This window comes from Lactuca sativa, chromosome 8 (genome assembly GCF_002870075.4).
Source record: "Lactuca sativa cultivar Salinas chromosome 8, Lsat_Salinas_v11, whole genome shotgun sequence".
NCBI classification, from domain to species: domain Eukaryota; kingdom Viridiplantae; phylum Streptophyta; class Magnoliopsida; order Asterales; family Asteraceae; genus Lactuca; species Lactuca sativa.
In genome coordinates, this window is record NC_056630.2 from 16,472,742 (window position 1) to 16,544,830 (window position 72,089).

Sequence of the window (72,089 nt, forward strand, 5' to 3'; positions counted from 1 at the left end):
ACCTACTCAAGGTAAAGTATAGTGAGAAGACTCACCTGGCAAGCAGAAAGCAGATATCCCCACACTTGAATCTCGAACTCGCCACTGCCTAACACGTAAGACATATACTCTCATGAATATAACTCTCAAGGCTAGAATAAACCCTCTCATGGCACCCTCTTAAGGGTAAAAGACTATTTTACCCCTCTCTTGGCCCAAAGGCCACATCGCTGACCAAGCCCTAAAAGTCAACGGTCAACTCTTGGTCAAAGTCAAAGTCCTCAGTTAAAGTCAACCCTCCTGGTTGACCCTGCTCGCCGAGTCAACCCATCGACTCGTCGAGTCCCCATGCTCAGAACTTCCCCAGTTCGCGATTCAACTCGCCGAGTCACCCCGAGACTCGCCGAGTCCCACAACTCTAAGTCCACTCGTACACAACTCACCGAGTCATCCCTTGACTCGCCGATTCTCGACTCAACCAGAAAATATTGGAACTCTTCGACAAGACTCGCCGAGTCCAACAACAGACTCGCCGAGTCTAAGGCTATCTTCAACCTACTCGCCGAGTTGTTCATACAACTCGCCGAGTTCCAGGCCATCTTCATCCAACTCGCCGAGTTGTTCTTCCAACTCGTCGAGTTCCAGCTTATCTTCAAGCAACTCGTCGAGTCCACCCATGTGACTCACCGAGTACCACCGGTCTGAACCCATACAGAAGCATTCCAGGCCATGCAATTGATCCAAAACATAGATCTAGCCTCTTACAACTCATCCATCACGTAAAGTGGCAAACTTTACGTGGATCCAAAGAGATCTATGCATTTTCACTCTAGGGTTTGGGTTTGGGACAAAATAGCTCCATCAACCACTCACAAACAGGGACTTTCATGCATTCCAACCCTTCTCCATTCCAGATCTGAGGTAGCAACCTCAGATCTAACCTCTAAACTCCAATACATCCAAGGATATGATCTCTAACACCCCCAAAATGATGCATATAAGAAATAGCAGCTCAAAAACGAGATATTACCTCAAAGGAACGCCCCAACTGCAATGAAACTCGAATCCAAGCAAAGCCCCTTGCTCCAAGCCTCTTACCCTTCAAGATTTCCTCAACAATTGCTTCTCCAAGCTTCCAAATGCACTTGATCCACTCACACACGAGGGTTAGGGTTTCTAGACTTGAGGATGAGTAAGGAGGCTGGGGGAATGGATGTTATGTTCTTTATATAGGGCTCAACTCCGAGAATTAGGGTTTTCTCCACTCAGCGCCTACTCGCCGAGTCCATTACACTGACTCGCCGAGTCGGCCACTTAACACGCGACCAAGTCGCGACTCTACTCGCCGAGTCCGCACATGGACTCGCCGAGTCGCTCTTTCCCAATTTACTCTTTTAGCCCTTCAAATCTACTCTTGATATTTCGGGTTGTTACATATGGTTGAGGAATCCCCTTAGCAGTAAAGTCCATCCAGATGATGATCCTTAGGCTAGGTCCCTTGTATAGGTGTTTAGGGATGTAAAGTGGGGATAACGGGAATGGATAATCAGGGTTATTGTTGGTTGATGAAATTAATAAATTTATTGTTGGTTGATGAAATTAATAAATTTATTATTTGTGGGTTGAAAACCCTATATGCTCACCAGGCTCCCAAGCCTGACCCACTCATCTTTCTGTATTACAAGTAGTGCAACAAGAGCATAGTTGGACGATGACGAGAGATTTTGGATTATAGGCCAGTAGTTGTAAATAGCTGTTGTAAGACCTATATTGTACAATTTATGTTTTTGGTCTGTATCGATGTGGACATCTCGAGTTTTGTAATGAAATTAAAATACATTTCTTTAAGAAAAGTTTTGATAAATATTTTTATCATATTTTGTTTTGGGGACAAATTCCGCAATACTTTTTGAAAGATTACTCTGATTTTATTTTAAAAGCATAAACGAAATCGGTCTTTTCTGGTCGTAAAAATGGGGATGTCGCACATGGCACTTGGCAAGACCATGTGGAGAGCCCATGACATGAGGATGTAAGACCATAGGGGTAGCCCATGACATTCCATTGAAGACCATGAAGGGAGTTCATGGAAAACTTTGTATGTATATGTATGAGCATGACATTACGTGATTATATGGTTGCGTGACTAGGAAACTCGCTAAGCTTGTGCTTACAGTTTTATTGAATGTTTCAGGTACTTCTGTTGATAAGGGCAAGGGCTCGGCTTGATGACGTGGCGTGCATTCTCAAGTGTTTTCACATTTAACTTTTGTACTCTGAATTCAAAACATAATATGGATATGTATTGGGATTTTTTTACCTCCTTTGGTTAATGTTTATGAAATTGAAAGTTTAAAAATTTTCTGAAAAATTGGGCCGTTACAAATGTTATTTGTCATGGCAATAAAAGCAAGTGGCCTCTTTGGGATCGGAAGTAGGGAAGTGTCAGAACTGGCCTTTCCTTTGGGTCCATTGCTTGATGACCTATCTTAGGAATTTCCCTTTCAATTCTATTTTGGAGGACATTTCCTCTTTTTTTCCATTTCCCTAACCAATGGACAAGACTGGAGTAGCAGCAGGAGTAAAGGCAATGTTTTTTCCCTTCATTCCCGCTTCAGTCGTTCGCAGGAGGTTTTGGAGTTGAGCCTATGTGGTCGCTTGGATGTTCAAATGATAAGTCAATTTCATAATTAATTGATAAAATAGGTAATCCATTTAATCTTTCTTCTGACATAGTAGACCATAAATAATTTTTTAACAATTTTAATTTAGAAAAACTTCTTTCGGCAGAGACAACAGTTACATAAATAATTAACATAATCCTATAGGCAACATATGCATTTGTGATTCTATAAAACCTTCTTGTTGTATTTTCCTTTTTCCTTTTTTAAAGCCCCTGATTCATATTTTCTCTTTGACATGATTATTAAGTATTTGATTAATAATAACAATGAACAATCACCAAGACAACTATTATATAAGATATGAATTAGGATTATACTTGCAGCTTGCTGCTTTGAGATTTGAGAATAGAACTATAGAAGATAAATAGATAACTGAGAGCTCCAATTTGGATTCTGGAAACCTGAAAAAATATTGTTTCAGTAAATAAATAAATCTGAAAATAGAGAAAACGGATTTGAGAACAGAATTATTCTGTAATCTGTTGTATTTGTAATCAGTGAACAATGGACTCAAAAATTAGATAACTAAAAAATAAAAACTAAAAAGTATTAACCCTAAATCGGCTTTAAGTATTAACCCTAATCAGATGACAGATAATGGATAGATAAAAAATTGCACATATTGTTTGAATAATGGAGTTATCAATTATAGTCCTTATGGAATGTGGAGAAACCAAGAATAAAGAAGGAAGAAGAACAGAACGTAATGTATTTCAGTATTTCAGTGGTTCAAAGTGTTCAAGAATCGAGAAAGAATCGGGTAGAAGAAACCTAAATCGTTAATTAGATTCCGGGAATGGAGAAGAAGAAGAATCGTCGGTTGTATTCTTGTAGAAGAACATATTTTTGAGGCTTACGTGCGTGCATCAATATGGATAACAAAATTAAAATTTTACATTATCTATTTGGGTTAAATGGGGCCCTTAGAAGTGGGGGCCCTAAGCTTTATATTTGTTCGATTACAAATAAAGTTGGCCCTGCTTTAAAGAGAAAAAGTATGACGTGGGTGTTCTTCAAAAGAAGTTCAAGTGTGTATGTACATGTGTGTTTTCTTGTGTGTGTATGTGTGTGTGTGTGAGAGAGAGAGAGTGTGTGTGTGTGAGAGAGAGAGAGAGAGAGAGAGAGAATATGTGGACCATTTATTTATTTATTATGATAAAATAGTTAAAAAAGAAAGAAAAATAAAAAAATAATATATTAAATGTATAATAGTCTTTTTAATTTGGAAATGGACAAAAAAAGGCATGCAAACTTGCTGAAAATGACAACCAATCCAAAAGTTGAATGGTTTAGACATTTTTTCTAAAAAAATACATACCATAAGACTTTTTGTGCATTTTTGTCTAGTACTTATGTTTCTTGGAGATTATCGGTTATTGATTTCCTAAAAATTTGATTTAAATGCACATTATTAGAGAAATCTTACCCGATTTCATAAGCATTTTTACTATCTTGCTACCATATTTATAATAGTCTTTTTCATTTGGAAATGGATAAAAAAAGGCATGCAAACTTGTTGAAAATGACAACCAATCCAAAAGTTGAATGGTTTAGACATTTTTTCTAAAAAAATACATACCATAAGACTTTTTTGTGCATTTTTATCTAGTATTTATGTTTCTTGTAGATTATCGGTTATTGATTTCTTTAAAATTTGATTTAAATGCACATTATTAGAGAAATCTTACCCGATTTCATAAGCATTTTTACTATCTTGCTACCATACTTATAATAGTCTTTTTCATTTGGAAATAGATAAAAAAAGGCATGCAAACTTGTTGAAAATGACAACCAATCCAAAAGTTGAATGGTTTAGACATTTTTTTTTTAAAAATACATACCATAAGACTTTTTTATGCATTTTTATCTAGTATTTATGTTTCTTGTAGATTATCGGTTATTGATTTCTTAAAAAATTGATTTAAATGCACATTATTAGAGAAATCTCACCCGATTTCATAAGCATTTTTACTATCTTGCTACCATACTTATAATAGTCTTTTTAATTTGGAAATGGACAAAAAAGACATGCAAACTTGCTGAAAATGACAACCAATCCAAAAATTGAATGGTTTAGACATTTTTTCTAAAAAAATACATACCATAAGACTTTTTTGTGCATTTTTGTCTAGTACTTATGCTTCTTGTAGATTACCGGTCATTGATTTCCTAAAAAATTGATTTAAATGCACATTATTAGAGAAATCTCACCCAATTTTATAAGCATTTTTACTATCTTGCTACCATACTTATAAGGTATACATGTTGGTTAATTAAAACAAGACAAGGTCAGCAAAATGTGTTTAAATGTTATCTAAAGCAATAATAATCAATTTTAAAAGAAAAGTAATTAGAGTTTAAGAATCATGTAACGAATTATTGGAAAAAAAAAAGGTAAATGACACAAAAAACACTATTTTTTCACAGAAATTCGATTTTGACACCGTGTTTTTTTGTGTCAATTTTGACACTGTGTTTTCCAATTTGTTATAATTCTGACCACTTGACCGGTTAACCAGATTACATGCTGACGTGACATGATGACGTGTCAGTTTTGATGACGTGGCATGCTGACATGATATGCTGACGTGTCAAAATTGATTTTTTTTCCACAAAAAACACTAAGTTTTCACTTTTTTTTCGATTTTGACACTAAGTTTAATTTTTTATTTCAATTTTGATACTATGTTTTTTTTTTTGTTCCAATCGAACATCATTTATCAAATTTTGTTCAATTTTGTCTATTTTCCATTTGAAACCGTATAAATATATTTTTTTTATTACATTTTAAACCGTATAAACATATTTTTTTCGTTTAAAAACCACATTTTGATTTAAATACAAGGTGTTTTTTTTCTTACATTCAAAGCATTAGTTATATCATGTGAATCAAACTAACCATAAACTTCTAATAAGATGTAAAAATTTGATGAGTTGCAAACTTGATATCCGAGTTTTGATCGACTACACGCCTCCAAACCTCCAAACACATTTTAAAGTTGCATATTTAATATAAAATACAATTTTTCTATAACTAATACATATTTATACATAAAAATATGGTTTGAGTGTAAAAAAATATATATTTATACAAAACTATGGTTTTTAAATGAAAAAAAAACATATTTATACGGTTTAAATGTATTAAAAAAAACATTTATACGGTTTCAAATAGAAAATTGTCAACATTGAACAAAATTGGAAAAAAATGATGTTCAATTTGGAAAAAAAAAAACATAGCGTCAAAGTTGAAAGAAAAAATTAAACTTAGTGTCAAAATCGAAAAAAAAAATGAAAATTTAGTGTTTTTTGTGAGAAAAAAATTCAATTTTGACACGTCAGCATATCATGTCAACATGTCACGTCATCAAAACTGACACGTCATCATGCCACGTCAGCATGTAACCTGGTTAACCGGTCAAGTGGTCAGAATTGTAACAAATTGGAAAATACAGTGTCAAAATTGACATAAAAAAAAACACGGTGTCAAAATCGAATTTCTGTATAAAAAAAAATGTTTTTTTGTGCCATTTACCAAAAAAAATGTTTTTTTACTAATAAAAAGTTAAATTAACTTTACATCTAGGCTTTAATATATTTTTTTGTTTTTGATCAAGATTTCGAGAAACACAATAATTAATTTAAAACCTCATATCCAAATGCCCCAGAAGATATGATAAAATCAAGTTTGTTAGAGAATAATAACTCAAACTTATCAATTTTTTTTGCTTATTGCTGTAGTTAAAATAACAATTACTACAACCAAAGAGTCTAATAGTCATAATAGTCACACACAACAACCACTATCAGGGCATCCTAAGCACAATGTCTACCCAATGATTTTAGTGTCGCATTTTCATTTAGTGCAATAGGAATTAACATAATACAAAAGGGAGTAAGGGACTCAAACTATGACATAATGCAAATTAGATAGCACAAAATGGACATTTGTATATAATACGAGTTTATCATGAACACGACTAAACCCTTATGCTTGTCCAACTGTGTGACAAAGACAACTTATTCTATTTGGCAACCCAAGTTGTACGTAGCAACCACACTGTCTAGCTTGCCTGATCAGTTTTGCTATACAACTAGAGACACCTGAAACCTTATTATTTTTTCAAAAACCAATCTTATGAGTATATATACTTATATTTTGCCTGTTTTAGTTCTCTCGTAAGAAAATTATACTTACTATCAAATAACGTTGTTGTTTTTTTTTTTCATGAAGTAGGCACCCACATTTCTTAACCTAAAGAGATACAAACTTCAATGACGAAATGGTGGTATTTTCAAATTAAGAGACCCAATTGTAAATTTTGTATTAAATGTCAAGGATCTCTCTAATGACCTCACGAGTAACAAACAACAAATCTGAACCGTTCAATTTGCTCACAACTACTCCGTAAGTAGGCCCCACCTACTTGTACGCTTTTTACTTTTTACAGCACTCTTTCTGCACTAGCCACGCTGCTCCTTTCCCAAAGATTTTCCGCTCTCGTTCTCCTTGGATTTTCGTGCCCCCTCTCTCTCTCCGTGTATGTGTGTGTTTCATGCACAGAAGATATGAGAGCGAAAAAGTAGACAAGACACTCCAAACCTCGAGATTCACTGATCAGAATAAAGATAAAAATGTTGCACAAATTTCTTTGTAATTTTCTCTTTCCTCTCACCCAGTGATTCTCTGTTAAGTATCGATTCCCGTTCTCCGTCATCCGTGCACTGATTCGCCCGATTCTGATGCTACTTCAGCATTCATAAGCGTAGGTTTCCAGTTCTAATTATACTACAATTTGAGTTTGACCGGTTAATTATTAAGGTGATTTAGTAGCAATTGCTTTATTTTCAAGTAGGAATTTGTTTTTACAATACTAATTGTGGTATCTAACAGCTTCTCAATAGGAATCACCACTGATTCTTATATGTTTTGTTCGTTCGTCATCATCGTCGCACCTGCGTATCTTAAACGCCGGTTTTCAGGTTTGATCTGACTGGACTGTGTGTGTTTTAGTGGAAGACTGTGTAGTTGTTGAATGATAGCGTAGCAATTGCTTTTGTTTCCTGCAGGAACTAGTTTGTCAATACTACATGTGCCATCTGTTAGTTTTTCAATTGCAATAGCTATTGATTTCTATTCGCTGTCGTACATGCACTGCTTTTGTTAACGCTTCCTGTTAAGTTCAATTTGATTCATCTTTTGGTTCCTGGAAGATTGTTGGAGTTGTGGACGTGAATTAGTAGCAATCGCTTCCTTTCTTCCAGGAATTAGTTTTGTTATACGTCGTTTTCCAAAAGGAATTAACATCCGTTCTTATCCATCTTCGTTCATTCGATGCTTCACCGGACTGTGATGTTTGTCCAGCAGCATTGTTAGGTATCTTAAACTGCCGATTTTCATGTTTAATTAAACCCAAACTTTGTGTTTTCTTGGAAATAGTTGGACTTATAGAAGAGACTTCGTAGCAATTGACTTGTCTTTCTTTTTGCACCAATTGTGTAGTCTGTAAGTTTTCTGATTATGCGTATCAGCGGTTTGATAACAGTCCAACTTAGCATGATCTGATTTTCTGATTTGTTTCTCTGTTCTTATTGATTAGGTGAAGTTTGTTTTTGGTGGTTTTGTTTTTATTGACTAATGCATTTCCTTGTAAGTATATTCCCTAAAGGAAAATATGGATAATAGTTTTGTGTGTGTAGTTGTTAAGTGTTACTTTCAAGTAAAAGAAGAAAGATCCAGATTTCATATGCCAGAGGAGAAAAGGGAAAGAAAAATACATTCTGTGTTTGATGAAACATAATATCTTTTTGTTGGAAGTTACATACTTGTGCAAAAGTTTTACTTGTTTTATTCTTTTTTCTTTTTTAAGTAAATACAGCAACAACTACTTCACTTTTTCTTCTTACTCTAAAAAAGAATATCTTTTTTGCATCTTAGAATCAGTCTAACATGCAATGTAAAAATTTTCCTTTTTTTCCCAAATTGACCAAGGACAAAAAAATGATAACGCACTTTTTAAAGGAGCACTGGAGTAGGAAAGAAGAAATAATCTCTTCCCCTTATATAATTAATATTAGAAAAAGAAGATGGATATAAGGCTTGTTTCATTTGTCTTTTAATCTTTTACATTAGGAAAGTACTACAAACTCTGGGACTATGATGCAAATTGTTTCTTCTGTTTATTCTTGCCACGTATGCATCGCATAAATTATGACGTGTAAATCCTACTCCCCTTGTTCACAAGGGTAGGCATAAGTTTATAGATGTACAAAGTTATGCTGCCAATTGCAAATTTATCTAAAGAAAGACATGATTACCTGTCATGGTATTCATGGTGAAATGGATCTTCAGATAGTGATATAAGTTTGCCTTTCATTAAATTTTGATTTTTTGCTAGAGTTATATCTCAATCATGGAATGATGTCTCCTTTTCTGCAACAAAACTGCTAATTGACCATTATTTTGCTGGAAACAATGATGCTCAATGGTCGAATTATGAGCTACAACTACAGACAGAGTGATTAATAAAAAAAATTATTACCTTTATGTTATATTTATGTAAATTATAATTGCTATACGTATAGCCAACTGCTATACACATGACAATGTCTTTGTATGGGATAATGCCTAAAAATCTAGATCTCATCAGCTGATGCTAATTCAATTATAAATTGCAGGTAGACAAATTCTCAAAGTTTCGCTTGGGCTTGTGAAAAGGAATCATGAAGAGGAAGTATGCTAATTTACACCAAAACACACATAAATTTGATTCACTACGTAAGATACAGATGTTTTTATAAATATCTACATATTTATGTTTGTCTTGAACCGAACTGTGTTTTCTATTTAAAAGTTGGTAATGTCTCTTCTTATATGCAACCAGCTTTTGAAGCTTACTGGTGTGGTTCATGGAAGCCTGTGGAGTGCTTAAGAATCAGAAATGGAGTTGTTAGCATGTTAATCATAAACGAAGGAGAGACAACTGAAGAAACCCTTCCCATGTCAGACCTTCGAATAAGGTCAAGAAAAGCAAATTTGGCTGATTGCACTTGCTTTTTAAGACCTGGAATAGATGTTTGTGTGCTCTCTACTATTCCATCAACAGAGGAGGAGTCAAGCAATGAGAACCCAAAACCTGTAACTTGCTTTCTAGTCAAATCAAAACCATACTATTCTCTTTAAGAACACACACACACACATCTATGAATTTTTACTTATACTTTTACAGGTCTGGATTGATGCTAGAGTAAGCTCAGTAGAAAGGAAGCCTCATGAGGAAGATAAATGCGTCTGTGAATTCCATGTGAGCATCTACATGAAGCAAGGTCCTGTTGGGTTGATCAAGAAAGCGGTTCATAAAGAGACTAAAATGCTACATATTGATCAGATGTCCATTCTTCAAAAGCTTGAAGGGAAGCCTTGTGAAAGTAACCATTATCGTTGGCATCTTTCTGAAGACTGCAATTCACGTCGAATATTTAAACTATTTACAGGAAAATTCTCCTCAGATATCTCTTGGTTAATTGTTGCGTCTGTCTTCAAGCAGCTTGTTTTTGATGTGGGATCAGTTGACAACCAGATAGTGTATCAAATTTGGGATGGTGATAGTGAGAAAAGTTTCCCAAATTCTGAAAATCATTCAACTGCTGTTAACTTCAAACTAGAAAATGGAAATTCAATTCCTTTCCTTGTCCCCTTTATAAAACCCCAAGAGGAAAAGAAAGCTATTTGTGGTGTGGATGAATTTGCTTCATCATCCTACTTTGACCTCATGGGCTTACGCAGGTCAAAGCGTAGAAATGTCCAGCCTGATCGCTATTTAGGTGATGATGAAGTGTCAGAAGCAGAAGTTGATTTGTCTCGCGTTGGATTATACAGACCAAACAGTTCAAAATACGAGCAAGTCCCAGTGGCATTCTCCATCCAAGATGATCATTCGTTCACAGATGAAAATAAATTGGAATATTTCAGGAAAGTATATAAACAAGAGGGTTATCTTGGAAGGCAGAATGATACTAGCAAGTCAAAGGAGGTGAGAACAGAAGTTCCTTACAAACAAGATCCAGGAGAACACAAACAAAACCACAAACACTCTAATTCTATGGCTTCTCAATCTCACTCATCAAGGCCTTACGTATATGCTGATTCTTATAAGCCTGGAGCTTCTGATGATGAAGGAGGTGATATTAATATTAGTGACATATGGGCTAAATACTTTAGCATGCAAGGTTCTTCCAAAATTCATAGAAAGAAATACAAAGCTCCCCAAATGGACTATGATAGTTTAGGAGGTGGATTATGGAAGGGGAATATAGTTAATAAACGAGGTCGTAAAAAGCGAGGCTCTTCTGGAAAGGAGAGTATCTATGATTCAAGGACTTCTTTTAGGAAATCTGTTTGTGCTAGTGTTTATAGAGAACTAATGAGCAGATGCATGAGGAATATAGATAAATCCATCAACATAGAACAACCAGCTGTGATTGACCAGTGGAAACAGTTTCAGTTGGGCAAATCCTTGGAACTAAGGGAGAATAATCAAGTACCTTTGAAAGAAGAAGAAGAAGAAGAAGAGGAAGAAGAAGAGATGACAGAAGAAAAGGAACTTGAAATGTTGTGGAAGGAGATGGAATTAGCACTCGCCACAACATATCTTATGGAAGAAACAGAGGTGTGTTATGTGTATATACCTTTTTTCTATGTGATATACTAATATTCCAGTTAAACTTTCAGGGTTTAAATGAAATGCAAAAATCTAAGAGCCAGGAGCCTAAATGTCGACATGATTACAGACTCAATGAACAGTTTGGGATTATCTGTAGATTATGTGGTCATGTTAGATCTGAAATAAAAGACGTCTCACCCTCCTTTGTAAGTTAAACTTGTGAATCCCTGGTTGTAAGTTGTTAACATATAAACATTTTCAATATTAATTGTGTTTCTTGTATGAATTTACAGTTACCAGGTGTAGTCTGGACACCTAGCAAAGAAACCCGAACAGAAGAAGATGATTCAGAGCAAAACACACAAGATGCAGACACACGTCTTGAAATTGCATGTCGTCCTGCTTCATCCAACATGTCTGTATCAGATCAGAACGAAAATGTGTGGGCCCTGATTCCCAACCTTAGAGACAAACTACGGTTTCATCAAAAAAGAGCGTTCGAGTTTCTGTGGAGAAATCTAGCTGGCGATATCATACCTTCAGAAATGGAAGCAGCCAGCAAGAGAAGAGGCGGCTGTGTCATTTCCCACACTCCAGGAGCCGGGAAGACATTGCTTATAATATCGTTTCTTGTTAGCTACTTGAAGCTGTTTCCCGGGTCCCGCCCTTTGGTTCTGGCTCCAAAAACAACTTTATACACGTGGTACAAAGAAATCATTAAATGGGAGATTCCGATTCCGGTGTACCAAATCCACGGTGGTCAGACATACAGAGAACAAGTTTTAAAAAACAAACTGAAACTGGCTCCCGGCCTTCCCCGAAACCAAGACGTGATGCATGTGTTAGACTGTTTAGAGAAAATACAAAAATGGCTCACAACTCCAAGCGTCCTCTTAATGGGCTACACTTCCTTTCTAACACTTACACGTGAAGATTCAAACTATGCTCATCGCCAATACATGGCCAAAGTCCTTCGTCAATGTCCTGGGATTTTAATTCTCGATGAAGGCCATAACCCAAGAAGCACAAAGTCAAGACTAAGGAAAGCCTTGATGAAAGTCGACACCCCGTTACGTGTCCTTCTATCCGGTACTCTTTTCCAGAACAACTTTGGTGAATACTTCAACACGTTGACATTAGCCAGACCGCGTTTCGTCAACGAGGTCTTGAAAAAACTAGACCCCAAATTCAAGAGTAGAAAGAAAGGTGTTCTTTCGAAATTTTCACTCGAAAACAGAGCAAGAAAATTGTTTGTTATTAAAATAGCAGAACAAATCAACTCAAACGTTCAAAAGGACAGACAACAAGGGTTGAACATTCTAAGAAGCTTGACAAGCAAGTTCATCGACAATTACGAAGGTGGAAGTGCTGAAAATCTTCCTGGTCTGCAATGTTACACTTTAATGATGAAGTCCACCACCATTCAACAAGAAATCTTGCAAAAGCTTCAAGACAGGAGACCAGTGTACAAAGGCTTTCCTTTAGAGCTTGAACTTTTAATCACACTCGGGTCCATACATCCGTGGTTGATACAAACCACAGCATGTGCAAGTCAGTATTTTGAACCAGCAGAATTAGAAGCCCTCAACGGACTCAAATTTGACCTCAAACTCGGGTCCAAAGTCAGATTTGTGATGAATTTAGTCCCTCGTTGTCTACTCAGAAAAGAAAAGGTCCTGATATTTTGCCACAATATTGCTCCAATGAATCTATTTATAGAAACATTCGAACGATTTTATGGGTGGAAACAAGGCGTTGAGGTTCTAGTCCTTAAAGGAGAGCTGGAGCTATTTGAAAGAGGAAGAGTGATGGATAAATTCGAAGAGCCTGGAGGTCCTTCAAAAGTCATGTTGGCTTCCATCAATGCATGTGCTGAAGGAATTAGTCTAACAGCAGCTTCACGAGTCATCTTATTGGATTCAGAATGGAATCCTTCTAAAAGCAAACAAGCCATTGCTCGTGCTTTCCGCCCTGGACAAGACAAAGTGGTTTATGTCTACCAGTTGCTTGCAACGGGGACTTTAGAAGAGGAGAAACACAGCAGGACCACATGGAAAGAATGGGTGTCGAGTATGATATTTAGTGAGGAACTGGTGGAAGATCCTTCTCATTGGTCAGCACCCAAGATTGAGGACGAGTTGCTTAGAGAAATAGTGGAAGAAGATCGAGCTTCACTGTTTCATGCCATTATGAAGAACGAAAAAGCCTCCAATATGGTGGTTAGAGGTAGAGAGTAATTACTAATTACTAATTTAAAATATCTCCTTTATGTTTTCTAAATAAACTGTGGTTTGGACTTTGGGACTTTGGCATATATATGTCTATTTAATAAAGATTTGTTTTTTGTTAATTTACAAAAATTTACAACAAGAATTTATGGGAATAATCTCGATCAGTAGATGGTGTCGATTGTAAGTCTCCTTCTTGGAGGTGTTTTCTCTACGACTTGCTTTTGTAGTTCCATGAAAGTTGATCCTGTATGCGCGAAAAGTCTCCTCAGGTTAATCACCGACAATTCATTAAAACTACCAACCGCCAGGTCAGCTTGCACCAGATCGTACGCTGGATGTGCACCAATAAGCCCAACCGCCATCATCGTGCAGTTGTGAGCTGCAGTTATACCCCGTGGATCATCTTCAAATACCACACATTTCGATGGCTTTCGATCCAACTACAAAATCAATTAAAAAAAAATCACCATTTTGAAATAATCAAAAATGTTTTTATATTTATTACTTTTATCAAAGAAAACTAATTACTTTAACTGCAGCAGAAAGTAATCTGTGAGCCATGGAATCCATGCCATCTTCTTCCGTTACTATTGCCTATATAGTATAAAGTATAAACACCGAAATATTTGGTCAGTCAACCAAGATTTAAAAAGACATGCTCACAAAAGTGTGTTATATATATGTACCTGGAAATATGTCATGAGCCCCATATTTTCCAATATTTCAACCATGACTCGCCTATCAAGACTAGAAACAACAGCACAAGGGATTCGGGCGGTTGATACTGCATCCAACCACTCTTTCAGGCCTTCCAAGGGTTCTGAAAGCTGATCAAGAACCACAAAACATGATTTTGAGCCATTCATTCATTCATATGAAAGACACTTAATGACTAAAGAAAAGAGCCAACCTTGAGGAGATTGTTGCTATACAACTGTGAAAGCTTCAACTTTAATCTTTCTAACTCACATGCTTCATCCCCCCACAGCAACACCTAAGATTAAGAGTTAAGATAGTTTTAGGAGCAAGTACAGCAAATGGCAAAATAAAATCCAGGAAATATAACAAAATCGAAATCGATTTATGTTTTATATACAAGAAGGGATTAAACCTTATGTAAAACATGATCAGGAGCACCATGAAGCAAAAGCCTATGCACATCATCAGGGATCTCCTTTCCTACATTAATAATATAAAAGCGAGCATAAGTTACCCTAAAAAACAAACCAAAAAGGTGCAGGATTAAGGTCTCTAAATAACACAATTATCACCACACGTAATTAAAAAATCATTTGTACATACCTTCTTCATGTGCAAGTTGTTTCCAAGCGCTCAATTTCAATGCTTGAGTACCAGCCTGGTCACCATAAACAAATGCATTTCAGAAGTTGGCTAAAACCACTTGACTAAAGCAATAAACAATAAGTTGTCATTTGTATAGATATAAAGCATTCGACTCGGTTTTTATTTTTTGATCGGAAGTTGAGACTTGAAACTGGGAATCAAGTTCAAAAACACAACAAATAGTTGCATATATGTTTAGTAAGTGTCGTTCAATGAAACATGTACCATGTCATCGTTAAGAGACTCCAGAAAATCTTGCAAACATAAATCATAGATTAGCAAACTTACCACCACATTGTCCCATGAGAAAATAAGTCCATAAGCTTCATCAGGCTTCATAGCATATCGAATTCGTTTCAGAAAACCTTCTTGTAGTCGATCATTTAAAAAATCCTGCAACCAAAAAACACATCATCTTCTTAAACACTTGCTATCTGAATCAAAGTCTAATGAGCATCAAATTTTCATTTCACAAGAAATAGGTTTCATTTTGAATTACTAGTGAAGGCTAAGAGACAGTGTAGTGCTTACAACATCAACTTTTAATGGTCCATCTGGTCTGAATGTCTCAAAACCTTCTCCATATTCAGCTCCGATTGCCTGTAATCGTATAAACCCCATGATTACAACTCAAGAATTTCCAAAAATCAAAACCCAGAAACCCCAATTGGATAATTTTACGAGTAGCCCCTAATTCGACAAGATTATACCAAAAAGAAGCGGTGAAAATCAAAAAATACCGATAGGGTTGCATATTGGATACAAAAAAGTTACCTCTTCCATAAAAATCTTGGTTGGTGTGAACTGGAATCCATCAGGCGGCCCGTTTTCTTCGGAGCCATAAGAACTTGTAATCACGTTCTTTCGATTACGTTGTTGCTCAACGAAGCTCGAACGTTGTAAGCTCTGTAAAACACATAAGCTATAAGCATATATGTATATACGAACAAACATAATAATCGAAAAGATTAGAAGAATCACCGGTAATCTGAGCTTAATGGGGAGGTGGTGTGGAAGAAACGAAGAGTGGGTGGTTGGAATCAGCCGGAAACCAAAAGCCGATTCCATGGTATCGATTTTGTGAGAGTTCGTGTGTAAGAAGACGATGAAGTAATACTCTATTTGCCCTCTGTTTTTATGGTGCCATTTGGGGGCTGGATTGAACCCGGCCTTTTAAAAATACCATTTATTAGGTTTGGATTTGGGTTGGTCAAAAATATCACATTTGGATCAAATGATGAGTCGGAATCTTGGTTTTATTCGTATATGCTGGCCTCACAATGCTTTTGCTTAGTGAATCACTTAGGAGGATAGCTATCTCTTATACGTGTTCATATATTAATAATTTTTTTTTGTACATAATAAAACAACTAACTTGTTTTAACTGTTTAAATTACATCAATATTACCGGCTAATATTTGTTTTAACCGGTAACTCAAAGGGAAAATAACTTAGGAGGGTAACTATCTCTTATACGTGCTCACATATTGACAATTTCTTCTTTTTTGTACATAAGAAAGCAACTAACTTGTTTTAACTGTGTAACATCCCAAAAATCATGACCAAAAATTTCGTTTTTAATTTAATACTAAAACCATAATTGTCAAACCATTAATTTAATTCTCCGGCATCATGCCCCGCCTAGCATCGAGCCCCGCTCGGTATACAAATTTGTCTCTCTTAGGCCTTGCTTATCTCTGGGCCCCGCCCACTAAACACATACAATCATATATCATGCTAACACATAAAGAAACATACTCTATTGTATCTATGTCCTAAGAAACATACTCTGTTAATAATGAAATATGGAACTTCGTCCGTACTCAGCTAGTTCCAGCCAGGGCTTCAGCAGTGCAATATGAGTCTCATTACTGTGTGAATGGGTCTAAGGCCACAATGCCAGCCCATGTAGTCTATGAGTAGGAAGACCCGAGGGTTAGCCCTAGGCATTGTATGCTAGTATGTTATTCCGGACCAAGGTCCGATGTCGGACGGGTGCCCAAGAAATGTTTGCATGTTAGATTATACTTGTTATCTGTGTGATACTCATATGTGCCTGACAGGGAGTTGAGTGTGGGCGAGGTCCCGTATCTCATCACTAGCTGAGTACGGACGAGGTTCCGTATCTCATTATTAGCAGAGTATGTTTCTTAGGACAAGGATACAGTAGAGTATGTTTCTTTATGTGTTAGCATGTTTTATGATTGTATGTGTTTATCGGGCGGGGCCTAAGAGAGACAGATTTGTATATCGAGCGGGGCTCGATGCCAGGCGGGGCCTAATGTTGGGCGGGGCCCGATGTCGGAGTATTAAATTAATGGTTTGAAAATTATGGTTTTAGTATTAAATTAAAAACGAAAGTTTTGGTCATGATTTTTGGGATGTTACACGGTTAAAACAATTTAGTTGTTTTCTTATGTACAAAAAAGAAGAAGTTGCCAATATGTAAACATGGATAAGAGGTAGTTACCCTCCTAAGTCATTTTCCCTTTGAGTTACCGGTTAAAACAGGTATTAGCCGGTAATATTTGTGTAATTTAAATAGTTAAAACAAGTTAGTTGTTTTCTTATGTACAAAATAAAAAAAGTTGTCGATATATGAACACGGATAAGAGGTAGTTACCATCCTAAGTCATTTTCCCCATGTTTTATTATTAACTAACTAGTTAATAATAAAATGTTAAATAGGAACGATTAAATGAGAAGTTTATTTGAATTTGAAATTTGAAATAAATAAAAATTATGAGAAAAAAAACAAGCAAAAAATAAATAAATTAAAATTATGTGTTTAGTGATTAGACCCGTATACTAAACAGATTAATTATAACAAAAGGTTAAACATAAAGGTTTAAACTATAAATTTATTTGAAATTGAAATTGAAATTTAAAATTTAAAATTTGAAATTAATATCATTATGGTATGTTTAATTTTTGGAAACTAAATTAATAATATATTGGAAATGGAAAATGAAATAAATGACAAGTTGAAAATAAATATATCTTTAAATGACAAAATTGCAAAAATGGTCCCTGTGTTTGGCAAAATTATGCGACTTTGGTCCAAAACGATACTTTGATGCACCACTGGTCCAAAATTGGATTTTTCCATTGTTTTTGGTCCCTCCCACTAACTTTCGTCCATATGCTCCGTTACCTGCAATAAAGACGGGGGTATTTTCGTCTTTCCACTTATAGGGACCTTTTTTGCAACCTTATTCAAAATAAAAGCAGAGCTACATCACTCTTCCATCTTCAACTTCACGAGCTTCATACTTTTCCTACTCTGTGTTCACAATTTCTTAGAGATCAAAAATTAAAATGGTGATGTGTTTCTGGTAGGGACGTGGTGGTTCGCACCTCCTAGACATCAGCAAACCCTGGTCGGAGGTTTCTTTCCTGCCCTCAAAAGGTAAGTGTTCGATTTTGCTATTTTACCCTTATTTTGGAAAATCACCCTCATGTTTAGGGTTTATTTTTTTACATGAAGGGTTCCAGATGCAGATTCTTAGGATGGATTGATCCTCCAATGTGTGCAAGATCTATGTTAATAATACCCGGATTATTGAGGAATATCGACAATGCAAACTATCAAGTGGCAAGATTGAAGATGTGTTTGTTTGCAAGTTGGTTACTATTTGTGGTGGTTTGGGTGCTTTTCATTTTGTAATAAGGAATTAGGAACCCCTGTAGTTACATGAATTTTTGGGTGTTTTTTGTCTTATGAAATTATAACAAGGGAATGTGGTAGTTTTTGGTATTTGATAATGTAATATCAGTTTAGGGTTATTTTGGACAACTTCAGAAATTTGTACCCTTTTCAAGGATGTAATGACAATGTATTGCAGTTATCACCTAATGTTAATGTTTATTTGTTGTTTCAGAAAAAAGTTGTTATAACCATAAATGTGTTCAATAAACATGACAACAAAGTTGGTATAAACCATAAACAACATTCTTCAACAATGACAAAAGGTTTAAATTAGTTTCATGACCAAAAGGGCTAAACGACCAAAATAAAACCATTACAACAAACTAGTTTTAAACCATTACATCCAAATACACAAAAGTTGTGCTAAACCAAAAAAATAAGTTTTTAAACAAAATACACTAATTCCTGCATTGACTGCTACCTCCATTCCCTCCTTGACTGCATCATGCATTCCCTCCTTGACTGCTTCCTGCATTCCCTGCTTCCTGCATTCCCTCCTTCATTGCTTCTTGCATTCCCACCTTGACCCTTGCATGTCCTTGAGTTATGACCCTTATTGTTGCATTTCCCAAACCTGACACTAACAAACTTTCTGGTAAGTTTTCCAGGTTCACCTGCACCATGATTTTGCATCTGTTTATCATATTTTTCATCTGCACTTCTCTTTCTCTTGGTCTTAGGTCTCCCAGGTTGATTATGATGTGGTGGTGGTGTTAATTGAAATGGACAGGTACTTTTTGGCCACATGGTACTTTTTGGCTTCATTCCGTGTTTGAAGCCAATACACTTTGTTGACATAAGTGTAAAGCTCCCCAACTTTGTCTCCACTATCAGCCATTTTATGTATTGTAGTTATGGCATGTCTGCATGGAATCCCATTCAATTCCCACCTTCTACATGTACATGACATATTTTCCATGTTAACCACATGTTGGTCATGCCAAGGACCATAAACTTCATACTTTGCAGTCCCATTCCATCTAGCTCTATATTGGACTGAAGCTTCCCTATTTCTCTAAAGTAACTTTGATGTTGTTGGAGTGAGTGGACCTGGAGCTTTAGACATCACTTTCTTCACATTGCAGATCCTCTTCATAAGGTACTGCCTGATGTACTCAAGACAACTTATGATGGGCTTATTCCTACCATGAATAAGCTTACTGTTGAAAACCTCACACAAATTGTTGAGCAATATATCTGATCCTGCTCTGCCTGTATTAAACAAGAAAATTATATGAACTAAATCATATACAATGAGCACTAGTAAACCTTCACCTAAGTTAGGGAATATAACCTGAAAAGTGGCTTCTAGCCCAATGGTGAGGGGGGGTTTTCTTCAACCACTCAAAAGCATCCTTATCAAACTTCTTAAGTTCATTCATGTAGTGTTCAAATTCTAGTACTGTGGTTGCTATTGCACACTGCCATAGGTGATCTTTATACTCTTTTGTTTTCCATTTTGTCCTCATGCTCTCATAAATATGTCTTAGACAGAATCGATGCTCAGCCTGTGGGTATAGTTGTGCAATAGCAGGTAAGAGTCCCTGTAAAGGATTATCCCACATAATCATTGCAACAGTCATATACAAATAAACTATTAGTAATACAAAAAGAAGAAAATAGTACGTTTTGTCTATCACTCATGAAAGTAAAGTTAGAATTTGAGTACAACTCTAAGTCATCTCCCAAGCATTCTAGAAACCATTTCCAACTACTCATATTTTCAATCTCAACAATGGCATATGCAAGTGGGTATATGTCGTTGTTTGAATCCAATCCAACTGCTGTGAGTACTTGGCCTGGAAATGGTCCTTTCATAAAAGCACCATCTAGTCCCAGAATATCTCTTAAGCCTGCTTTAAACCCTTTCTTTAATGCCCCTAAGCAAATATACACCCTTTTAATCTGTCTTGTTTCTCTAGCATTGTTAGGCTCATTAACAACCTCAAGCTTCACAGTTGTACCCACATTAGTTGCTTGTAGTTCCATAAGATAATCTCTTAACACCTCGTATTGCTTTGTGTAATTACCATTCACTTGCTTTGTAGATGTTGCTTTTGCCCTCTGTACTTTGTGTATGGACACGCCAACTTGAAGCCCCTTCTAAACTTGGTCTTGAATGCTTCGAACGGGTACTGTAGGGTTAGACTCAACCATGTCTAAGATTTCTGCAGATATATACTTCGCAGTGCAAGCCCTAAGTTTTCTAGTTTGAACACAAGTATGTTTGTCCAGTAAAGTTTTCACATACCAATAATCACTATCTTTTGATTGTGAAGTCTGCATTGACCAAGAACAATTTAATTTATTGCCCTTACCACCCCACTTGCATTTACATTAGGTACATTACCTTTACACACAACCCTAAGCCTTGTTTTGTCGTTTTTCTTGAAGCCAAGATTCCTTCTAGTCTCAATGGCAAGTTTGTTGACTTTGTCCTTAATTTCCTTTTTATTTTTATACTTTTGACCCACTTGAAAAGTAACTGCATGGACTTCACCAAGAGAGCACTTATTCTCCTTCACCATCTGTTTTAATATTGCTTTCCTTCTTTCATCATCACTATCTTCACCTAATGAGTCCCATTCATCATTATCAATTACTTCAACATCTTCTGTATCAATAACTTCATTTTCAGTCTCAACACCTTTTCCTCTGTCAACATATTCAACATCTAGATCAACATTCATATAGAAATCACTCATGTCCACCTCAATATCACTTACATGGTTTTCTTCATCTTCATGAAAGTCACTGTCTTCCTCACTCCCTTCACTACCCCCTTCACTACCTCCTTCACCAAGTCCTTCACAAACTCCCTCACTTTCAAATTGAACTTCACCTAGTCCTGTGCCAAGTTCTGCACCAACTCCCATACTCTGATCATTACCATCATTAAAAGTATATTGATCAAAGAAAGGATCAAAGTCTTCAAATTGAAATGGTTGGTCATCAAAGATATCAAACTCTCTTGTATTTACTTCTTGGTCACCAAGATTTGCACCTTGATCATGAACTTCTGTATCTTGATCACCAACAGGTGCACCTTGATCACTAATATTTGCACCTTCATTACCAATTTCAACATGTGCATCTTGACCACCAACACTTGCACCTTGCTCACTAATATTTGCACCTTCATTACCAATTTCAACATGTGCATCTTGATCACCAACAGTTGCACCTTGCTCACGAATATTTGCACCTTCATTACCAATTTCAACATGTGTATCTTGATCACCAACCGTTGCAATGTGTTCCAAGTTGAAACACAATTTCTTACTACATGATTGACTCCCTTCAACTAACCTCAATATCCTATTTGAATTGTATTCGGGTGTCTTATATCTTACTAAACATAATTCAAGTTTTGAGACATCTTGATAACCAACAGTTGCAGTGGGCACATCATCTGCCATTTCCTCAATTATGACCCTAGGTTTAACTCTTGGAGACATAAAGTATGTAAGTAACTTAGTTTAATTATGTTCAGTGTATACCTTGATGATCTTATGATGTTCAATGTACTGTGCAAGACTAAGTACATCAATATCATTCCCTAGAGCTCTAAGACCAAACTCCAAATCTCCATTTGGCAATTGATAGTGGTAGTAAATGACTGGTGGTACCTCATAACCAAGCTTCAACATCACCTCATCCAACTCATGCATAGAGAACTCATCCATGTCTACCAAGTCAATGTGGTCTAATTTTCCTTCAATGTAGCTTATCCCTGGGAATTTTGTGAACCTCCCTCCATGATGGAGCTCAATAGTGAACATCGTGGGATATCCTTCTGTAAAAATCATGAACCAAACCAAAAAACATTACTTTATATGGATTGTAAAAGATTTTTTTTTGTTTCAAAGAAATATGTAAGAAACAGAGTACGTTACCGTAAATTCGGATTGCATCAAAACACTGATTTCTTGGCCTGATTTCCCACATCTGGAGCATACTCGTGGATTCAAACTTACGATTGCGGTTGATGATCAAATGCAAGATTTCAATGAACGATTAGGATTTTCGATCAACAAAGTGGGTTTAGTGGGTAGAGTGAAGGGTCATTAACTGTGTATATCATTCAATATGGCGGTAATCGATGATATGGAGGTGGAAAGACGAAAATACCCCCGTCTATATTGCAGGTAACGAAGCATATGGACGGAAGTTAGTGGGAGGGACCAAAAACAATGGAAAAATCCAATTTTGGACCAGTGGTGCATCAAAGTATCGTTTTGGACCAAAGTCGCATAATTTTGCCAAACACAGGGACCATTTTTGCAATTTTTTCTCTTTAAATTATGACAAGATAACATGTGACCAATTGAACGAGAGAATGACATGTGACAAAATCATTCTTATTTATTAGGGTAGATATACTAAAATAATTTATGGTATGTAATAAATTGTGTTTAAAAGTTGTCATTAAAATTTTACTAATTTATGTATCTATATATTATTGGTAAGAGATTAACCATCTCAATTCTCAAGATTCGCTAAAACACCCTAAAGAAGTTGATGATCTTCAATTCTTAGGTGGTTAGTCGTTACCCCCTTCTCCAAGGGGATGTTTAGCACGTGCGACAGGTTTGTGTGGCATTATGTAGACCCATGTTTTCTCTCATACTAATAAAGTTGGTTGAAGTGCATAATAAAATGTAAATCTCAAATCTAATATGATTTCACACATAATTTCAAAACTCAGACAAAGATGCTCTCTACAAAAGGTCTAACAAACTTGGAGGATATTAAACATTATAAGCACTTATTTCGACTTACTGGATGATAAGTTGTCGACATCAATTTGAAGCTACTCTCAAATTTATTGTGAGGATATATGTGACAACCCGTAAATTGTTCCGTCGTTGTAACCCATTCCCGTCGGTAAAACTCGTTTGTCTTTCAATTTTCCCGTTAACATTTTGGATTAGGTCATTTAATTTAAGACTTTTTAGAATGACCTCATAAGTATCCAAACGCGTTAGAAACACATGAAAACATCCCAAATTATTATTTAGAAAATTTATAGTTTCGACCACGTTGGGTTACAACAACTTAATCGGGTGCGACCAAAAGCCTTGTTTAAAGTCAATATTGGGTAGAATTCCACCGTGTCCTAAACTTAAACCATATATAAAGTTGAAATCACTTCATTTTGAAGCTTTTCAACCTCCCTCTACTCTCTCTCCTCTCAATCCAAGTCCTAGATCCCAAATCACTCAATTCAAGCTTCAAATCGATAAGGTAACTACCCTAACTCATAGATTAGCATCCTTAGCTTTCAAATCCGTGTTCAATCTATGAAATAGGACCATAAACATGTGTTCACGGCCCTAGAAGACCCATAGTCCGTAAACACACATATAAGGGGTTTTTGAGCCCCAAAATCCTCTCAAAACACTTTTGGAGCTTGGAATCGACTTAAGGACTTATTGGAATGGACTTGGAACACCTTGACTCATCATTTAGGGGGTAAATAAGAGTTTACGGCCCAAGATCATGCTTGGACCGTAAACATCCTTTCATGGGCAGTAAACTCATTTTAAGGTGTTAAGATGCCACTTAAACACCTCATAAGCCTTGGAATAAAGTCTAGAAGCAACCACAAACGAGTTAGGGGCCTTAAACTTGATAAAAACCACCCCCATAGGAGCTTATGGCCTTAAACCCCCCATGGATAGGTTCCTGGGCCGTAAACTCCTAAAACATGGTCAAATGATGCCCTAAATTCCATCTGAGGCTTGTAAAATGACTTAGAATCACATATGATTAATCTAGGGCCACCAAATCATGAAAGGAAAGAGTATATAGGAGCTTACGTCCGTAAACTCCTAGTTCACGGCCGTAAACTCCATTTGATAGTCCCTTTGGTGGTTTAATCCTTCCCTATACCCTAGATTTGATCCTAGCCAATTTCCTCAAGTGTTTTAAGGCCATTTAGCAACCAAGAACCCACCACCCATGAGTTTACGGCCGTAAACTCATGGGGATATGGTCTATGGGCCGTAATCTCCTTATGGAGTTTACTCTTGAAGAGCAAACTCCATATCCAAGCTTTACACACCCTTAGATGCCACCCGGGTCACTCCAAACACTTGAATTGAAGTGTTTTCGTGTCTAGAAGTGTTTATTCGTATTTAATTAATAGATCAAGGTCTAATTAGATACAAATGTGTATCTCTTCATATTACATAGGAACCTCACGTGTAACCAAGCCCCGAACTGACGCCTAGCATCCAAACCGACACATTTCTCAACTGGTGAGTTCATACCCCTACGCATTTTTCCGTGTTTTTCAATGTTTTCAGGGGGAATACAAGAAAATTATAAATGTTTTCAAAACTTAAAACTGATGTAATTCTATAAATATTTGGCTAACTTTTAGATATCTTTACCCCTTATGTATTATGCGGAGCATAAGGGATGTTTTATTGAATATAAATACATGGATTTCAATTACAGTAAAGGAAACAATCAAACCAATCAAATTATTATGGGAATAATTTGGGATATTCAGTTCTCGTTTTATGAATTCAGATTGCAATGTTAATAGATAAACTATGTCTGATTCAGTTTACCTCTGTTTAAAGTAGAGTATTATGCCAGATAGTTTCTTTGTATTCAATTGTTTATATTTATTATGTTTCAAAATGATTATGATATTCGATAGCGACTGAGTACACCGTGAATAATTTAATACTAGCTTGTGAGATTAGTCTTCAATATACCCTTTGGGTCATCAGTAAATCCTCCCTGGAAGTATAACCAGAGTCTCCTGGAGGGAGAGCGTGGAATTTGTGAATAGATCTATTCGGGACCGACAATCTCACACCTTAACTGCTAGCTACAGTTAGGCGGGCACGCCTAGGGTGACAAATTCTGGATATCGTCCGACGCCTGAAGAACGTCAAGGAGGTCTCGGGTCTCATTAGCATGGTTATACGACTCACAATACGTATTAAAATATAGTTTATTCACGGATTTTATATCTAGTACGGGATGGTATTCCCATGGTTTTCAATCTATAGTTTTGTGTATTAAAACTACCTACTGTAGTACGGGATGGTATGCTCATGGTTTTCAATCTATAGTTTTATGTATTAAAACTACCTACTATAGTACAAGATGGTATTTCCATGGTTTTCAATCTATATTTTTATGTATTAAAAATATCTACTGTTGTACTGGATGGTATTCCCAGTGGTTTTCAATCTATAGTTTTACGTATTAAACTATTTACTGTCGTACCGAACGGAATTCAGAAGTTTTTAACTAAACTGTCTATATAAGAAAATATGGGATTTTCTTGAATAACAACTTTTCAGAAAACCAAAAGAAAACATGATCTTTTATATAAACAAACAGCTTATGAACTCACCAGCTTTATGCTGATTTTTAAACTGCTTGTATTCTCAGGTTCTCCTTAGACAGGTATCCCGCGTTCTTTTGCAGAAGACGGAGCGTATGGAAGTCTCGTCTTATTTTGATTAACTTATGTAACTACAAAACTTGTATTACTTTACTTTCAAACAAATGTAATGAATCTATGTAGTGTAATGTTTTGTGTTTACTATGCTTACTATGTACATTGGTTGCGATACTTCATGACATCCTCCGCCCGAGACATTTCCGCCTTCGGTTTCAGGGTGTGACAATATAGTCAGCTTAGTCTATATATATCTCGATAATATTACAAAATCATGACTTGACTATCTGGCATATAAGCCCCACACCCCCATGAATACCACCTTACACCATCAAACACTTGAGGGACATTGTGTGACCAAGCACCTCCGGAGCTTTATCATAAATAGAGAGAGAAAGTAAAAAGAGCTTGATACCCTTTACTCCGGCTAGGGGCCCGTGTTATTCTTGACGTGGTGTATGCAAACTCTACCTCAACCACCAAACCCCTCTGGGAGACATATGTCAGATAGCCTAATGAACTGATAAGTTGGCTACAACTTACTAGGTCCATGGTTGGCTCAAGCTGAAAAACATCTTAACATGACTAATACTTAAATAAGCTCAAGCTAGTTATTAAATCAACTCGACATGACTAATAAGATCCACCTTGTTATAAGAGTTAGTTTCTCTACTACTTGTTATCATTAAATCTACGAATAAAAAGTACGACTAATGAAACCGTTATAACTCTTATGTTCGTTTTTCTCTATCCGTTTTTTTTTCACTTTGGTTGTTTTTCTAAATGTGTTGGAATTATGTATTAGTACCTATTTTTATACAAATGAAAAACTCCTTGAACTTTATTTTTAACATGGTTGCAGAAATCGAGATTAATCGGCGATTAATCGTGGATTAATCGCTTGGCGTTCTCCAACCATCGAGGATTAGGACATTAATCGAAAATTTAGGATTAATCGGGTTTAGCGGGATTAATCGGCCTTGACGGGATTAATCGGTCAACAAAAGTCTAAAAAGTCGGAAAAAAGTCAAAAAATTAAAAAAATATATTTAAAAAATTCAAAAAACCAACTTTTTTTTTTATTTCAAAATTTTCAAATTTTAAAAAATTGCAAATATTATACCGAAATGTTCATATTTTAGTATTTCCAAATTTCCAAATTACAATTTTTCTTATTTTCTAATTTTGAAGTAGTTTTTTTTCTTAAAATATATTAATATTTAATTAGTTTTAATATTTTATTAATAATATATGGTTCCCGATTAATCCTCGATTAATCCCCGCCAAGACCGATTAATCCCTTAACACCAGTTGACCGTCGAGCTACCGTCAAACGATTTTTACAACCTTGATTTTTAATAAACCATTGTTTGCGGGATGAGATGATTTTAGTTTCCTTTGAGCTGCCATACACACTTGACACTTCCCTCAAATGCTCTTACAATATGGATTGTAAATCATATTTTCGTTATATTTTGTAATATATTTTCTAAGAAGGTTACTAGACTAATTATGTTTTTGGTGTTTTATGGTGACACCCGAATTGTGTACACGTTACTGGAGAATGTTTTATACGGTAAATTTGGGTTAGCATCTGTATATGTAGTTATAGATTCTCGACATACAAGAGTTTGCACATGTATCTTCTAGTCGGAAAATTTGGGCTAGTTTAGACTGTGGAGGGTACTTTTACCAACAATGGGCTATTTTAACAAATAGATGGATGTATCTTTTGGATATATACTAAAACATATGGGCCTAAATAAGGGCAAACCCATCTCCACTCCTAGTCGTGGGCTCGTGGCCTAGGCCCTAGGTGGTAGTTATTATCTTGCCGCATATTTAGAACTTCATTTTATATGGTTCTTTCCAAACTAAAGTCTAAAGATAAAAGATTGCTTATATGGTTAGAAGTTAGAAGGCCAATAAGCGGATTTTATGTATTTCTTGATGACAACACGATTTATTTATTCTATAGATTATTAATGTTGGCTTGCTTTAGTTCAACAACTTTTTGGTGTAACGATATTTAGGCCTCGTTACCAACAGCTAAATTAATTACGTATTCCATCAAAGCATAACACATATAAACTGATTTGCATTTCATTTTTTTAATATCGTCGTATCTCCGTTTCTCATAGTTAGATATTTACCTATTACAACTCAACTATTATATGTTCTCACTAAAAGACTTTATGGTTGTTCGATTTAAGTATATTTGGTCCAAAATAGCATTTTTCAGTTAGTTGTACCTTAGACACCACAAAAAAGTTAAATTAGTAATTCTTTTATCATCTAGGATGTTCGTAATCAATTTTATTTTTCACTTAAAACCAAGTTTATACAGAGCATCAATATCATATAGATTTTTACTTTATACACATCTATCAAAGCATAATAAGATATTTGTATTCAACATTCCCAGTTTTGAATCATTAGAAACAAATTATAAGATTTAAGTTGATTAAATTTATGGTAAGTTGATTTTATATGTGTTTTAACCGTTAGTTTTCTTAAAACAACTTATACCCGTTTTGATTATTATGATTTCCAATAATCAGGAAATCAGAATATGAATAAGTTGTAGTCAACTGAAAATCGACTAAAAATGCAATAATCATTTGATGCACGCCCAAATGCTGATTTATAATGTTTTATGTTTATAATCGATTTGGTAATTCTACATTTATTCTTGTTAAATTTTTTTTTCTAATAAGTTTTCATTTCGTTTGCAAAACTAATTATTACCCTAAAAAGGTAAAATTATATGAGTCATAATCCATTTTATGAAAACAATTTTATCACAGACTTGAAGCTCATTCAAACACACTCAAAAAAAGGCATGTAAATGTTACTTAAAAAACCGGAAAATACATATTTTTAGACAATCAAAAGTAGAATGATGAAGAAGACAGGAACAACACTTGAAACACGTTTACATATAACTCACACCATTTCTTTTCAAATCTCGAAATTAATCATAAAAAAAAACACACCGAACTTGATTGAAATCGTTAATTGGTCCTCCTGCAGTTCTTCCTGATCTCTCCACTGGATCCAGTAAGCGGTTTATTATCACCCATCTTGATCATGGCGGCAGCAAAATCGGAGCTGAATAGACTGGGGTTGCTGCTGTATTGTCTGACGGTAGAATCAGCGGAGCCACCGTTGAAGAGCTGTTGATCGGAGTGGAGCAGACCCTTTTGGTTAATTAAGTTCTTGAAGTAGTCGTTGTTGAAGGACGTCGGAGACTGGATATCAAGTGGTGCCAAATTGTTGTCGCCGGAGCCGGTGGCTCTTGGGCAGTTGCTCCGCCTTGATGTGGCAAATGACGCATCCAAATTGTTGGTTTCGTTGTAAATCCGCGCTCGGAAATTGGTGCACCTTGCCTGCCCGATTGTGTGGGAACCTGTTTTCAGTTTCAAAGCGACGTCGTTAAAGTAGGTAAGAATTTCTGTTGGGTTGACTACATGGGTAGTTTTGGGTCAGCTTAAAATGTGTTGGGTTGATCCATCTAACAAAAAATATTTATGTTTTTCTTTTATTTATAAATAAATAGAAATTTAAGATACAAATAAAAATGATATAAGTTTTTAAAAAATTAATAGAATGTAGTTTACAGATAATATTTAGTCTGTTTTACTAATAGATATGACTTGATTAATTTAAAATAGCATTCTAATAGGCTAGTTAAGTATATAAGTCAAAAGAGAGAGACAACAAGGTTGACCTGAAAGAGCCACCATGTCCTTAGACGAAAGACCGGCGGCGTTAAAGGAAGAGATTAGCTGACTCAGGCTTGATGTGGGTGGAGGAATGCTGTTGTTGGCTGCAGCTTGGCTTGCGGTTCTTGAATCGCGTCTTCCCAATTTCACATTCCAACTAGGTCCTCCAAGCTTCAATTTCAAATTAAACACTAAATTAGTAATTCTATTATAGACATGATGTTTTAAGATGTTATGTTAAGGTGAGTAGAAGAAAAGAAGTAGATGGGAACTTATGCTACCACCATGTAAGGTCTTCATATGTCTTGTGTGGTAGAAATAAGTTAATTTATAAATTAACCTATAGTGATTTCATAGCTTATAAGTTAGTTTTTTTTATAAGTTGCTTTGTGATTGCTTATAAGCTAAAAATTAACTTTTCAACTAGCGTCAAACATGGCCTAAGAATCATGTTGGGTGTAAAAGAGCGCTTACGATTGCAACAGAATCTCTAGCGGTAATAGCTAGTATATCGGCACAGGAGACCACACCAGGGCATGCTTTTTCGACAGCTGATTTTATATTGTCCACGACTTCGAAACCTCTAGCTGATCGAAAGTTAGGAGCCGCCCTCTTTTCGCCAGTAAATGAGGATGTATCGTCAAGAAGGATTGAACCGTCACATCCCTGAAACCCAAGTTCACAATAAAATATACTATATATTTTATAATAATGATATTTAAACATCAAAGTAAAAGTAAACGTACATTTACAAAAAATTATAAGACAACAATATTGATTGCTACATGATTATGTGTCCCACTAGGTTGGACTTCACTTGGTCAATTTAACTAACAAATAAAAAGTGAAAGCCACCATGAACATATTGAATGATAGTTTTCTAGAAGAATAAAGATTCGAGATGTTGAATTTTATTATATGTTTATCCACGTATTTTAATATATAATAATAAACAATTGATATACTAACACCATTAGATCATTCTAATCAAGTACCGACCAACTCAACGAGGCAACATTGCAATAATGTCGATGATTAGCACTTTGCATAATTTGATGAGATTTTGAAACATGTAAAATTCATGGATATAAAGAATGAAAATTTACGTTCACAAAGCAATCATGGAAGTGTAGTCGTAGGAGAGAAGCACCCATTCGGGTTTCCTTTGAAATAGCAGATTGCACAGCGGATTTCACCGTTGGAAGAAGCTTCGGGCAAGCTCTCGAGTAAAAAGTTGGTGAAAGTTGAGCAGAAACGACTCCAATAAGTAACATAACTAATACAGATTTCATAAGAATATCAAATGAAGAAAACCCCATTTTCAAGTGCAAAGTATTTGATATTGAGAAATGAGAAGTTTGTTAAATGTTATGAAGATTATGAATGAATGATGTGAGTTTATATAGAGTGATGGATGCATGGCATAATTGGGGCAGGTAACCTAATCGTCTAACCCTATGACTAGATTGCATGGGATTTCAACGTTGTTAAATAGTGAATGTAAAAAAGAAAAAGTTAAGGGATGTGATTTATAATATTAAAAAGTGGAAGGGTTTGATACTTTTATTTGTTCCACAAATCATAAGTAGAAACCGCGCATGGCCGCAATATTCTATGTATTTTCTATTCGTGTCCGTCTTTGGTTCTAACTTCGATTAAGATATGTTTTGCGGGGAGGGCGATATTTGCGGTTTTGTCAAAGATAGGGCCCCACACGAAAATATAAAACTAAATTTGTTAATCTAATGTTACGCTTTAGCAAAGGGTGTTATATTTTGACTAATCAGTAGATCCTTAATTAATTTATATTTACCTGATAGTCATACAATGTATTTTTTTTTTCTTTTTCTTTTTCTTTTTCGTTTTAACGGGTCATGTTGTTGAATTGGTATTATATACAAACTATTTTTATATGGCAAAAAATGCAACATCAACGTCCAGGTGAATTTTTATTTGATTTTTCTTTTAAAAATTGATCAATTAGGTTTTTAGGGGTAATCACAATAATACCTATTTTTTCAATACAATATTACCTTAGTTCCAAACGTGGAAGGCTTAGATTGGTCGGCTGTAACCAACGTTAGGTTGGGAGACTGCTTTCGTAAGAGACATCTATTAAAAAAAAATTAAAAATATAAATTAAAATAAATAGATAAGAGTACAAATTTTGTAATCTTTCCATAAATTAGAGTTATCTTTGCATAAGCTCTATGCATAAAAAACATTAGTTTCTGATAAAAATATTAAGTGGTATATGATTGAATGAGGATACCGACAAACAAAAAGGAAAATTTACACATAGAAAGATCACATATGTCTGCATGTAAAATATGGATAATTGTGCAAGTAGTAGAAACATACATAAGAAATAAGTTAAAAGCAAATACTAGTACTGTTGAGGTATGAAGTCTTGTCATCATGCCATGGAACATTCAGAGCATTTGGAACTCAATGGAGCACTTGAGGTTCATGGAGCATGTGACAAAAGAATGGATCATTTGAGAAGGGAACGAATCAAGTGTCAAAGGAACGAATCATATAAAAGGGGGTTTGGAGCATCTAGAAGAGGTTTGGAGCACTTGGGAGTGATATGGAGCAACAAGGGAACCTTGTTGCGCCATCTGTTGACGGGTTGGGACAAGAAGGATGCGGTTGCATCAAGGACACTCCTTCTTGTGCCAAACTACTACCTCTTGCGTTATGGGGGTACCTCTATTGCGCTATGAAGTACTCATGTTGCGCCATGGAGTATGTTGTTGCGCCAGACATGTCCTTGCTGTGCCATGCATATTGTTGTTGTGCTGCCAAGATGGTGATGTTGCTCCTACCTAGAAGCTCTTGTGCCATACTTGATGTCTGTTGCGCCATCCTTCCACATGTTGCACCATCATGGTGCAAGATAGGCCATTTTGGTTCCTTGATGAGCAATGGTATCCCTGATGAGCCAAGTATACTATAAAGTCCTCTATGATGCTCAAGATTGTTCAAGGATGCTTAGAAGTTGATATCGCTCAAGGATTACACCATGTTGTGCCACATTGATGTATGTTGGACCATTAGTGATCACGATGCTCCACATGTGCATCATGATGCTCCACTATGGTCAAGGTGGTCCATCATGTGTGCTGCTGATGCTCATGAGTTGTATGACATGGAAGAATGTTCCAGAGGATGCTGCATGGCAGGATATGATTGGTTGTCACATTTTATGGGCCTATAGACCAATGGGCTTGGCCCATTAGGGTTTTAGGTATGATCCGTCAAGTATAAATAAACACATATCTCCATCATTATATGTATGCAGAAATTTCAAGAGAGTAATCATTGTGAGGTTGAGAGCACTTCTTTGGAGCAGTTAGTAAGTAAAAGAGATTTTTTTTTGTTTTGAGAGCTCGAATAAGGTATAACATTTGTGTGATTGTAATTGTTATTAGAAGTTAATAAAATTATCTCTCTTTCGTTTGTCTATGGATGTAAGTCACCTTGACCGAACCATTTTAAATATTGTGTTCACTTGATTTACTTTTTCAAAAGTTTTATCTCCGCAAGGTCACCGATGTTTGTTTTGTTATTGTCTGAAGTGCTTAACTTGTTTTGTAGTCACCCAATAAGTACATATGTCAGAAAGTAAGTAGGGAAACTAGGGTAAGAAAGCAATGTTGATCCAATCTGATTTGAAACTCGTACAAAAAAAAGACATTATTAAAAAAAATTAGTAAAGGAGTTTTTTTTTAATTGGCTATTATTATAAATTTGTTCTTAGATCTTTTTTGTAATAGTATTAGTTTTTTCGGTTTTACCAAAAGGCTTCTGCTTAGCAACGATAGTGCATGTTGCCCTCCCTCCTTGGGGTCGTGGGTTCAAGTCTCGTCTGAGACGTATGTGGAATTAAGGCTTCTACCCAGTGGTGATAGCACATGTTGTCCTCCTTCCTTAGGGTCGAGGGTTTAAGTCTCGTCTGAGACATATGTGAAATTAAGAGTAGTTTAGGATTAGATTGAGTTTGTCGTTCAAAAATAAATAATTAGTTGTTCGTTTTATTTTTCTCTTTTCTTACTATCATATAAATATTTTCTAGGCAAAATATTATTATTTTAAATTTATAAAACAATGAGAAAAAAACAAATAAAGGAAACGAAAACATCTAATTATGAACTTGTGACCTTAAATTGTTTCCTAGCAACAAAGATAATGTTTCTTGAATCATTTTCTAGGCTCTAGCAATAAGGATTTCAAAACTTGTGATATTAAAGTTTCAAGTTATTTATAGGATGAAAAAAGAAAACTCATAAAATAAATTTTTTATTAGAAAACTAACATGAAATAAGTGAAGAACAATAACAAAAATATTACAATTTACATGAATCACAAACCAAATTAACACGAATAAAAAATCATAAATTAGAATCGGTGAGGCTATAACATGAATACAAGATTGATTTTTTTGAAGGATGCATGAAATTATATATCATAAACGATGTATTAAGAAATATTGAAAATGAAAATCAAAAAACCGAATTTGAAATTAGAAATCAGAAGATTGCATAAAAAAATCATAATCGATTTATTATGAACCAATTTTTTGTAATTGTTGATAAATCATAATAGATTCATAGAGTCATTTGATCGATGGTGGAGAGAGACCCAAAGAATCATTTAATCGATAGTGGTAAGAGACCCAACATGATAATTACTCTAGAACAATCAAAAGTCCATTAATCTTCTCTATTGATATTGATTTTGTTTTGGTTCATTTTTATTTCTTTATTCGCTTAATAGTAACTTTTTTTTTTCTATATTAACATAATAATATATGACCCTAAAAAATTTGGAGGCGATAAAATCACCACCCAAGTTACCCCATCTATTGGCCTCTAAGAAAGTGAAACTACCCCACAAGCTATAATAATGAAAATAAAGCTAGACCCTAAACTATATCGTTGCTATTCAGTTACCCGAATTTTAAGCTTTTATAGTTTCGTATGCTAAGTAAAATATAGATTCAGTGACAAATCTAGAACCAAAATTAAAGTGATTCCTTATATTAATAAAACGGAAAAAATGTTAGAAATATGGTTTAGTGGCACTTGGAAATCTGAGAATCATGATAATCACTTTCTAATCGAAGTATTTGGGTGGTACTCCCAAATCCTCAATTGGATAAGACTCAAATTAAATCAGAGAGAAAGAAAGAGAATGAGAGGATATGATTTCGTGAGTACTACCAGAAAAGAGACCAAAACGTGAATTTAGATCTTTGTCTGAAAACTGTCATATGACAGTTTAAAGCTGTCACAAAACCACCAAAACGGTCATAAAACAGGTCAACTGAATAAAAGTCACAAATGGCTCTGCCCCTTGGACCCCGCCAGGGGCCGCCGCCCCTTGGACCCTGCTCTCAAGGGCGCTGCCCTCGGACCCCTATTCGTTCAGGGGCTTCGCTCCTAAATGACAGTGTACTTTGATATTTGATCAAACTTAAACAAGTGTGTGCTTCACACCTTCCATACTTGTTTAATATTTATCAAGATCACTTTTGGTCAACAAAGTAATCTCATTACATTTAAATAACATTGATGATAACAAATCACCAACAAAAAAGTATAAAAATATAAGTCTTTTGGCAAAAATAAAATAATTCATTATGTTTTTTTATATATAATTGTTGTATTAAAAAAGAAAAAATGTAGGTCCTAGAACCTACCTTAGCAATGGGTAGCTACGTCCCTGCATAGATTAATGGGGTTGGCTAAAAAAATCAATGTGATGATCAATTTTGCTGCTTGTCGGTTATGAAGTTTTTAAAAAATCAAAATAAATAACCGATACAAAGAAAAAAAACAAATAATGTTTTAAACGAAGTATTTTTCTTTTAAAAGGGACTCCTAGAAAATGGTCCACCTTATGGTGAAGACACAAAAACTTCTTGTCACGCTTTGCAATTTTTTGCTTTTTTGCTTCAATTTCTTCGCGTTCTGTAACCGGTCTCCCTACATTTCTTCACCTTCCGCCTTGAGTTCTTTCTTCATCGTCTCACATATTCGAGCAATGATAACATACATATGTGTAAGCAAAACTATAAAGAATAAATAGAGGTAGTTTCAACTTGAAAGAATAAAAAACACCGAAACAAAAGAAATTACTAATGATCAAGAGAATTACTTAACAACAAAGTAAGCTAATAAATATAAAACTTAATTAACATGAACAATACCAATCAACCTAGATACAATTCAATCTTTACAAATTAACAATCTCAAGCTAAATAAAAATTTTACCCGTCCATATAGAGATGATTTTGTATGTAATGATTGGTCACAAACATTATTGATAAACACATCATCGAAAAGTAAGTATAAACATAATAGTTAATTATAACATATTATTGTTTAACGACAATTAAATAAAACTTTAAAAAAGCCTAAAATCAATTCAAGCTCAACTCGTTAAATCGGCTTGTTTGTTGTTTTGAGCTCACTTATGTATGTTTTTCACTCTCGGAAATTGAAACAGGAAAGCTGCCAAAAAAGTGGCGGAATGCTCTCGAAACCAATAGAGGAGAGTGAAATTTCATTTGTTGCGGGTGAAATTCATAAATATACGAAGGAACGACAAAGCGAAGGTGGCTCTCTCCTTCCCTACCGACGTTGGGTGCGAAAGCATGGGTCACGAACAAGATAGTAGTCCATGTCGTAAATGCTGAGTATTCTCCTTTGGTCTAGGCGGATCAAAAACAAGCTCCTTTCTCAAAGATCATATCGAATCCACCCGCGGATTTATAGTGGTGTTCGGTGTTGCACCATCAACATCTATTTTTTCTATACGCAGTGAAAAAAATTTAATTTTTAGATTTTTTTAACATATTTTTCATACACCGGCAATACCTAATATGGATTTTTGCGTCCGTCCCTGATTGAATGTTTTTTTTTTTCGAAGTCACTGGAACTATGGTGAAATCTGTCTTTTTTGATCCTAGTGTCGTAAAATAGATAAATGCCACGTAAATTGTTCTTATTCCATCCCATCGGTCTTTGTAGCGTCGTTTATACGGTGAAATTTTATATATGTATGTATTGATATATGTATTTATGCATACATACATTTGTATCTATCGTATGGAAGTCAAAACTTAAGTTGTTGTAAGTCAAACTACAACTTTGTTAGAAAGTAGGTTATGTTTGGCGATGCTGTTTTCTTCGTTTATCTTTAAAAAAGTTTCATTAGGTGCATGTGAAGAGAATAAAGGTAATGGTTTGATGTTTTTTTACGTGGAAGAGAAAGTATTACATACTACTTTTAAATCACAATGAGTTGACTAGTTATTTATCGTTTTATTAACAAAGATCGTGGATTTTTTTAGAAAAAGTTTTTAGAAAATAGCATTAGGTTTTCATTTTCCGTTTTTAACAAAAAATTTTAAAAATGTGTTTAGTTGAAACGAGTTGAGTTTTCATTTTACATTTTATAATTTTAGAAAAATTTTGGAAAAATGTAAAATATAACTTTTCTAATTTAAATATAATGAAAAAAAAATTCTAAGAATATTTTTAAAATTGAATCAATCAAACATATTTTTAAAACTTTTATTTTCATTTGAAAATTTACATGTAAAACTGAAATTTTTTCCACAACCTAATATATTTTACTTTTCTTTTTGCTGTCCGGTCTTTGGTAGAAAAGAAAACATTGATTTTTATTTTTATAAAATTTGGCAATTTAATAGTTAATCAAGTCATGTTTTGAGTTTACTATATAATGATATGATATGGTATGATATTATCTGATTATATGATATTTATGTAACATGATGAGTTGATATTTTTTATGACATGATGGTTAAGATGTATGTTGCTACGTGGTGTCTCAGATGTTTGTCTGGCTATCTCATCGTGAGCTTCTTCCAATGAACAGTCCAGGCAGCACGCTATACAAAGTTGACAAAGGTAGGTTAGAAAGTCATACCGAGGGTAGAACCTCGATACTGCTCTCCGGTGCTTAAGTTAGATGTCATATTTAGGGCATGGATATGGGTTAGATAGAATTGCAAAGAGTATGCTTGCGTAACTTGGATTGGGTGAAACCTTACTTTATTGTTAGTGCTCGGACCAGTTCGTGGTTTCTTATTCTGGGTCTTACGTTGGTCCTTAGGTCGTAATGGTAAGACTCTTTTTTAATAATAGGTTTTCATTTCCCGTATTTCACGGGGGTGCTTTATAGGTTGTGTATGGTAGTAGGGTGATTCTTGCTATACGTCCTCGATATCGTATTTGTGGTGGTGTTAACAGGCCGGGTCCGGTAGCTGACCTGGTATTATGGGGGTTGCCGTCTATACCCCATTAACCCCCTCCCCCAGCCTAATTGTTATAAAGTGTTGTCGGTTTATAATAATTGGGCTTAAATGTTCATTGCCCTTCCAACTTATCCAGAATAGTCAATATACGTTGTTTTTCCCATGTGCCTAAATCCTTGTGAAGGCCTATAGGCACCTGAGCGTTTTTGTAGCAGTTGGCTTTCCCGCTTCTCCTTTCATAAATGCTTATCACATATTTGACAGTTTTTTATTCTTCTTTCCTTTCTTTCTATTCTCTCTGTTCTTTCTACCTTTCGAATCCTCATTCGTGTTGGCAAGAGAATGTCTCGTTTGGTTATGCCCGTCTTTCACTCTTTCGTTACTCGCGAATGACTAGACCAAATTTTTGCAAAGTGTTATCTTATTGATGAAGATGACATTGCCCTTCTTGGTCCTAATGCAATTATCAATCATCCACCGTCAGGTAAGGTTAGATTTTACCTTTATTACTTTGAAACCGGCCTTCATATGACTCCTTCTTCCCTTTTCATTTCCATTATCAAAGCATATAGGATCCATACTTGTCATTTGAAACCTAACTTGATTTCAAAAGTTATATGCTTTGAACTGCTCTATCATGCCTCACTTGTTGTTCCTACCGTCACTTTGTTCTAGTATTTTTTCCATATTTGTAACAATGGGTCCTGGTATTATTTTCGTTCAAGGGGATGAAGTTTCATTAAGGGTCTTCCTGATTCCATCAAAAATTGGAAAACCATATTTATTTGGTTGAATTCTTCTCGCTTTTCTTATCGAAACGAATTTCATCATCCTGGAACGATTGATTATCAAAAGCCTAAAAGGACTAGGGATTTGGTCCATAATATAGATAGGATTTCTCGTTTCAATGTTATGATGAAGAAATTCCCTGAAGTCATTTTGGGTCAAATTGTTATGAGTCTGTATTGGTTGTGTCTTGGCGTTGTTCCACTTTACTTGAGCATAGCATATGTATTTTCCTTTATGTATGTTGTTGTTATGTGTTTCACTTGTTTATAATGACTCCTTGTTGCTTTTGTGTAGATGGAAGTGATGGGTTTTATACAAACAATCCTATGTGTGCATGCAACCCTAGATTCGGATCTATGTTTTCACTATTAGTCATACAACATTATGAACACAAAAAGAAACCTAACATGCTTCTAGTATTTTTGAAAATCACATAGAAGAATAGAATACATACCTCTTGTTGTTATGTAGTAATAACAACTTGTTTCTTGAATCTATTTATCTTTGAAAGCAAGTACCACAAGTGTAGTACCTCTAATGGTTCACAAACACCAAAAGCAAATGGAAGAAGCAAGATATAGAGAGGGGAGAGGAGAAATTCAGCTCTAGGAACTCTAGGGATCAAGTGGCCAAATTTCCCAAGCCAAAGGGTCCTTTATATAGGTGTAGGAATTAGGGTTTCAGTCATTATCTTTATCTGGTTACTTAGCCACCAAGCAGCCCATAAGATAATTCTAGAATCCATATATGGACGAATTCTAAGGCCTTATCTTTAGAATTCATCCACCCTCTCATCTAGGGCTTCCTTGCCCAACTTTGTAACTATCACATAACTACAGTCCAATCCCCCTAGTTCAATTAACTTCTTTTGATCACAAAATTAATTCTTAATTAATTCTTGACCAATGTTAATTAAACAAATATGATTCTCTTTTAATATATTATTCTTATAATATATTAACAAACCATAATAACCTCTTTCTCTATTATTCCTCTAGTCAAGTTGCTTTGGTGAAGGCAACCCAAAAGGACCATGCACAACCGGGTCAAGTACTTACCAAATATGGTTACGGGCTTAGACACTAACCCAACAATCTCCTATTTGGATAAGTCTTGTAACTATAAATGCAAGTGCAATCCGATTAGCAATTGTAGCTCTCAAAGACGTTGTCGAACTCTGATCTTATTAGTAACCTGTCCTTTAGATAAGGGATCGCATGATCCTCTGTTCTAGATATCGTGTGGACAATCACATGGAACATAGTCATACTCATTGCCCAACAATTTATTTTTGTCGATCTCAGATTCGTTTGACATAGAACTTAATTGAACACATCAATTGAGTCCTAAACAGGCCCGACACATAAGTCAAATCAAATCATCGAGGAGCCCTAATATCGCTTTTATCCTCTTAGGATAAAAGGAACAGATAAACTTCGACTTATATGCATTTACTATTCACTAATCAAATCATACACAACAATGCGTTTTATGACATCAAGTTACTGATGCATTTACGCATTATCAATGCACAACCAATTAGCAACAATAAACCATATATCTAAGTTTTAAGACCATATGATATTTGTTGGATTAGTGTCTAAGTCCATAACTATTTTGGTATGTACTTGACCCGATGGTGCATGGTCCTTTTGGGTTGCCTTCACCAAAGCAACTTGATAGGATGAATTATGGAGAGAAAGGATTAAATATGATTTATTAATATATTATGGGAATAATATATTAAAGGAGAAATCATATTGTTTAATTAATATTAGTCAATAATTAATTGGTAATTAGTTTTGTGACTAAAAGAGATTAATTAAACTTAAGGGACTAGAATTGTAATTATAAGATAATTGCAATTTGGGCCATGGATTGCCTTATATTAAGGAGTGGACGAATTCTATGGGGAAGCCCATAAGAAATCGTCCAAGGCCTTAAGGAAAGGAATCTATGGGTTGCTTAGGGCTTAAGCATCCAAATTAGGGTTTCCTTGTTAGATAACCCTAATAGCCTAACTATATATACATCCCTTATGACCCAAAAACGTGGATAAGCATCCTTCTAGGGTTTCACACGTTTTTGGGCAGCCTCCATCCTCTCTCCTCGTCATCCTCTTGCTCTTGGTGTTTGTGAGCCATTAGAGGAGTGACGTTTGTGACTCTAAGCTTTCTAAAGTCAATATAAGAAGGATTTGGGATTGTTATTGCTACATAACAATCAAGGTACGATCTAAACCCTTATTATATGTTATATTGATTATCATATGCTAGATCTAGGGTTTATAGTCTTGGATAACTTGCATGTACAATAGAGAAACCTAGATCCAAGCATTAGGGTTTGCGTGAGCACATAGGATGTTCTTATGACCAAAACCCATCAGTGATATCAGAGCCTAGATTGGTTTCTATTGTATTGATGCATTGTATGTTGAAAAAATTCGTTTTTTGTGATTCTGCTTGCTGAACTCGCCGAGTCTATAGATGAACTCGTTGAGTTCATGATAACTCGACGATTCCATGCCTGACTCGACGAGTCGGTTGGTCAGTAAGAGGGAAAACTGGGATTTCTTGTTGTTTTTGCTTGAGGATACTTGCCTTATCATATTAGATCAATATAAATCCGATTTTTTTGATATATATGAGTATATTCTTGATCTAATTGAAGATATTTATCAATTAATAAAATATTTGTTTCCTTATGTGATAATTGATTAATTATTTTGATTAAATTGATAAATTGTTTTGCAAGAAATCATTAAATAAATCAAATATGGATAATTATGTGGTTAATTGTTAATTTAGATTATTTTTTATATGATCCTTGTGTTATGAAAAGTTTCACATTTTCCCCTTTAGGTTTTATAGTTTAAATTTGACCTCAAAAGTTTTGTTGTTTTGAAATTTAAATAGTTGAAACCCTAATGTTTTGAAAAAGGTTTCAAAACTTGCCCTCAACTTTTGGAATTTAGATTTTGATTAATAGTTTAATTTTGATGTATATTTAAATTCTAAACCCTAATGTTTTGAAATGTTTCAAAACTTGCCCTCAAGTTTTGGAATTTAAAAGTTGATTAAAGGTTTAATTTAGGAATGTTAAATTCTAAAACCCTAGTATTGTTTTGAAAAAGTTCAAATCACACCCTTATGGTTTTATTAATTAATTAAGGTGTATAATTAAAAGAGGTTTAATAAATCTATAAAGTTTTTGGTTTAAAATTTAATTGAATTAAAAGTATAATTGTTAAATTTGACCACCTAATATTTTAAAAGTGTAAAATACACCCTATACTATATATAACATTAAAAGTCTAACATTATATATGTATGAGTAAAAGTCAGTCTTACCGTTAGTAGGCCTCATTCACGAAGCTGGTCTATAAGGGGTGTTTAAGGAAATTGCCTATAAAATGGCGATTGAATGGGTATCCACTCTTACCCACCGCACTCTTGACTAGTGGAGGGTCGTTATCCGAACGGGTAGGATAGGACGAAACCTTCCATTATAAGTATATTGAAGTACAAAAGTAGCTAAATGTTTTCAAATTCCCAGTCTTAGTTACTTAGGCAAAGTGAATTGATGCAATTCCATGAAATTACACTTTGTGCCCTTGCGAAGACGTTAGTGGAGCGTGTGTGGTTTACTGGCACACTAAATGGTTCTAAGCAAAGGTAGCAAAGGGTGACTCAATGTTTGTCATAGTTCGGTGGAGCGTACGTGGTTTACCGGCACATCGAATAGGTGACTGTAACATGTGGGGGCACCATGTAGTTTGCATGGTTATTCACACCCGCTTTGTGATCCTCGGCATCCCAGTCACAAACTAAAGGGGCATATCGAGATTTAAACATGCCATTGAAACGTTCAATGAATCTCAAAGGATCTAGGAGTTTTCATAGATTTAAAACTTAAATTTCTTTTTTCGTTTTTCATGGTGGAAATTAGTGAATCGTCATTCACTTACCTTCAAATGTTCTGCAATTTGGGTTACGGCATCCCTCTCCCGAGTTGTAGAATATTGTGTTGGGTCCTAGCCTTAATATCTCATTTGGGTGATTTATTAAGGACTCAATCAATCAACTAACTTGAATTTGTTTTCTCCCATTTTGTAGATGTCAAAGTTCGACAACTATGGTCTTCCCAAATCCCGTGGAACAAGCATTCCACATGAAGATGATATTCCACGATTCGATCGAGGAACAAGAAATCATGCTTCACTTCCTCCACCTCCTCCAATTATTCTCCCTAACCCACAAGTTCAAAGGCTTGAAAAGTTCAAGATCACTCAAGCCCTTTTGGCAAGTAAACATAAACAAGGAAAGTCGGTGTGTACACACGTCCTAGGGATGAAGTCACACATTGATAGGTTAAGAATGTTGGGATCCGTTGTCTGTGGGGAGATGGCTATTGATTGGGTTCTTCAGTCACTTCCTAACTTGTATAGTGAGTTCGTAAGAGAGTACTATATGATGAACCACGGCGTGACCCTTATAGATCTCACCTATATGCTTATTGCTGCTGAATCAGCAATGGTTTGGCGCAATAGAAAAGCAAAGTTGATTGGTGAATCTGCCTTAAAGACCTCTATGAATATAGACAATGGCAACGAAAGACATGCTATGATCGAAAAGTTTGATCATAAGAGAAAGGCAATGTCTGAAGTAGTTCCATGTCATGTACCAAAAGAGTCAATTTGCTTTTATTGCCAAGAGAAAGGGCATTAGAGACGAAGTTGCCCCATTTACCTAAGAGATCTAAGAGATGGGAGAGTCGAAACGTATGGCTCTAATATAGGTAAAATCCATTAACTAACTCTTTTAAGCTTCTATTCTAGATTCTTAATACATAATGTGATAAGATTACAATTGATGTTTTGTAGGATCGAAGAAAAGAAAGGAAGCTTAAGGGAAGAAGTGAGCAGAATCTAACCGTGAAGGAATGGATTTCGATCGCATTTCTCGAAGATTAGATTCTTGAGCTACTACTTAGAGTTAGAATTAGATTGCTAAGAAATATGTATTAGCATAGTTTTTCAATGAATTGCATTATAAGGACAAATTTTTTTCCGCTGCTCTTATAAATAAAATAAATTTTGGTTTGGCTTATTTATTTATTTGTTTATTTCCTTGCAATGAAATCGCTATGAAAATTGATGTTTGCATATTTCTACAACAAGTGGATATGATTCTTGTTTATGATGTTTATGGAAAGTCGATAATTTATCAAATTGGGAGAGTTTCTCATCGCCCAAGTTTCAATTGGACAGAAATTGGAATCATGCAACTTGGTTGCACGATGAATAAGAAATTTCATATTTGGAAATTAGACTAATTCAATGACAAAGTGTCAAGTGAAGGACTAGGAGATCGAATACACAAAGTTGCGTGTTGATCAAGTCCACCATAAGAATAACAAAGATATTCGTCATGATTTACTAAAGGTTTAGTGAATATGATTATACTTATAAGATTAAGTGTAATTGTGAATTGATTAAAAAGGTTTAAATCAATAGCAAAACGAATAAGAAGAATCAAGTAGGCAAAAAAAGATAAAAGTTTCTCCATTCTAAGAAGAAGGGAGAGTAGATTTTATGCTTTATGATAGGTCTTAATAATTAAGAACCATATCTCAATTGATCCTCTAAGTGAGTCTTAGCACAATTGTATGTTTAAGAAGAGGAATCAAGGATTGAAGAAATGGTTAAATCAAGAAGTCAATCATACTTCGTTCCAAAACAAGTCTTAGAGTTAAGATTGTGACAATGAGTGAAAAGTATTAAGAAGGTTTATAACATTCATCAAATGTGGAAAGTTGTGATGTCTTGAATAAGACAAAGACTAACTAGAACCAATTTATGAAGTGTTTTTGATAAAAGCTACACTAACTCTTGAATATTTGTTTGTTAAGAAATGGTTATTAACAAGAGAATCGTATATGTCAAGGAGTCATTGGGAGTCTTAATGGTCTTGAAAAGTTTCAATAACAAATCAAAATAAACCTTATCGATCATCACTAGCACACGAGTTGAGGTTTACAACCTATCGTGTTGACATTATTTTGTTTCTGTGCTGTTCCAATTGAGTTAATTATGCATGAGAGTTCTATGAGTTCTCATTTTGAACGCATAAAAGGCAAGGCACCTTAATCACTGAAAGGTAAATTGATAGGAAAGGGTGAGCCACTTAACTACTTGGAAGACATGGTGGGCAGCTGTGCTACCATAAGGCAATAAATCAAGATTAAGAAAGTTCGATCCATATGAGTTTGAATTTGTCGTAAACTTTGGTTTTGACAAATTCACATGGATAGGAACAAATACACCATTTAAATCTAAGTGTCATAAGATTTCCTCCTTCATGAAATTGATTGTCAGGAAATGCTTTCACTAAGAAAGATTTTAAGAAGATAGTGATTGTAAAATTGCATTCTCAAATTCAATTATGGTTACGGTATCCCTTTCCATGATTTGAATTGTGAGGTCTGGCAATTAGTCTTAATTGTTTAGACACACACATAAACTATCTAAGGATAATGTGTATAAGTTCAAGAAGCCTCGATAAAAGATGATCAAAGCACTAAGTATTAGAAACATGAACTTAAGAAATTCAATAAGTATTGATTTTCTAGAAGTTAAGCTGGTTTCTGAATACATGTCAAAGCTAGTGGGAGCATAAGTGTTATGTTTATAATAATCATCATGATAGTGGGAGCATAAATGTTATGATTGTATGATTATTAAGGCACGTATTGCAAGTTGGCAATATTAATTATAAAAAAACAAGAGTTATACCTTGCAAGGTCGTAAGGGTTGTAAAGTTGTTTTGTTATAATTAAGGGAGAGAATATTATGCTTCATTTCAAATCTAATGGCTTAGGTTGTGGAATGTTATTAAATTTAGTCAAAGGTACATAGTGTGTTCTTAAAATTTCGATTATGATTACGGCATTCCTCTTCACAATTCGAATTTTGAGAACATAGCAAATAAAATAAAATATTATGGCAGAAGATTGATAAAGTATCAAATCTTTATGTAAGACATTATGCATCGTGTCCCATACGCTTCGGGTATAGGATCAATTGCAAATGCTATAATATTTGACCATTCTAAATTTTTCCAAATGTCTAGCGCATTTAGAGGGAAAAGGGACAAGAATCGGTTTTGGCTAAAATAAACAACTTTCAAAGGACAATCCAAAGTTCGCCGAGGATTGGTCGCTTATGAGTAGTTAGAAGTATAGTATTGGAAAATATGGAAATGTTTCCATATTTGATGGACCATATCGACATCATTATGAATAGATAAGATTCTATCAAGAATGAGTTGTCATATGGAAAATATGGAAACGTGTCCATATTGGGAATTGAATATTGAAAACCTATGACTAGATTAGAAACTTTTATGCAAAAGGATGTTCAAAGGAATGTAATTTGAGTGAGAGACATCATATCTAAGGAATTGTATTGTAACAATTTCTGATAGAGGACTTTGTAATATAATTGGCAATAGTCTTTGTGACTTTGGTGTAGTGATATTACGAAAGGATCATTGCATAAAATGTTAGAATCTAGCATATTCTATAAGTGGCAAGAATTTGATATTCTTTCACTTATGAAAAAGGATTTGGAGTTGTAAAATGAGTATGATTGGAAATGTGTTCAATGTGATCTATTTCACAAAGTAAGAACCATAGGTAAACATTGTGTGCATGTTAGGAGCATGGGACAAGTGTTGTAATTCAAGTAAGAAGTTGATTAACCGAAACGACAAATAATGAGTAATCGATATGGTGATAAATAAAAGGTGTTTTATTTATGCTCAAAGGGTTGAGACCATATGGGATTAGTATTATTCTTGTGTTTCACTTTGCATGTTTTGACTTCCTGAATAATTTAATTGGTTAAGAACAGTTAAATTATTCGAATGGGCCACAGTCGTTCATATGTTGGAAGTAGGTATGAATGAAGACTGTCATGAATTGGTGTGTGGAATGTCTAAAAGAATATTAGACATAAAAAAATGTTTGCTGCAACGTTCATGAGTGCTTATGAATATGAATTTGAGCATTGGATTAAACCCACACTCACTTGGATCACTCCATGGATTGTATCACGAGTGATTGGTGAGACGATAACATCTTATATTCTTGAAACCGAGATGTGTGAGTTGTATCTTGCAAATCAGTTGCACATTGATAATATGTAAATGCACTAGTAACTTGGTGTCACAAAACATATTGTTGTGTGTGATTCGGTGAGTGAGTGCAAGCGAGCATTGAATCAAAGTTTATCCGTTCCTTTTATCCAAAGTAGGATAAAAGCGATATCTTTGGGCCCCTCGATGATTCGGTGATGACAAACGTAAATGCTCGGCCGGGCTAGGGTTAATTTGATTTGTTCAATTAGACAATCGTCATAAATCGGAATTCGAGAAATAGTTCAAAGAAGAATGATTAGAAATCATGTCTTACGATATCTAGAATGGAGGAATATATGATCCCTTATCTAAAGGACACGCGTATCTGATAGGATCAGAGTTGACAGCGGCTTTGGAAAGCTACGATTGCAGATCGGGATCAGAAGTCCTACGCATAATAGTTATTAGACTTATCCAAGTGGGAGACTGTTGGATTAGTGTCTAAGTCCATAACTATTTTGGTATGTACTTGACCCGGTGGTGCATGGTCCTTTTGGGTTGCCTTCACCAAAGCAACTTGATAGGATGAATTATGGAGAGAAAGGATTAAATATGATTTATTAATATATTATGAGAATACTATATTAAAGGAGAAATCATATTGTTTAATTAATATTAGTCAATAATTAATTGGTAATTAGTTTTGTGACTAAAAGAGATTAATTAAACTTAAGGGACTAGAATTGTAATTATAAGATAATTGCAATTTGGGCCATGGATTTCCTTATATTAAGGAGTGGATGAATTCTATGGGGAAGCCCATAAGAAATCGTCCAAGGCCTTAAGGAAAGGAATCTATGGGTTGCTTAGGGCTTAAGCATCCAAATTAGGGTTTCCTTATTAGATAACCCTAATAGCCTAACTATATATACATCCCTTATGACCCAAAAACGTGGCTAAGCATCCTTCTAGGGTTTCACACATTTTTGGGCAACCTCCATCCTCTCTCCTCTTCATCCTCTTGCTCTTGGTGTTTGTGAACCATTAGAGGAGTGACATTTGTGACTCTAAGCTTTCTAAAGTCAATATAAGAAGGATTTGGGATTTTTATTGCTACATAACAATCAAGGTATGATCTAAACCCTTATTATATGTTATATTGGTTATCATATACTAGATCTAGGGTTTATAGTCTTGGATAAGTTGCATGTACAATAGAGAAACCTAGATCCAAGCATTAGGGTTTGTATGAGCACATAGGATGTTCTTATGACCAAAACCCATCAATATTATCGTCTTGCGATCACTCTTGATAAATTCCATGAAGCGATCACTCGTGATAAATTCCATGAAGTAATTCTAGCAAGCATGAGTTTATTCCAATGCTCAAATCTTATTCGTTTGAACACATCAATTGAGTCATGAACGGGTCCGACACATAAGTCAAATCCAATCATCGAGGAGCCCTGATATCGCTTTTATCCTTTTAGGATAAAAGGAACATATAAACTTCGACTTATATGCATTTACTATTCACTAATCAAATCATACACAACAATGCGTTTTATGACATCAAGTTACTGATGCGTTTACGCATTATCAATGCACAACCAATTAGCAAACAATAAACCATATATCTAGGTTTTAAGACCATAAGATATTATCGTATTACGATCACTCGTGATAAATTCCATGAAGCGGTCACTCGTGATAAATTCCATGAAGTGATTCTAGCAAGCATGGGTTTATTCCAATGCTCAAATCTTATTCGTAAGCACTCATGAACGTTGTAGAAAACTATTGCTATGTCTAATACACTTTAAACAATCTACACACCAATTCATGACAGTCTTCATTCATACCTACTTCCAATATATGAATGACTATGGACTGTTCGAATAATTTATTATTCAGGAATTCAAAACATGCAAAATGAAACAATAGGTAAACAATTAACATACGACAATAACTTTACTAATAAATAATACTCATTTATTTAATCATCGAATGTCAATTACATTTATCTATTACACGTTTTTAAACAATCTAATGTAAACTAATATCGTCCTTCAGCCCAATGCTCCTAGTGTGCTGCAAATGCTTAACCCTACTCAGTCCCTTCGTAAGTGGATATGCTGGGTTATCCTCTGACGATACCCTCTTCACTACGATGAGTCCTTCTTCTACTCGATAAAGTGATATTTTTTGTCGATATGTCGAGATCTACCATGATCCCTCGGTTCCTTGGTCAAGGCAATCGCTCCTTCGTTATCACAGAAAATTTCTATGGGCTCCTATATGGTTGGCACAACTCCAAGGTCTCCAATGAAATTCTTCAGCCATATTGCCTCTTTTGACGCTTTGCTCGCTGCAATGTACTCTGATTCACACGTTGAATCAGCTACGGTCTCTTGCTTGGAACTTTTCCAAGTCACTGCTCCTCCGTTAAAGGTAAAGACCCAACCCAACTGCGAACGGTAGTTTTCCCTATTGGTATGAAAATTGGCGTCACTGTACCCTCGCACCTTTATTTCATCACTCCCACTGAGGACTAGAAACCATTCCTTGGTCCTCCGAAGGTACTTAAGAATATTCTTGACTGCGGTCCAATGTGCTTTGTCAGGGTTCCCTTGATATCAGATGACCATGCTCAAAGCGAAGGCCACATCAAGGCGAGTACAAGTCATAGCATACATGATCGAGCCAACTGCGGAAGCATAGGGTACTCGGCTCATCTTTGCTATCTCGACTTCGGTACTCGGACTTTGAGTCTTACTCAATTTGGCATTACTTTGGATTGGTAACTCCCCTTTCTTGGAATTCTCCATACTAAAACGTTTTAGTACCGTGTCCAAGTAAGTATTCTGACTAAGTCCTATTAGTCTTTTACTCCTATTTCTCACTATCCTTATTCCCAAGATATAGGCAGCCTCTCCGAGGTCCTTCATAGCGAAGCACTTCCCAAGTCAGGACTTTACTTCCTGCAGCGTCGGGATGTCGTTTCCTATGAGCAGTATGTCATCGACATATAATACAAGGAAGCTTACTATACTCCCACTAGCTTTGACATATACGCATGATTCATCCTCGCTTTGCAGAAAACCAAACTCTTTGACTTTCTCATCGAAAACAAAGATTCCATCTGCGAGACGCTTGCTTAAGTCCATAAATGGACTTCTCAAGATTACACACTCTATTGGGATTGTCTGCATTGACAAAATCCTCTGCCTGAGCCATGTAAACATCCTCAACCAACTTCTCATTAAGGAAAGCGGTTTTGACATCCATTTACCATATTTCATAATCATGAAATGCAGCAATGGCCAGCATCACCCTAATAGACTTTATCTTCGCAACTGGTGAGAAGGTTTCATCATAGTCAACTCCGGGAGTTTGAGTAAAGCCCTTCGCAACCAATCACACCTTATAAGTGTGCACATTCCCATCCATGTCGGTCTTCTTCTTGAAGATCCATTTGCACCCGACCGTCTTACGACCTGGTACATGATCAACCAAGCTCCAAACTTGGTTATCGTACATGGACTGAATCTCGCTGTCCATCTCCTCTTTCCACTTTGCAGACTCCGGGCCTGCCATGGCTTCCTTATAGCTGTTAGGTTCATCCAAATTTATTAGTGTACTATCACTAATATACATATCACCCTCGCTCGTTATATGAAAATCATACAACACAGGTGGAACACTAACTCTACTGGAACGTCTAAGAGGTAATGATTCATCAATCGGTTCAACCGGAGTTTCCTCTTCGGGTTGAGCGCTAGCGTTAGAGGTTCCTTCATCGCTCGAATCTTGAAGCTCTTTAAGATTGATTTGCCTCCCACTGTCCCCTTGGCTTATGAGTTCTCTCTCTCTCTCTCTCTCTCGGAAAACCCCTCTCCTCGCAACAAAGACAACATTGTCACTCGGTCTATAGAAGAGATATCCAAAGGACTTCTGCAGGTAGCTGATGAAAATACACCGCTCACTACAAGGCTCGAGCTTGTCGTGAGTCTCTCGTCTTACGAAAGCCTCGCAACCCCAAACCTTGATATGTGCTAACGAGGGAGCCTTCCCTGTCCACATCTCGTGAGGTGTTTTGGCAACCTTATTCGTAAGGACTAAGTTAAGAATATGGGCGGCAGTCTCTAAGGCATACCCCCAGAATGAGATAGGTAGTGAAGCACGACTCATCATGGAATGAACCATGTCTAGCAAAGTTCGATTACGCCTCTCAGCTACACCATTCAACTGCGGTGTCCTAGGCGGTGTCAATTTGCGAAACTATTCCGCATTCCTTGAGGTAGTCATGGAATACATGACTTACGTACTCTCCACCTCGATCAGATCCAAGCATCTTGATTTTCCTGCCCAACTGATTCTCCACTTCTTGTTTAATCTCTTTGAACTTTGCAAAGGTTTCTGACTTGTGCTTGATTAAGTAGATATACTCATATCTGCTATAATCATTGGTAAAAGTCACATGGAAGCGGTTCGCATCCCTTGTGGTGGATCTAAAGGGCCCACACACATCGGTGTGTATGAGATGCAATAAACCCTCACCCTTCTCTCACAAGTGCCAGTGAAGGGTGACTTGGTCATCTTTCCAAGTAAACGAGACTCGCACACGTCATCGTCCCTAAGGTCGAATGACTCCAACACTCCGTCCTTTTGGAGTTGGGCTATGCGTTTTGATGTGTGTGAAACTAACTAGTTTTATCCTACTTTTTAATTATGAATTTGACACACAAAAGGTAGTGGACCTGTCAATTGGTGGTATAAATTAGCAAGCAGAGTATCGAACTTAAAGAACGGAAATTAACTTAGCTACTAAAATTATCTAAAACAAATAATAAAATAGAAGGGGTTTCTCTAGTTTTGCTAGACTAGAAACTTAACAAAACTTAACTAACACTTAACTAAGCAACTAACAGCTAAACAATTAAAATGCAACTAAATTCAATAATAAAGAGGACTTCTATTTAGGTTCGAATCATTTGATCCTATGGTTGATTTTATGGTAAATATATCGGATTAATTTTCTTTAGCTACCGATTAAGGTGATTAGGTTCACATTCACTATTACTAGTCCTTAGAAAACAGATTAATTCAAGCAATGGCTAGTTGTCTAAATTAATAAGTTCCCTAGTTTATTAATTCGGGTTAAGTAAGACTTGTAATGGTTAATTAAGTTGGCCGTTCAATTAACCTCTTGTTGATGGTTCATCACACAAGCTCACACATTAATTTATCAATTTTCTAGTTAACCCTAGTTTCACGTTCGCTATCCTAGGCATATAACTATGTTTTCACATAAATCATATAATTTAGAAATTAAGAGATGTTCATGCTACTTAATATGCTGGACAATTAACTGAAAATAGTTGTAATTAACACGTAAGGTTCTTTAACAAACTTAACAAAACAAAATCACCAAATTAAATTAATCCTAACCATAAAATCAATCCATATTCACAAAATCATCTACCCTAAACATAAGACAAACGTTTTAGTTCATAATTGTAGTAACTATAAACTCAAAAGCGAATTTAATTAGTCTAAACATGATTCAGTCAAAGGATTAACTAAGAATGAACTAAGAATTGCTTAATCCTCCTCAAAATCGAACGGGTTGATTCTTCACTTCCCAGCGCTTCCACCGTGTTCTCAATCGCAGCTTAGCCTCCTAGGGTTCTCCAACAGCCTCTGGTCTCGGTCTTAAAGTCCGTATTTATAATTTTCTGGAAACACAGTTGACTCGTCGAGTCAAGTTACCAACTCGTCGAGTCCCTCATTAAAAGTCCGTGTATGGCAAGGACTTCTATAGCTTCGCGAACCTTCGATCCGACTCACCGAGTTAGGCGTCGACTCGCCGATTTCTTCTTGTTTTTGACACTTTTCTTCTTTATTTTAACTCCCGAACTTCCGATTGCATCTCCTACTTCCTTTCTTTTCCGAGTGTATCTTTTGGACTGAAACTACATTTTAAACACTATTAAGTACCTTTTGTCCATAAATTGTGAATAATTAGCTAATAAATAATAAAAATCTATATTAAATACATAGCTAAATATGCACATATCAAAATACCCCAAACTTGACTTTTGCTTGCCCCCAAGCAAAACTAAATTTTAGCACACTAATATTACATAAGAAAATTCCAATCAAATCCAACCATTATGCCAAGACCGCAATGCATGCATTTATGTCTAAATTTTTTCCTAAGGACCCCCCTAATTCTAAATACTAACAATCATCCTAAACACTCGCCCACTTCTTTTGAACAATGCTCATTTTATGCATCCCTCTGAATCCATCCGCAGAAAACTTCCTACCTCAATGTATTTTTGGTTGAGCCACCCAAGCATACATAATCTAGAAAATTACAAATTTTCGATACCACTATGGAGCTATTTTTGGAATTCTTCACTTCTTTGATAACTTGATCTTTACTTCTTTGAATTCACCACCTTTTGGTTTTTGGTATCTTCAATTATTTGAATATTCGGAATTCTGATCTTTTGATCTTCACTTTAATTGCTCCAAAATTCTTACAACTTTTCTTGTAATTCTATCTTTTTTTACATGTATCTTACTTTTTTCCACTCAAAACCTACATGCTTAAGCAAAGGCGCTCAACTTCAACCTTTATTGGTTAAAGTATTAGTTTTCCTTGATACATTTTTGGTACACGATGCTAAACATATTGCATCCCTCAAACTAAGCGAGGTTATGTTTTTGTCCCATGATTTAACTAGAATAAGGGAGGCCACAAATGCATTATAACGTGTATAAGATCAACTCAACATTTGGGTCTTCAAAGAATCATCAAACATAATACTAGCATGAAATCCTAATTGATTTACCAAATTTTCTGAATTAATCCTAGCAAAAATTTTAAAATTTAACTAGTGTAACCAACCCCTACCCCACACTTAATTTATGCAATGTCCCCATTGCATGTCATGCATGATATATATATATATATATATATATATATATATATATATATATATATATATATATATATATATATATAGGGTTAAGTTCAAATGAGAACACTATTTAATGTGAGAACGTGAGAACACTACTTTATGTTACTATTCTACTATGAATTTAATATGTCTAGTATTGTAGTACTTATAATATGAATATATTCAATTTTATATTGCTATTCTACTATAATATATATATATATATATATATATATATATATATATATATATATATATATATATATATATATATATATATGTAGTAATTTAGTAAATTTCAATGTGAATGTTAAATATGTGATTGTTCATATATTCGGTGATGAATAATGTCATAAAGTTGTAAATACAAAATTTTAATGTGAATATTAATGTATGATTGTTTGTATATTTGTTGATGAATAATGTCATATCGTTGTATATACAAAATTCCTACTAGAATAGTAACATAAAGCAGTGTTCTCACGTTCTCATATTAAATAGTGTTCTCATTATATATATATATATATATATATATATATATATATATATATACACACACACATATATATATATATATATATATATATATATATATATATATATATATATGTATGTATGTATAACAATAAACTAAAGAGGGATTTGGAACAAACTCCTCTGGATAGTAGTCGCGAGGTTGATTTTCTTCTTTTGAGCTCCATCTGCAGCTGGCTTTAGACATTGGAACAACTCATCCATGTCTTGGGTGTCTCGTTTGGTGCAGCTCCAAAATTGCAGGACAAACTCTCGGAAAACTTCAGGAATTAATCTTCAAAAATGCAGTCAAATGTCGTGTAAAATATCATCAAGTCAGCAGTTTTAAAGGTGGAATGAAAAGCAACTTGTCGAGTTAGTAAGGTGACTCATCGAGTTGTGTCGCGAAAACGGCAAAATTCATGAAATTTCCCTATGACTCGTCGAGTTTAGGATGTGCACTCTGCGAGTTCCACGTTGTGTGATAAAAAAATGTGAATTATGCTTCAAATCCAGTTTGGTATGCTGAAGTAGCATCAAAAAGACACTCATGCTCTTCTCCTCTTCAGTATTCACGCACTCTTTAACCCTCTCTAGAACCGGACTCGATACTTGGACTCAAAACTTCACTCGCTCTCGCCTAGACTTGACTCTTTCCATTTTTCTTTCACTCTCTAGACCCTTTGCATGCATACCCTTATTCAAATTCTGAGAAGAACCAACAGCAAACATGAAAAAAAAAAACAAACGAAATCCTACTTAGAAGTTAAAACAAAACAAATAAAAACAAGCAAACAAATAAAAATTGTTTTAACACAACCAAACAAATAAAAAGGATAGAACTTCAATCCTCATCTTCTTCCTCTTCATCATCTTCTCTTTCTCCACTCCCACCGACTTCACTCGTTCGTGCAATTATTTATTCTTCCCAAGTAGGCACATAAGGAAATTGTCCCCCATCTACATGTTGGATGTTGAAGTGATTAAACATTTGGATAAATGACCGGTTGGTGAAATTTAAGCCCCTTCCCAAATCATCTTGGTATCTCCTTCCTTCCACATTAAACCATTCATTGGGTATCTCATCTTCAACCGGAATCACTGGTGGGTCTTCACGTACTCGTTCATGTCTCGGCCTTACCCTCCTTCCCGGCTCCTCGGGTCCTATCACTGCATCATCATGAGGAATGGAATAGTGGCCTCCTCAATAATCTTCAATAATTCTTAGTCTTATAAAAAGAATGACATTAAAAGGAGGGGCCGGGACCATTGTCATCAAATTCCATGCTCCTCCCTTCATTAACCCATATGATTTTGCTAGGCGGGTCACAAACATCCTGCCATTGATCTTTGAAGTTTTTCGATCCTTGACCGCCCCCTTATCTAAATAAGATGCTATGTAGTACGGAAGATTGCAGAAAGTGTTTGAGTAATAATACTCCATAAATAGAAAACATCAAGGTTAGTGTGACAACCGAAAATTTCGAATTGTTTTGTTTCCGCGATTAAGCAATCTAAAAATTAGCCAAATTTATTTCAAAATATTTTTGGCCGGATTTAAGCCCGTTGGAATATTTTAAATAATATTCGTCAAGCGAACCAAAAACAAGGAGGTATAATTTAAAATTTGTTGTGTTTAACGGAAGTCGCGAAAAACCCCGTTTGCGGTTGGTGTTGGGTGGACCCCCACCCAGGTCGTAAACTCAACCCTATATAAGGGTTGAGTGGATTTCATCCCAACCTTTTCACACTTTAGGAACCTCCTCTCTCTACTTTCTCCCTCTACAAATCGGGTTTTGATCAAGAATCGCCCCTTTCGAGCTTCACAACGGTAAGTAAACCTTCCTAGCTTGTTGTTTAGCTTATCATACTTGCAAATCCGTGGTTTAATCATCCAAAAACCTCAAGAACAAGAGTTTACGGTTTGGGAACATCCCAAAACCGTAAACACCTTAGAATGGGGTTTTGATGCCCCAAAACCCTTCTAAAACCCTTCAAATGCTTAGCTAATGGCCTAGGAACTTGCATGAATGATCTAAGAACCCCAAAACATGAATTGAAGGGGGTAAACATGAGTTTACGGTTTGGGGATCTCCCAAAAACATAAACACCTCCAAAGGGTGTTTAAGTGTCCTTAACACCTTGTATGGCTTATATTTGGGTCTAGAACTTTGCATGCTTAACCTACAACCACCAAAGCACATGAAAAATGGACAAACATGATTTTATGGTCGTAAACTCATGTGTTTACGACCGTAAACTCCCCAAGGAGTGGTTCAGAAACCGTAAATTCCCTAAAAGTGTCCATTTTGAGCCCTAATCACTTCGATAGCCCTTGAATCAACCCTATAACCTTTCCTTGTGAAGCATGAAGCCTTAAAGCACACAAATACACCCCACACATGAGTTTACATCCGTAAAATCATGGGGGATATGGTTCCAAAACCATAAACACCCCTAGGTATTACCAATTGAGGAGTAAACTCCAAAGTGGGACTATACTCTCCTTAGATGCAACCCTTAACACTCCTAGCACTTGAAACAAGGTGTTTTCATGCATTAGAGGGTCTTTACTTGCTTAATTAGTTATTTATGACTAATTGGATACTTAAATGTATCATTACTTGCTAAATAGGATCCAAGTGTATGTTTAAGACCTCAATTGACACATAGCATCCTATATCGTCCAACCATCCACCCACGACAGGTGAGTTCATACCCCTGAATTAACCTTTTTAACATTTTTAAATGCTTTTATGGGGGGATACAAGTTGAAACATGCTAGTTATCATATCAATCATATGTGATTAATAACCCGCATGCAAAAGGATTTATTACACTTTCATCTGTTTTACCAAGTATAATACTACAGATGGTTTTCCAAAACGTCTTTACTTGTTTAGATCTTTTCTCAAACTGTCTTTCGTGCTGTATGTTTTCCTTCAAAACCTGTTACAGCAGTGTTTTAAACAAAGGTTTTCTTCACTTGAATTGTTTTATCAAATCATTTTTCAAAGCTTGTTTATTAAAGGGACGTCAAGTTGTAATTTCTTATTAAAGGTTTACCAAAGTTTTTCAAAGCTTGTTTTATAATCTGACATCAAGTCGTAAATTCTTATTTATAAAGTTTTCCAAAAATTTTACCAAAGTTTTTGTTATGCTTTTATTTTGTTAAATGCATGACCGTATATGTATAGTTATATAAGTAATGTTAAAGGACTTAGGAAGGCTAACTTGCTTTGATTCCTTTTCCTTGTTTGGATGTGGCTTCGGGGCAAGGTTGTAGAACTCGCTACTCGGTACCTGCTCGGCCGACTGGGGAGTAGCGAGTACTCAGGAGTACTCGGGAGTACTCGGGGAGTACTCGGATTCGGTAATGCATGTAGAAATGTTTTTTAGAAAATTATATATGTCAAAATCATAAGTTAAAATCAAAATTTGATTGAAATATATAACCAAAATTAGATACATGTGAATACATAAAAACTGAAATACACATAATTGTCTCACTACGTGGATAATTACTGAAAATTTAAGATATATATGTAGTAATAATCACATGTTTGTGTTAAATAATAAATCATTAAGTGCATTATACATATTAATCTTGAAATTCTTGATTTTTTTCTCTTTTTATGACAATTTTGACCCTTTGACCGAGTTTGACCGATTTTGACCGAGTTGGCCGAGTTTGACCGAGTAGGCCCGATTAAGACCAAGTAGGCCCGAGTTTGTCCGATTTTTGACCGAGTTTGACCGATTTTTGGCCGATTTTGACTAAATCCGAGTTTTTTGGCCGAGTTGACATTACTCGCCTCGGTGGAGGGCCGATTCCGAGTAATCGGCCGAGTACTCGGCCGAGTAGGCTGAGTTTTGCAACACTGTTTCGGGGTATCAGTTATTCGTCCGAAGGTCGTTTAAATATTAGTTGTATATCATGTATACAAATATGGACATAAAAGCTCTCTCAGCCAGTTCATCGCCTTGAGTAGTAAAGGCATCCTTCCATTATTCATGTTTTTAGAACCCTAGTAACTATTATAGGAATAGTTAGGAGATTTTATCTCTCTCTCTCTCTCTCTATCTCTCTCTCTCTCTCTGGTATGAAGAATTACTCAGGAGTCAGTTCATTCGCGAGTCTATACTATTATTATAATACTTTAAATAGAATGTGACACACTATTTCCCGCTACGACGCTTCATAGCGCCATCGCCGTGTAACCAGAGTCTCTTGGAGGGAGAGTGAACGTCATGTGTATAGATCTATATGGGACCGACACTCCCATACCCTGACTGCTAACTACAGTCCGTGCCGGTAAGGCCCATGGGTGACATAATGTCACTAACTCTACGCGTGACCTGGAGGGTCATCGGATACTCTATCGTCGATCAGCATGGTTACATACGAGTTCACATTCACCTCTTGTTTTAGACTTTGCTAGCTGTATCGTTCATCCGATACTGTCTGGAGTTTGTGTTTCTTTGTTTTAGACTTTGCTAGCTGTATCGTTCATTCGATATTGTCTGGAGTCTGTGCTTCCTTGTGTTAGAATGATCCAGGCGTATCATTCATTTAATACTCTCTTGGAGTCTATGTTTTATTCACCTTTAGACTGAAACAGGTGTATTGTTCATTTGATACCCTCCTGGAGTCTATGTTTAATCTACTTTAGCCAGCAGTATTACTGCTGAAGTATATATATTATTTTTCCCCTATTATTTGTACTTGTGATTTTCTCACAGCCCCTTTCAAGTAAAAACTATATTTTGGTAATGATAGTATTTTGGGGAAATTACTCCTTAAAACATAAAACGATCGAGTCTTGGTAGAAGATTGCTTTTATTTAGAAAATATCGGATTTTCTGGAAAGAACGCTAATACACCGTAGGTTCTAAACTGCTATCTTTCATGAAGTTATTTTGAATAAAAATGTGTATTTATACTAATGTCATTAAATACTTATGAACTCACCAGCATTATAAAAATGCTGATAGTCGCTTTTAAAATAACTTGTATTCTCATGTCATCGATAGACAGGTACATCCCATGAGCGTTTGCGAAGTCAACCTAGAACCAAGCTGCATCTATGTTATGTTCTGTATTTACTTTGATATTGCTATGTAATGTAACCTATGTAAAATTATTACTATTAATGCAATGGTTGTTGTACTTCGATTACTATACTGCATATGTTATGATACTTGACATGACGTTGTCCACCCCAGAACGTTTCCGCCGTTATCGGTTTTGGGGTGTGACAGTTAGGAACCTTGTCGTCATCTTTCCACATGTTGATTGTATTAGCAATGAGGCGGTGAATCAATCGATGGGTCGGTGATCTAATACTCCCCTCTTGAGCGGACTTGAGGATATAAACCTTATTGGCAATAGTGTTCCACCAAGTGGAACCCATAACACCCTCCGGGAATTCCTTGTGACAATGCTCCAGAAAGGTGCCAAAACCTTTAGTGTTGACCAAATGTTGGTCATATATACCCAATCTGCAAGCAAGTTCCACATACTACATTGGCGGAATTCACCATCAAGGCAAAAGGTAATGATTCCCGGGTTGTAATAATCGTTTCCTTCGCGAAAGTTGATGGTTGAGAAAAACTCCCAACACAACTCCTTGAACACCGGTTCTTGCATACGCAATAGCCGGCTCCATCCATCACAAATGATGGATACCCCTTCGTGCATAAATGCTTTGACAAGAAATGGGGCCAACTCCTCCTCATAGCGAACTCTCCCCAGCCATTCCCAATCTATTGCATTTGGTACATAAATTTCTTTCTTTTTAACTTCAACCAACTTCTTCTTCCTTTATTTCATCGTGGATTTCGAATCAATTCTTGGAAATAACCAAGGATGATCCCCTTGGTTACCCCTAGAGCTATGTCCACCTATGAAAAACATTTTCTACAAAATAACAAAATCCATACAAACACAGAAAACACAAAATATTAAAAACCAAAATTAGGACTGCCTTCAGGGACCGACTCGGCGAGTCCACGAACAGACTCGGCGAGTCGTATGAACTGCTCGAGTCGCATGTCTGATTTCTACCAACTCATCCAGCAAAACTCAAAATTGTTTCCAGGGGTTTGTCTCAGGATGCATATTAAGTATGAATTCACAATAAATTTCATCTATAACACTCTATTTAGAAAAAAATTTGAAACCCTAGAACTCTAGTTAAGCAAAAACCGGGTTTGCAACAAAATGGGACCATTTTTCTGCAAAAATTATAGCTTTAATAAGATCATAAACAAAATGTGTTACCTTGTGAGGAGAAACTAGAAGATATCAAAGAAAAATAAAGATGGTTGCTTGAGAGAATTTTGGCACGTCGAGTGGGTGTCACTTGGTATGAATGAACGTGCTTTCTCAATTAGGGTAAAAACCTAATTTTACAGAAATGTAAAATTTATTTTTTTTTCAGTAAATTTAATCGACTCGTCGAGTCAGGTCGCGATTAAAACTTCCCTAATTCGTGTGGACTCGCTGAGTTATAGATGAACTCGTCGAGTCAATAAAAATCATTATTTACAAATTTTTTTTACCATACCCCACACTCAGACCTTGCTTTTCCTCAAGCAATCATTTATAGATGAAAATGAAGATTCGAAAGAAAAGATCCTAAGAAAACCACACAAAACAAAAACGAAAAGAAAAACGAAAAAGAAAAGAAAAGAAAACTCTATTGACAGGTTGTCTCCCGTTAAATGCTTCTTTTTGAGGAGTCTTTAACTGGACTCCATCCCGCTTTACGTTGTTGTTGCTTCCTCCATTAGGATCTCCTTTTTCAGTTTTTGCACTTTGTATTTTGTCTTGTAAAGATAGATTCTTCTCTTATATGCCCTCTTTAATTCGTCCATTCTCTTTCTTGCAGAAATTTCTTCAGCTTTACGCTTTATCCCTTTACTATGCCTCTTCTTTTTCACTTCTTACTTTTCACGCCCCATCGTTTCCTTTCCTTCTTTATCTTCCTCGATTGCCTTTTCGGTTATTAACTCATCATCACTTGAAGGCAAAAATTCTTCCTCACTTTCGTCACATATTAAAGAATTCGGTGTTCTGGAAGTGAAAACTTCAAACGTAGTAGAGACAAGGGCACGAGGCTTGGTTCTTTTGCTTTTGGTTGATCTCGCTATATGTGATTCAATGAAAGAGTTACGGTTATCATTATTCCAAGTTTTAGTATCCCCTTTATCTTCTAAACTTTCTTTATCCTCTTCTTAGGTAGCCTCATCATTTAGCACAATGGTTTCAAGACAAGCCAAATGTGCATTCTGAAAATTGACTAAATCTTTAACAACTTTGCTTCCCTCAAGAAGATTCTCCACGTAATCAGGCAAAAAGTGCACATCTGGTTCATAAAGGGTACTAATGGGTTGCAAACTCAAATCTTCAACAAATTGGGATTTTTCATATGTACTCGTCGAGTCAGAAGGTATGACTCGGCGAGTCAATGAGCTTCCAATACTTTTAAGGATTTCTTGATAATCAGCTTCCTTGATGAGCCTCTCTATCTCCTCCAGATCTCCTTTGGAATCAAAATTCTCTTCCAAAGATAATAAGAATTGACTTGGATTGATTTCATGCCAGCACGCAAGCTCTTTTTCTAACAATTCATCCTCCAAATCTATTGAGGAAACTTTATCTTCTCTTGACTCTATGTGCTTATCCTTTTCCTCAACTTTAAAAACCACTGAATCATCCCCCACCCTTAATGTTAGCGTAGATTCATGCATATCTACCAAGGCATAAGCGGTATTCAAGAACGGTTACCCAAGAATGATTGGTATTTTAAGGTCCTCCTCCATGTCTAATATTATGAAGTCAACAGGAAATACTAGTTTATCAACTTTGATAAGAAGATCTTCACACACTCCCATTGGATGTATTATCGTTTTGTCAGCCAAATGGATTTTCATATGAATAGGCTTTGGGACTGGAAGCTTTAACTTTTGGAAAAAAGAATATGGCATAATATTAATACTTACCCCCGAATCAGTCAATGCTTGTGTGGTCATTATGTTCCCAAATTGACAAGGTACGATGATGCTTCCCGGATCGCCCCTCTTTTCTAGTAGTTCATTCAACACTATTTCAACAACTTCTTCCATATTTCTTCTAGTTGTAAAGAGGTTTTTAAGCAAACTTGCATATTTTAGTGTTTGAAATGTCGTTTCAACAAACGAAATATTCACTTGGAGTGCCCTAATTTGCTCCATAAACCTCCTATATTCTTGAATCTTCTCATTAGATATGGTTCGGCTCGGAAATGGCAAAGGGGCCCGACAAGGTTTCAAAAGAAAGCTGCTTATGTCATCAGGTCTCGGACTCGTCGAGTCCTTGTTAGCGACTCGGCGAGTCGAGTCGAGTTTACTCGATTCCCAACTATTTACCTCTTCTGTTTGAACCTTGTTGGGATTCTTCTGGACAGGGGTCATAGGAGTGAAAATTGTTTTAGAATCTGTTGTTATTGCCTTCACATGCGCCATTCTGGGATTCTGTTCGGTATTGTTAGGAAGTTCACCGGTTGTTCTTTGGTTGATTTGTTGTGCAAGCTGGCCTAGCTGTTTTTCAAAGTTATGAATGGATGATTGTTGATTCCGAAACATAGTTTGTTGATCCATAATCATAGATTGGTGATCCCTAAGCATATTTCATTGCTCCTTCATTTCAGTGTCGGTATCATTGTGTCTTTTCTTGGACGCGGCTACAAATCTTGTAAACATATATTCCAAATCAGATTTCTTCTCCAACACCGGTTCCTCTTTTTGATAAAAGACCCTTTCTTTTTGCTTATACTTCTCCTCCTTTGCCTTTTTATACTCATCATAAGATATCCATTCTTTCTTGGGTTTCCACCAATTGTCATCATACCTATCATCATTTGAATAGCACACTTGCACCTTCTGGTTCCCGTTATCATCAAGATCACAATATTTAGTGAGGTGAGGTCCTCTACAGTTTTCACAACCCACCCTAATGGCATGGATGGATTGGTCCATCTTAGTCATTCTTCGATCCAAATTCTCTAACTTAGCCATCATTGCTGCCATGCTATCATTATCTGAGTTCACCACCCCTCGACTTAGTTCATTCCTTGGGTTATGATATTCTCTAGAGTGCTTAGAGATTTCTTCAATTAGTTCTTTGATCACCGGGGGTGGCTTCTTTGTGAGAGGTCCTTGCGAATCAAGGAGCTGCCTAGTTGTTACATTAACTCCATCATAGAAAATGGAGACTTCTTGTTGACTGTTTAAATCATGATGTGGGTAGTTCCTTAGTAGGCCCTTGCATCTCTCCCACGCCTCATATAATGACTCTCCAGCTTGTTGTTCAAAGTTGGCTATGGCTTTCTTCAAGTTGGCTATCTTTGAAGGAGGGCAAAATTGGTCTATAAATTCTTCTTTCCTTTTAGCCCAAGTAGTGATGGATCCTAGAGGGAGTGATTTCAGCCAATCTTTCGCAGCTCCCTTGAATGTGACTGGAAGCATACGAAGCAAAACAGTGTCGCCAGGTACATTTGGAACATTAAAGTAGTCGGCTACATCGTTGACCTCGTCCAAATGTTTGTATGCGGCTTCGTGATCTTTCCCGTAGAAGGGGATTTGCTTAAGTTAAGCAAGTATGTGGCCTTTGAGTTTGAAAGTGGCAGTCGTGAGAATGATGGGTTGCACGAGTCCCGGGCCGGTATCATCACGTATCCTTTTCTTCCATTCACCCATGGGAACCTCATTGATGTTAGCCATGGTGTTAGCGGGTTCGCCTTCAAAGTCGCTTTCTTCTTCGGATTCGAAATCAGTGTCGTACGCAAGTTCAGTTTCTTTTGTATTGTCTTCAGAACCCTCCAATTAGCTTTCTTCGCTCGTTTGACTGCTAGAACCACCTTACTTATTGTTTTTCTTCTTTCCAAAAACTGATTTAAGGTCCTTGAATGGTGATTTCTTTGGCGGATTAGAGCTTTCAACACCTTTGTTTTTGTTCTTCTTAAGAGCAGATTTGGGATCTTCGTATGGAGGAACTAGGGGTGTGTCGGATCCTCGAGTCATGTAAAACCTAAAATCAAAACAAGAAACAAACGTAAAAAGAACAAAAATAAAATAAAAACGAAAATGAATTTTAGCGATGGACTCGTCGAGTAGATTTGATTGCACTCGGCGAGTTCAAGGCTAAAACTGAAAAAAAAAAATAAACAAAAATTCTAAAAACAGATAAACTTAAAACTAAACCTAATACCTAAACTACTAAAGCAGTGACTTTGTTCAAGAGAGATCTCACACATAGGATCGATAATACTATAAATTAGAATTAATTTTTGAACCATTCACCGACAACGACGCCAAAAACTTGATGTGTGTGAAACTAGCTAGTTTTATCCTACTTTTTAATTATGAATTTGACACACAAAAGACAAGGACCTGTCAATTGGTGGTATAAATTAGCAAGCAGGGTATCGAACTCAGGGAACGGAAATTAATCTAACTACTAAAATTATCTAAAACAAATAATAAAATAGAAGGGGTTTCTCTAGTTTTGCTAGACTAGAAACTTAAATAAACAACTAACAGCAAAAACATTAAAATGCAACTAAATTCAATAATAAAGAGGACTTCTGTTTAGGTTCAAATCATTTGATCCTATGGTTGATTTTATGGTAAATATATCGGATTAATTTTCTTTAGCTACCGATTAAGGTGATTAGGTTCACATTCGCTAGTACTAGTCTTTAGAAAACATATTAATTCAAGCAGTGGTCAGTTGTGTAAATTAATAAGTTCCCTAGTTTATTAATTTGGGTTAAGTAAGACCTGTAATGGTTAATTAAGTTGGCCGTTCAATTAACCTCTTGTTGATGGTTCGTCACACAAGCTCACACATTAATTTATCTATTTTCTAGTTAACCCTAGTTTCACGTTCGCTATTCCTAGGCATATAACTATGTTTTCACATAAATCATATAAGTTAGTAATTAAGAGATGTTCATGAAAATTAATATGCTGGACAATTAACTGAAAATAGTTGTAATTAACACATAAGGTTCTTTAACAAGCTTAACAAAACAAAATCACCAAATTAAATTAATCCTAACCATAAAATCAATCCATATTCACAAAATCATCTACCCTAAACAGAAGACAAACATTTTAGTTCATAATTGCAGTAACTATAAACTCAAAAACAAAGTTAATTAGTCTAAACATGATTCAATCAAAAGATTAACTAAGAATGATCTAGGAATTGCCTTAATCCTCCTCAAAATCGAATGTAGGGTTGATTCTTCACTTCCCAGTGCTTCCACCGTATTCTCAATCGCAGCTTAGCCTCCTAGGGTTCTTCAACAACCTCTGGTCTCGGTCTTAAAGTCCCTATTTATAATTTTCTGGAAACAGAGTTGACTCGTCAAGTCAAGGTACCGACTCGCCGAGTCCCTCATTAAAAGACCGTGTATGGCAAGGACTTCTATAGCTTTGCAAACCTTCAATCCGACTCGTCGAGTCAGGCATCGACTCGCCGAGTTCTTCTTGTTTTTGACACTTTTCTTCTTTATTTTAACTCCCGAACTTCCGATTGCATCTCCTGTTTCCTTTCGTTTCCGAGCGTATCTTTTGGACTGAAAGTACAATTTAAACACTATTAAGTACCTTTTGTCCATAAATTGCGAATAATTAGCCAATAAATAATAAAAATCTATACTAAATACATAGCTAAATATGCACCTATCACGTTTCTTGTTGACATGTCCAAGACGACAATGCCACAAGCATGCTTTATCCATACTATTGGAAGAATCGACACACAACACATCATTTCCTAAGTTATCTACAACCATCACAGTCTCATATATTCCATTACAAGGCAATGCTTCAAAATATAAAACACTATTAAGATAAGCATAAATAGAACCCTTTTCATTATCAAATGAATATCTAAAACCTTGTCTATATAAACCATGAAATGAAATGATGTTTCTTGCCATATCTGGAGAATAGCAACAATTGTTTAAATCTAACCCTAATCCATTACTAATCACTAAGGAATAAACTCCAATTTTGGTGACATGCGATGATATTCTATTTCCCATGATTAGATTTATCCTTCCATGCTCCACATCCCTATTTCTTCTTAGTCCCTGCAAATCAGAACATATGTGAAAACCACATCCTGTATCAAGAACCCATGAAATAGCATGCGATGAATCATTAGATTTAATAGTGTAAATACCTGTGAAGGATGGCTTGATCTTCCCATCCTTCATTGCTTGCAGATATTATGGGCAACTTATCTTCCAATGCCCTATATTGTGGCAGTGGTGGCACTCTGCCTCCTTAGGGTTAGATTTGGGTTTAGCAGAACCAACTTTGGTTCCACTAGAATAGGTACCATCTTAGGACTTTCCCTTGTGGTGGCCCTTTAAGGGAGCCTTCCTTTTCTTACCCTTCCCTTGCCCTATTGCCAAGACAGGGGCAACAATGGGAGTAGGAGTCAGTGCAATAGATTTATCCTTGAGATTGCTCTCATCAGTCCTTAACAAGCCTTGAAGCTTGCTCAAGGTGACCTCTTCCTTATTCATGTGGTAGGTCATGCGGAACTGGTTATAGCAGGGAGGCAATGAGTGAAGGATGATGTCGATTTCCAGCTCTTCATCGAAGTTAACATTTAACTTCAGCAGGCGATCAACATATCTCTACATCTTTTGCAGATGAGCGGTAAGGGACTCTCCATTACCCATTTTGGCAGTGATCATCGAAGTGATGATCTCGTACCTCTCTTGCCTAGCACTTTGGTGGTACCAATCTAGCAGGTCTTGATGCATTTCATAGGGTTACATGTCCTCATAGGAATTTTTGAGTTCTGCAGTCATGGTCTCTAGCATGATGCAATGGACTTTCGTGTCATCACACTTATGGGCCTCAAAGGCAGCGATCTCTTCAGCAGTTGCAGTGTTGAGGTTGATTTCCTTCAGCTTCTCATCTAGGACATACTCTTTGTCCTTGTAGCGAGTGACCATTCGGATGTTGCGGATCCAATCATTGAAATTGGACCCGTCAAAGATCACTCTCACACAAGTTCATGAGTGAGTGCGAGCCGGAAGCATTGTTGTTGACGTTCGACATCTGAAATAGAAAAAGACAAAGTTTGATTAGAAATGAATCCCTAATTAAACACCCAAATGAGAAATTAGGGCTAGGATCCAACAACATTATTTACAAATTAGAAGAGGCATGCCGTAATCTAACATGAAAATAATTTGAAGGTAAGTGAATGACGATTCACTAATTCTCCACCATGAAAAACGAAAGAGAGATTAAGTTTTAAATGTATTGAAAACTCCTAGATTCTCTTTGAGATTCATTGAACTTTTCAATGGCATGTTTAAATCTCGATATGCCCCTCTAGTTTGTGACTGGAATGTCGAGGACCACAAAGCGGGTGTGAATAACCATGTAAATGTACATGGTGCCCTCATTGTTACAGTCACCTATTCGATGTGCCGGTTAACCACACACGCTCCATCAAACTATGACAAAAAATGAGTCACCCTTTGCCACCTTTGCTTAGAGCCCAATTAGTGTGCCGGTTAACCACACACGCTCCACTAACGTCTTAGCAAGGGTGCAAAGTGTAATTTCATAGAATTGCATCAATGCACTTTTTCCTAAAGTAACTAAGATTGGGAATTGTTGGAAAAACATCTAGTTATTTTTATAATTCATTATACTTTTAATGAGGAAATGTTTTCCCTATCCTACCCGTTCGGCTAACGACCCTCCACCAATCAAGGAAGCGGTGGGTGAAAGTGGACACCCATTAAACGGCCATTTTATAGGTCATAACCTTATACCCCCCTTATAGACCGGCTTCATGAATGAGGCCTACTAACGGTAAGACTAGCATTTTAAGTTATACATGTATATAAATATTAATCTTGTAATATTATAACAGTATAGGGTGTATTTTAAACATTTCAAAATACTAGGGTTTTAATCAAATTTAAAATTTTTGAAAATTAAAATCTTTTAATTTGAAATTTTGAATATTAAAACTTTGATTTAATAATTATCCCAAAATTAAACAATTAATTTGAATTATTAAATCTTGAAATATTATCTATTAAATTAACAATTAATTTAACCTAATCCCTTAAATCCCCTAAAATTCGAAAATTAGGATGGGATAATTCAAAATATCTTTAATTACCACATCAAACAATTAAAGGGATAATTACAAGATATGGCATTATCCAGATCCCTAAAATTTAGTAATCTTATCTCAGGGAGGAAGCAATTTCGAAAACCCTAGGGTTGGATAACCCTAAAATTCGAAATCTTGGAGGCTAGGAAAGGGTTTGGGAAACCCTATCAAAATTTCGAAATCTAGGGTTTAGGAACCCTTATTTCAAAAATCAAGCCCTTAGGGTTTATTTGCTACAAACCCTAATATGTCAAATTCATACTTTTGTATAAAATCTAATTGAAAACAAAACCTGGCTCTAATACCACTGATGGATTTTATACAAACAACCCTATGTGTGCATGCAACCCTAGATTCGGATCTGTGTTTTCACTATTAGTCATACAAAATTATGAACACAAAAAGAAACCTAGCATGCTTCTAGTATTTTTGAAAATCACATAGAAGAATAGAATACATACCTCTTGTTGTTATGTAGTAATAACAACTTGTTTCTTGAATCTCTTTATCTTTGAAAGCAAGTACCACAAGTGTAGTACCTCTAATGGATCACAAACACCAAGAGCAAATGGAAGAAGCAATATAGAGAGAGGGGAGAGGAGAAATTCGGCTCTAGGAACTCTAGGGATCAAGTGGACGAATTTCCCAAGCCAAACAGTCCTTTATATAGGTGTAGGAATTAGGGTTTCAGTCATTGTCCTTATCTGGTTACTTGGCCACCAAGCAGCCCATAAGACAATTCTAGAATCCCTATATGGACGAATTCTTAAGGCCTTATCCTTAGAATTCGTCCACCCTCTCATCTAGGGCTTCCTTGCCCAACTTTGTAACTATCACATAACTACAGTCCGATCCCCCTAGTTCAATTAACTTCTTTTGATCACAAAATTAATTCTTAATTAATTCTAAACCAATTTTAATTAAACAAATATGATTCTCTTTTAATATATTATTCTTATAATATATTAACAAACCATAATAATCTCTTTCTCTATTATTCCTTTAGTCAAGTTGCTTTGGTGAAGGCAACCCAAAACGACCATGCACAACCGGGTCAAGTACTTACCAAATATGGTTACGGGCTTAGACACTAACCCAACAGGAAGTCGATTACCATTTATTTTATCTGATTTTGTTGAGGGTAAGGTTGTAGCGCGCGAACTTGGCTCTGATGATTTTGACAATCCCATTATCGATGATAACTTTATTTATAATAGTAGCAATGGTAGTAATACTCATGATGAGGAAGAAGAGGATTCATAATCGTCGATTAAAGTGCATGACTCTTATGAAGATAGAAATGATGCTCGTGCTCCACTCGTTTCTGCTAGGTTTGTGGTTATTTCTGATGATGATGGTGAAGGTGGGAGTGGTGAGCAACCTTTTGTTCGTCGCAAAACAGGTAGGGATTCTATTGTCTCTGCCGTATTAGTAGTTTCTTTTGTTGGTGGTGAAGATAGTAGTGATAGGGCTCTCAAGAGGTCCCATTCCTTGGATCCCGATGCTTTTCATTCTTTTACTAGTACCCTTGGTGTGGTCCGTCCTTCTTTGTATGTTTCTCAATTTAACGCAAACAATACTCCCCGTTATGCCAAAATTCCTCACCCTTCCGGTCGTATTTATATCTCGTCCTGGGAATATAGGCGGGAGCAAAGTTTAATGGATCCAAAGGTTGTTATTTCCTTTTTTTAGAACTTTTCGTCACCAGGCACCCGCTCGAGTGTTAGCTCGTAGAGAACATGGTTTTACGTCAGGAAGTTATCTCGTGGCTTGAAGAAAATTAGACATTGCACTTGGAGAATGGTGCCCTTTGAGATGAATTAAAAAAGATATCTGAACTTATAAATGTTGGATTAAGGTATCTAAGCCAGTAACTAAATTGGTATATTCTTGTAATTAGAAACAAAATCCTTTTGGGGTTGCCCTCATAACTAGAACTTAGTTAGAATGATTTGAAACAAAATCCTTTTGGGGTTTCCCTCATAACTAGAACTTGGTTAGAATAATAAACTAATTAGAAATTATGAGGAAATAATATGTTGATATATTATCAATAATATATTAATTGGGAATAGATAATTGATTTGTTAATTTATTATGTAAATTAATAAATTAATATGAAATCAATTGTTAAATGATCGATTCACTAATTTATATGATTAATAAGTTAATGTGAAATTAATTAGTATTAATTAATTATTAATCATAATTGATTTGGCATTAATAATTATTAATCAGAACTAATCTGGAATTAATTCAAGATTAGTTGGAATTAATTAAAGGTCCAAGGGTTGAATTGTAATTGTTCATAATTGAGCAAGGAATGAAGATTCTAGAACCCATATAGGTGATGAACGAAATTAGGTAGGATTTTAGGGTTTCCAGAAGCCTCCTGATAGTTAATAACGAAAGGATTTGAACCAAGATTAAATTTATTATTTAATCATTCAAATCTTGCTTTGTCCCTAAGTTACCTAAACTATAAATAGGACCCCAAGGCCTATAATTTTCGTTCATAAGATTACCTAGAGAATACTATGGCTGAAAATATCCTCTCCCATCTCTCCTTTTGTCTTCTAGTTCTAGGTTTTTGGTGTGATCCATTAAAGGCACCATTATTTTGGTGCTAAGCTTTCCAAGACCTAAACTACAACGATATTGAAGTGATTTGTTTACTATACCAATCTATCACATATCCAATAACACATGTAATCATACAGATCTACCAACAACCATTTAACAAGCATAACATAATCCAGTAACCAGGAACAATAATCTAGTGGCTTAGCATTGGTGCCTTCGACCCACAAGTACAATAAGGAAAACTCACAATACAGTCTAAAATGATAGCTGCACAAACCACCACTCTGGATACTGACTCTATTGATCACCTATACAATGATAGGGACCCAGACTTCAATATAATACTCAAAGTACCCAAAATGACCTAAAGTTAAACTTGGTCAAAGGCAACAGTCAATGAGCAAAGTCAACTCCAGCTGGTCGCCATGTCGTGGCCACTAAATGACAAAATAAACGAGTCTTAGCACAGTAACCACGCCTTGTGCATTGTGCTCCTAAGAACTTAATAGATCAAGTCGTTTTCTTTGATCTTAAGGGATCCAAAGCTCATATCTGGTCCATTCTATGGTCCAAGTAGATAAAACTTCCAACTTCATCCCTTTAGACCCTTCAATAGATAGAGATCTCACTCCTATGTCTAAATAGGGCAAAACATGACTTGGCTTAACTCATTAATTCTAAATTAAGTCTTGATCAATACTAATTAAATAATATGATTCCATATTAATATATTAGAACTTATAATATATTAATATAAATCATAAATATACTATTCTCAAAAGACTATCCATATAAATTGTGTCGGTGAAGTGCAACCGAAATGGACCATGTC

General features: G+C 35.7%; 4 protein-coding genes and 1 non-coding gene across 9 annotated transcripts; 2 read left to right on the plus strand and 3 right to left on the minus strand.

The window, feature by feature from the left end:
• The first annotated feature begins 6,897 nt into the window (after positions 1–6,897).
• On the plus strand, positions 6,898–13,676 carry LOC111919667 (SNF2 domain-containing protein CLASSY 1). 5 transcript variants are annotated; one of them, XM_023915237.3, is made up of 8 exons: positions 6,898–7,485; positions 7,558–7,646; positions 7,734–8,040; positions 9,342–9,441; positions 9,548–9,801; positions 9,893–11,332; positions 11,395–11,532; positions 11,620–13,676. In XM_023915237.3, the coding sequence occupies exons 4-8, from the start codon at positions 9,387–9,389 to the stop codon at positions 13,561–13,563; spliced, it is 3,831 nt and encodes a 1,276-aa protein (XP_023771005.1). In that variant the 5' UTR covers positions 6,898–7,485; positions 7,558–7,646; positions 7,734–8,040; positions 9,342–9,386; the 3' UTR covers positions 13,564–13,676. The 5 variants fall into 5 exon arrangements, with proteins under 5 accessions (XP_023771005.1, XP_042752934.1, XP_023771002.1 ...); XM_042897000.2 differs by having other exon boundaries at positions 6,898–7,429; XM_023915234.3 differs by lacking the exon at positions 7,734–8,040.
• Positions 13,632–16,069, minus strand: LOC111919668 (5-amino-6-(5-phospho-D-ribitylamino)uracil phosphatase, chloroplastic). Its single transcript, XM_023915238.2, has 10 exons — positions 15,883–16,069; positions 15,676–15,807; positions 15,433–15,501; positions 15,190–15,294; positions 14,860–14,914; positions 14,669–14,736; positions 14,468–14,551; positions 14,244–14,384; positions 14,086–14,151; positions 13,632–13,997 (listed from the first exon to the last, which is right to left on the minus strand). Exons 1-10 carry the CDS (start codon positions 15,967–15,969, stop codon positions 13,719–13,721), a joined length of 1,086 nt encoding a protein of 361 aa, XP_023771006.1. The 5' UTR covers positions 15,970–16,069; the 3' UTR covers positions 13,632–13,718.
• A 3,556-nt stretch (positions 16,070–19,625) lies between these two features.
• Positions 19,626–20,599, minus strand: LOC122195341 (uncharacterized). The gene is made up of 3 exons (XM_042897164.2): positions 20,237–20,599; positions 19,905–20,154; positions 19,626–19,822 (listed from the first exon to the last, which is right to left on the minus strand). Exons 1-3 carry the CDS (start codon positions 20,597–20,599, stop codon positions 19,626–19,628), a joined length of 810 nt encoding a protein of 269 aa, XP_042753098.2.
• Positions 20,600–28,869: 8,270 nt separating this feature from the next.
• Positions 28,870–31,145, minus strand: LOC111919669 (peroxidase P7). Its single transcript, XM_023915239.3, has 4 exons — positions 30,871–31,145; positions 30,239–30,430; positions 29,770–29,935; positions 28,870–29,448 (listed from the first exon to the last, which is right to left on the minus strand). Exons 1-4 carry the CDS (start codon positions 31,081–31,083, stop codon positions 29,054–29,056), a joined length of 966 nt encoding a protein of 321 aa, XP_023771007.1. The 5' UTR covers positions 31,084–31,145; the 3' UTR covers positions 28,870–29,053.
• A 32,594-nt stretch (positions 31,146–63,739) lies between these two features.
• LOC111919810 (small nucleolar RNA R71) lies at positions 63,740–63,846 on the plus strand. The gene has a single exon (XR_002859610.1). It is a non-coding gene; the product is annotated as a small nucleolar RNA R71 (small nucleolar RNA).
• Positions 63,847–72,089: the final 8,243 nt, after the last annotated feature.

Coding starts and splice junctions, on each gene's coding strand:
- LOC111919667 (XM_023915237.3), top strand. CDS start 9,387: ATGAAGAGGAAGTATGCTAATTTACACCAAAACACACATAAATTTGAT. Junction 11,333..11,394: donor ATCTTATGGAAGAAACAGAG/GTGTGTTATGTG, acceptor TTAAACTTTCAG/GGTTTAAATGAAATGCAAAA. Junction 11,533..11,619: donor AAGACGTCTCACCCTCCTTT/GTAAGTTAAACT, acceptor ATGAATTTACAG/TTACCAGGTGTAGTCTGGAC.
- LOC111919668 (XM_023915238.2), bottom strand. CDS start 15,969: ATGGAATCGGCTTTTGGTTTCCGGCTGATTCCAACCACCCACTCTTCG. Junction 15,502..15,675: donor CCAAGATTTTTATGGAAGAG/GTAACTTTTTTG, acceptor ATACGATTACAG/GCAATCGGAGCTGAATATGG. Junction 14,385..14,467: donor ATAGCAACAATCTCCTCAAG/GTTGGCTCTTTT, acceptor GTTCTTGATCAG/CTTTCAGAACCCTTGGAAGG.
- LOC122195341 (XM_042897164.2), bottom strand. CDS start 20,599: ATGGAACTACAAGCAACTAATGTGGGTACAACTGTGAAGCTTGAGGTT. Junction 20,155..20,236: donor TCATGAGTGATAGACAAAAC/GTACTATTTTCT, acceptor AATCCTTTACAG/GGACTCTTACCTGCTATTGC. Junction 19,823..19,904: donor GGCTAGAAGCCACTTTTCAG/GTTATATTCCCT, acceptor TGTTTAATACAG/GCAGAGCAGGATCAGATATA.
- LOC111919669 (XM_023915239.3), bottom strand. CDS start 31,083: ATGGGGTTTTCTTCATTTGATATTCTTATGAAATCTGTATTAGTTATG. Junction 30,431..30,870: donor TCCATGATTGCTTTGTGAAC/GTAAATTTTCAT, acceptor CTTGGGTTTCAG/GGATGTGACGGTTCAATCCT. Junction 29,449..29,769: donor GGACATGGTGGCTCTTTCAG/GTCAACCTTGTT, acceptor AACTGAAAACAG/GTTCCCACACAATCGGGCAG.